The following is a 72,089-nucleotide window of genomic DNA, read 5'->3' on the forward strand; positions in this document are numbered from 1 at the left end:
GACAATGCAAAGATCATCGCCAGGGGCTCTGCAATCACTTCCCTCACCTCCCACAGTAACCTGGGGTACATCCCATCCGGTCCCAGCGACTTATCTATCTTGATAGAACTTAAAAGTTCCAACACATCCTCTTTCTTAACATCCAATGTGAAATGTGGATTTAGTCAAAAGGAAAGGAAGCATGTGTAAGTTGGGTAACCTGTTCTTGGTGCCAGCTTGATGGAATGAATGGCCCCTTCTGCAGTGTAGGGATTCTATGAATCTATAATTCCAGAAAGATTGATGTGTTATGGGAGTTGAAGCTTATATAGTTTGAAAGCAGTGAACCTTAAAAAGCTGGAAGTCCTATTTCCTTCATCAGATCAGATATTCAGGATAATTAATTTAAAGTTCATTTTGGCTATATTGTCATGAAGATAGCTTAGAAAGATTCCCAGATTACACTTTATCTGGTGTTTGCTGTAAAAGATTTTAGTTACAATTTAGACCTTCACCTCACTGAAAGAAGCTAGCTAACATAAATGGCTGTTAGACAGACCTAACCAAACTAAAATCTTAACATCAACACTGGCTGCGTGGAAGGTGGGTGGGGATTAGTTTCAGTTGAATTTTGCAAGGAACCAAAGCTGGATGAATGTTATGGATATCTCCTCGAGGCTGGTGAGAGGAAGAATCCAGTTGTCGTGGTCCATGTGGAGACCATCAAGATAGATATGACCAAGGAAGAGGTTTTGCTGAGGAAGAGTGTAAGGTTTTGAGGTGTAAAGCCTTATCAAATAAAAAAAAATCTTAAGGTCTGAAATTTTAATTTCTAACACTAGGGTCCTCAGCTGTGCTTGACCTACAGATGTTATCAGATATTCTTATTCATGAGAGGAAGTCAGAGGAAAATCATGTTCACTGTTGGCTGAAAATATGAGTTAGAAAAATGATTAGAAAAGTAAAGACAGTTATCAGTGCCCTCTCTCCTGTGTCTCTTCCTCCTGTACCCCTGTCCCTTAGTCTCCCTGTCCTGTGCATGCACTGATGTCACCATCTCCCAAAGCAAAGGGGTGTTGTGAGGGACCCGTTAACTTTGTCAGACACTCTGTGGCAGAGTACAGTAATCAGATCCGAGCGACAAAATGCATCCTGAAACCGAATTCCCACAGAGTTCCAAAGTAACTGATTTAAACAAATCAAGTAGAGTTTATTCAGCAGTATTTCCCCAATGCTTAAGAAGCAGTGAAGACAACATTTCACATTTCACATTTTCAAGATCGCAGGAGTTCTAGGTGTTGTCAGCACAGTCAATGTCTCTCTCCTTTGTCTTTGAAGTGGTGTTGATCTGCATCCTGATAAGCTATACCCTAGAAGCCATAACTGTGGCACAAAGTCACGAATGCTCCAACTTTTATTCCTCAGCCTCATTGTTCAGCACTTCCTTTTTGAAAGATAGTCTAAATTCACCCCTCCTACTGACTATATGATGCAAATCATATTAGAGGTTTAGATAGGGTGGATAGTGATAGCCTTTTTCCTCGGATGGAGAAAGCTAGCATGAGGGGGCATGGCTTTAAATTAAGGGGGGGTAGTTATAGGACGGATGTCAGGGGTAAGTTCTTTACCCAGAGGGTGGTGAGGGATTGGAATGCCCTGCCTGCTGCAGTTGTAAATGCGCCTAGTTTGGGGGCGTTTAAGAGATCCGTGGATAGGTTTATGGATGAAAAGGGATTGGTTTAGGTTAGTGGGTCATTGTTTTTTAACTGGTCGGCGCAACATCGTGGGCCAAAGGGCCTGTTCTGCGCTGTAATGTTCTATGTTCTATGTAATCATTATGTGTCACCCCTTCATTATTGGTTGAAAATAGAGACACAACTCTGTCACTTACTTCCTCAGAAGTTCCATTGTAAATTAATACATATTTACATATAAATACATATTAATACACACAGTAGTTTTTCTATGTTTCTATAGCCTAGTAATCTCTAAGGTAGGAACATGTTCAGCACAACTTTGTGGGCCGAAGTGCCTGTATTGTGCTGTAGTTTTTCTATGTTTCTATATTTCCTTCTAAATGCAGAGAAGCAATGAATAAAGTCACATTCTCTGGTCAATCTATTTAACCCAAGCCCCTAATATTAAAACAATAAATGATTTATTTAAACATAAAATGTCATTCTGGGTTCAGTGCTGCAAACTATTATTTCAAAGCAGAAAAACCCATTGGCACCATTGGAGTCATAAATTCATTAATCAAAGCTTCTCACAAACAATTGCTTTCCTCTTCCCAATTACCTTGACTATTAATTGTCTCACAGAAATTCCAACTGACCATTTAAAAGGTGCCTAACTTAAAAGTTCATAAGCATCAGTTCACCCTTCACAAAACCCCGAGAAATATTATACTATTGTAAATCACTTAGAGAAGAAGCATCTCAGCAATAAATTAAAAATCAGAACCACAAAAAAAAATCTGTATTCTACCTGAGCCACAAGCAATTTGACAAGGAAGATCCAATAGCATCCAAGGTAATGATGGTGACATTATCGCATGCACAGGAGAGAGGGACTGCAAGGGAGACAGACTCAGGAGGGAGGGCACTGATAACGCTTTACTTCTCTAATCTTTTTTCTAGCTCACGTATTTTCAGCCAACAGTGAACATGATTTTCCTTTGACCTCCTCTCATGAATTGTTCTACCTGATAACACCCAGTGTGCCTCTCACTCCTAGTTAGGAACTTTGTTCTATTTTTATAATCTACTAGTTCTCCTCTCAGTTTTTGTGCCTCAACACTGGTGTGGCTCTGATGACACAACATGGAGATGTATGACCTACATCTGACTCAAAATCACAAAGTTGAAGCTGTAGACCATGAATTTCTAATTCCTTTTTTTTCTTTAACTCTATTTCTTTCATTTGGAGGTCCTTTACCTGTGCTAACTGCAAGCTAACTCTTGGATTTGCTTTTTTTTGTTACCTCAAACAGCTGTTTAACTATTAGATGAAACTGTTTTCCCTACCATTTAGAATGCACTGAGGGTGCCAGTGGTGGTGGAGGTAAGGGGAAGTAGGAAGGAGGGTAGAACAAGACACTGGAGCATGAGGAGACAGAGGGTCATTTGGAATATTTGGGGGGTGAAGGTCATGTGAGGGGTGGGGGACCTTTGACCTTTTCCTTTAACTGGTGTCCCACAGCACTGAGGCAGGCCTTTTGAACATCTGCTCTGCGCACAGCAGCCCCTTGTTGGCTGGTTTGACCTCAGCTCGCAGCTGGCAGCCAACAGCAAAGGATTCTAATTTTCCCCTCTCGGCCCTCCCCGGCTGCCTCAAGGATAAAAATCCAGGTGGATACGTATTCCAAAAAATTTCAAACTGCAGGGACCGCTACAACATGCTGAAGACCAGAATTAGGCATAACAGTAGAAAATGTTGGAAAGACTCAGTGGGTCTGATAAGTAGGAAATGTGGGGAAAGAAAATTAACATTTTGAGTTCAAATGGGTATTCCGAGCTCAAATGTCAACTCTTATTTCTCTCCCCACAGATGCTATCAGACATGCTGAGTTTTTCGAGCAATTTCTGTTATTTCAGATTTCTAGTATTGGCAATATTTTACTTTTATTTTACCAGAATTAGATTGGTACAGTGTTTATTCAGTAACTGAACCTGGTTACATTACCAAATATTGTTCATTTACTCTCATCTGTAGAGATTGGGAGGGTCACTAATGAAGTGATCTCTGACACTAAGCTTGTGAAAAGTATCAGAGGAAAACTTGATCAGGCTCTTAATACTAAAATAATATTACACTCAATCGGGTTAGACACCTACTCTCTCATCACTAATTCATTGCGCATCTTTGCATTTAATTGATTTTTTTGTACCTTTTGGTAATTTATTCCCAAAAATCCAATTCAAAACAGATCCAAGCTGAGAAGACAGGTCATACTTCCTATCTTGGGCTCAATCAAACAAGATCCAAGTTGACAGATTAAGACATTACACCCCCTCCTGGGCTCAATCTGAGCTTCATCTTAACCAAAAGGCCCAGATGGTTTTTAAAAATTTGCTTCAAGTGAAGCCTCAGCATAACCTCATTGGCCAAGATCAGATACAAGGTTACACTTGATTTTAGCCATAAGATCGAGAAGTGATAAGGATGAGACCAAGCTGGATCAAGCTATTCGTTTATTGACAAACAGGTCACAGTTGAATAAAGTTTATACAATTTCAAAACTGATGAAGTACAGTTGTCTAATGGAATATAGAAACATGTTGCAATTATAGAAAATTCATTTTGTTGAACAGTAAAATTCAAGCTTTTTTTTACACTGAGATTCAAATTTCAGTATAAAATCTTTCAGTCAGTGGCTGTTCATTATTTTGCCATTTACATCTCTTCTGGATCCATCTTTTGTTTCTTTACTTGTCCCATTCTCACTCCATTCGGCTCTGACCCACCAACTCTTTTTGTCATTCAATGTCTCCTGGTTCTGCCTTGTTACAGACCTTCCCTTTTGTCTTTTCCTTCCTCCCCCACTTGATCTTCCTGAAAGCTATATTTTCTCAATTCTCAACCTTTTCAGAATTTACTGTTTTTAATCTAAAAGGCTCATGTTTTGACGCTGGTCTCAGCAACATTATTCCAGCATCTGTACCAGTTATTGAGTGCTCTGCAGTCCTTGTATTCAGTTGGTGTCTTCATCCATGAAACTGAATACTGCTTACAACATCGTAGTACAGTTCTCTTACATTGGTTTGTCAGAAATGGTGGTTCTCCATTTGTTCAGTCTTCTGCTCCGATGATATTCAGCACGGTGCTGTGAGTGTTCCCTGTTTATACCATTGCACAGGACATCACCGCACAGCCACACAGCATTATGTACAATTTAGTAGTAGGACCAGTAGGGAAGACTAATGATTCTCCCAGCAATATCCTTCCTCCAATTTTTAATTCTTCCAGTCTGTAAAGCAAAGTTTATTTATTAGTCACAGGTAAGGCTCACATTAACACTGCAGTGAAGTTACAGTGAAATCCCCCTTGTCGCCACAGTCCGGTGCCTGTTCGGGTCAATGCACCTAACCAACAGGTCTTTCAGAACGTGGGAGGAATCCGAAGCACCCAGAGGAAACCCACATAGACACGAGGAAAATGTGCAAACTCCACACAGACGGTGACCCAAGCCGGGAATCAAACCCGGGTCCCTAGTGCTGCAAAGTACTAGTGCTAACCACTGTGCTACTGTGCCGCCCCACCAGATGGATCTGTGGAGAGTGCAGTGATTCTCCCACCAATATCCTTCCTCCAGTATTTAATCTTTTCAGTCCGATCATTTGTAATGATAAAGCTTAAAATTTCTTAAAGTTCTTACAATTTCTTATTTAAAGTTTTTTCAATTTCTTGTTTAAAGTTCCGCAAGTAAATTTTTTGGACTGAAAATAACAGGTATCGATGTCTCCTGTGGATTCCGTACCTCATCGCCCAGTCTCTCTCTTTAGATGCCTTAATAGTACCAGCCATGGAATTCTCATAATTTGGAAGTATTAATAATATCCTTAAGAACATTCCATGGGGCTGCACAGTGGTTAGCACTGCTGTCTCACAGCGCCAGGCACCCGGGTTTGATTTCCAGCTTGGGTCACTGTGTGGAGTTTGCACATTATCCCCATATCTGTGAGTTTCCTCTGGGTGCTCTGGTTTCCCCTCACAGTCCAAAGGTGTGCGGGTTAAGTGGTTGGCCATGCTAAATTGCCCCTTACTGTCAGGTAGACTCGCCAGGATAAATGCATGGGGTTATTCTTTCAGCCAATCTTTCTCAAAATGTGTGTTTTTTATATCAATAATACTCATCAAAATTGTCTATCTCCTTCAAATGTATCAGCCTTTGATATTTTGCTTCACATTATCTATTCCTCATTCTTTTCCTCTCATTATTTGAACCCTGAAAGAAAACATATTTCCAATTCTATATTGACAAATGGCTTCTCTTTTAATACAATTACGAAAAGTTTTTCAGGTCTTTCTTTCCCTTGTGAACAAAGCTGGTCATCTTCATCTATTTCAATTCCTATGTTCGTTGTAAACACTGCCAGTTCTTCCTGACTCCTGGATACTCTGACTAGTTATTTCCAGGGCTTTTTCACTGACGATCATAATGTCTCAGTTAACTCTGCATTGTTTCTCCTTCTTCGTAGTTGGTTAAGTGTTCTGTAATATTGTTGTCTAGATTACATTTTACTGCATCAAGGTCAGAGACATTATTTGCAGCATTTGAAGTGTCTGTTTGGAAGGAACTCTGTTCTTGTTTAGTTGTGGTTTTGTTACCTTCCACTGGGACATGTGAACTTTTTAACCCACTCGGAAAAGGCTCCAGGATGAGATGAGGGTCAGATTTGCTCAGATCCTGTTCCACATTATTATCCATGGCTTCTGGATGATGGTGAGATGCGTCGGTCTCCAAAAACAGTTCTGCTGAAACACACACCCAGTACAGAGGCATTAAAAAAGATGAATTTGAAGACATGAAGGAAGCAATCAATAAAAGAAGGCACATGAGAACTACGAAACTAAATTAGCAAAGAATATAAAAATAATTTTTGAGGTTTTTCAGGAATTGATCATAGAAGGAAAATCAAGAAAGGGACAGGATAGGAAAAGGGCCACTCAGGGATACACATGACTAAGGGTCAGTAATGTTGAATAATTACTTTGTCTGTGTTTACCAGGGAAATTAAAAGGGGAAAGATCAAAATAGATATCAAGACATTGAAGATGAAAGGTGGGAAATAATTGGTAAACAAATCAAATTTAGTACAAAGTGGTCTGGATGGATGGGGCGGCACAGTAGCACAGTGGTTAGCACTGCTGCTTCACAGTTCCAGAGACCTGGGTTCAATTCCCAGCTTGGGTCACTGTCAGTGTAGAGTTTGCACATTCTCCTCGTGCCTGCGTGGGTTTCCTCCAGGTGCTCTGGTTTCCTCCCACAGTCCAAAGATGTGTGGGGTCAGGTTGACTGGCCATGCTAAACTTGCCCTTAGTGTCCTGATTTGCCCAGGTTACAGGGATTAGTGGGTATATATGTAGGGATATGAATGGGATTGTGATCGGTGCAGACTCAATAAGCCAAATGGCCTCTTTCTGTACTATAGGGTTTCTATGATTATATCCATATATATTATGAGAAGTTAAGATCGCAGAGACACTGTTAGAATTAAATAAAAACTCATCAGCAAATGGAATAATGCCAGAGGACTGAAGAATAACTATCACGATTCCAATACATAAAAGAGGACATTAGAATATGTCCAAGGGTCGAAGGAACAGTGAGTTTATGAGGCACAATAAAGATAACCCTTACTCAAAGATGTGGCTAAAAAAATGCCTAGGCCAGGATTTTCTTCTCCTGTACATGTAGGAGGGGTTTGGCAGAAAATTTTACAAGAATATCAAAGTCGCGTTTCACGTTAATGTCAAAGCAGGAAGCGATTATGTCAGTGGTAGGCTGCCTTTCCCACTGGCCAATATCAGGAACTTCATTCTAATATATTTGCATACCATTTTTGGGTCCATGCGTTAGAGTCATACCCCACTCCCCCACCTCACACAGTCAAAAAAAATCTATCCATGACGGTGTGATGTCAGACTGACATGATACGTGACTGGGCACCTGGTGAGAAGTACTCCAAGAGGAGCTCAGAGATGAGTGCAGAGCTCAGTTGGGAGAGGGTAAAGCTAAAGATGCCAGGGTAATGCTGGTGTAATGTCAGAAGGGACTAGTTTTGTACTAGAGGGTGCAGTTGGATGGAGAATATTCTTGGTATGCTCATGATGTGTTGGGTGGCCCTTAAAAATGGCACCCAGATCATCAAACTGGTGAGTTGATGTTGGGGCAGGTGAATCAGAGGCTGCCCACCAGCAATGCAACTTGGAAGCCCTGCTTTCCATTCTCCAAAGTCCTGCACTATACGGTGGAAAACGTCATCATTGCCATCAGGAGGCTCAACACCACTTTTCATGCCTGACACCAGACTTTGTCAATAGCAGAAAAAAATCCCAGACCAAAAAACATGTAGTTTACATGGATTTCAAATGAAAATGTAAATTTCTGGTGAATCTTATTGACATTTTTGAAGAAGTAATAGAAATTGTGAACAAAAGTGATAACCTATTTGAATTTTCCAAAAGTCTTCAATACAATGAGCAACATTTTCTGGCCATTCACACCAGCAAGTTCTTTCGGTCCCGCCTATGGTGCACCCCTGCTGTAGGTTTCATGGCAGTGAAGAGTGCTTTCAACGGGAAACTCCAGGGTAGGGCAAGATCCATTCGCCAGTCAATGGTGGGCTCTTCCTGTCACCATGAAACACGCAGCAGATTGCTCAGTAAAATTCACCCAATGTTAACATTTGGAAATCTCAAGACTTGGACCAGTGCATGTAAAGTCAAGGTAAAGAAGAAGAGTGGATAGTAAAATTAAACAGAAAACAGAGAGTAAGGGTTAAAGGCATCAAGAATAATTTGGTCATAATTTAGATGCTTCAGAAAATAACTTTAAGTTTTAAGAATATAGCTTTTATGTTGGTGGTTAAAAGGTTTAATTGTAAAGGAATAACAGCATCTGGCTAAGAAACTGCAAGCAACCCTGAAGTCACTGTATTTCAAACCAGCTTGAAGTTAATTACACTTCAAAGTTAACCGGTATTTATCTTGCAAGATCAGAGCAATGGGTGTAACGATTTCCATAGAAACCCTACAGTGCAGAAAGAGGCCATTCAGCCCATCTAGTCTGCACCAGCAACAATCCCACCCAGGCCCTGTCCCGTATTTACCCGCTAATCCCTCTAACCTACGCATACACTAAGGGGCAATTTAGCTTGGCCGATCCACCTAACCCGCACATCTTTGGACTTTCAACAGTGGATGCCCTATTGTTAAGGCTCAGGTGTTGCTGAAGGGTCTTTACCTGCGTCAATAAAAGATTTATGTTTAGTATGAAATTTTCAGATAATAAGAAACTGAGAGATTGACAAACACGAGAAATTCTTTGTGCACATATTCATGTGCAACATATATATGTTCATGGGATGTGGCCACTGCTGACCAGACTGGTATTTATTGCCCATCACTAACTACCATCAAGAAGATGGTGGTGAACTGTTTACTTGAAATGTTGCGTGTGGTGTAGCTACACCCAGAGTGCTGAAAAGGAGGGAGTTCCAGGATCCTGACCCAGCGGCAGTGATGGAACAGCAATACAGTTCCAAGTCAGGATGGCGATGGATTGAGGAGAAATTATAGGTGTTGATGTTCCCATGCATCCAGTGTTTCGGCCCTTCTAGGTTGTAGAAGTTGTGGGTTTGAAAGGCACTGTTGAAGGAACCTTGGTGAGTTGCTGCTGTATATCTTGTCAATGATATACACTGTGCAGATACCTAGGTGGTACCTTGTGTCTTGATTTTTGGTGAAGCTGCACTCATCTAGGCATGTGAAGGGTTTTTCATCACTCCTGGCTTGTACCTTGTAGATGGTGGACAGGCTTTAGGGGATCAGGAGAAAGTTACTCTCTGCAGTAGTCCCAAACTCTGACCGCTCTGGTAGCCACAGTATTTAATGGCTAGTCCATGTTCATTTTCTGATCAAAGCTAACCCGCAAGATGTTGACAGTGAGGGATTCAGCAACGGTTATGCTATTGAATGTCAAGGGCAATGGTTAGATACGCTCTAGGTTAGTTTAGATGGATTAGCCATGGTAGATTTGTGGGGTTATGGGGTGAGGGCCTGGGTAAGACACTCTGTCAGAGAGCCAGTATAGACTTGATAAGCTGAATGGCCTCCTTCTGCACTGTAGGGATTATGTGATTCTATGAAATCACCCAGGTTTATTTTAAGAGAAATACAACTGAAAATTGGGAAGCTATGTTAAACTAATATACATCCTCGTTTAGATCACAAAGAACAGAGCACACAATCCTGGCCTTCATATTCAATAGAGTCAATTCATTCGCACTGTCCCCCTCAGTTCTATATTCCCCTCTGTGTTACATATTCCAAGTACTGGAAATTCTCCATTCCTCACCCGATTCCCCAGATCCAGATTGTCCGTTCTCTGATTCTTTTTTGGCTCTCTGTGGCCTTTTCCAGATGGCTATTGCGATTATTCCGAATATAGCAGCCAGTATACTGATTATTGATCCAGCTATAATTGCAAGTTGTGAGTGCCCACCACTGCTTTCTGGTGCTTCTGAAAAACATTGAAATAATATCAGTGTTGTCTTCGTTTATTAGCAGTTCTATGATAGAATAAAGACAAGAGGTAACCAGACTATGTCCCAAGATTTAAAGTAAAGTTTTGGGGTCAGTGTCACTGTGTTTCTTACCTGCTGACAGAAAACACACAATTTTCATTGAAATTAACGCTGGTATTAAGTTAAAAAATGATTGTGGGTCTCAGATTGGAGAAAGAGGTAGTGAAGAGGATGATAGGATCCATTGACAGGCAGCAATGAAAACATTATAGACACGCATCAGCACCGAGTGCAGAATCTAGGTTCTCACTATACTGCGACTCAGAGGAACATGAGTCAATGCTGAGGGAGTGCTGCACTGGTAGAGATTCAATACTGAGGGAGTCCTGTACTTGTCACAGGGTCAACACCGAGAGAGTGCTGACTGTGGGAGCATCAATAGAAACATAAAACTAGAAGCAAAGAGTAGATCATTTGGCCCTTCAAGCCTGCTTCACCATTCAATTTGATCATGGCTGGTCATCAAATTCAAAATCCTGATCCCTCTTCCTCCCATATCCCTTGATCCCTTTAGCCCCTAGATTTCTTCTTGAAATCAGACAACTTTTGGAACTCATCTCATTCTGTGGTAGTGAATTCCACACATCCAACACCTTCTGGGTGAAGAAATTTTTCCTCACGTCAGTTCTAAAAGATTTATCCCTTGTTCTCCAACTATGACCCCTAGTTCTGGACTCCCCCACCATTGAGAACATTCTTTCTGAATCTAACAAGTCTAACCCTGTTAGAATTTTATAAATTTCTGTAAGATCCCCTCTCACTCTTCTGTACTCCAGTGAATATAATCCTAACCAACTTAGTCTCTCCTCATACAACAGACCTGACAGCCCAGGAATTAGCCTGGTAAACCTTCACTGTACTCCCTCTATAGCAAGGACATCATTCTAAGGACACGAAAACTGCACACAATACTCCAGGTGTGACCTCAACAATACTCTATACAATTGCGGCAAAATATCCCTCTACTCAAATCTATCTCTATGAAGGCCAACATACCATTTGCCTTCTTTACTGCCTGCTGTACCTGTTCGCTTACTTTCAGTGACTGATGCATGAGGACACCAAGGTCTTACTGAGTATCCACCTCTATCAATTTACACCCGTTCAAGTAGTAATTTGTCTCCCTATTATTGCTGCCAAAGTGGATAACCTCACATTCATCCACATTAAACAGCATCTGCTATGCTTATGTCCACACAATCAGCCTGTCCAAATTATGCTGAAGCATCTCTGCACCCTTCCCACAGCTCACCCTCCCACCCAACTTTGTATCATCTGCAAATTTGGAGATAATACATGTAGTTCCCTCTTCCAAATCATTAATATGTAATGTGAACAGTTAGTGTCTGAGCACAGATCCTTGCGCATCCCCACTAGTCATTGAGTGCCATGTGAAAAAAGACCCATTTATGCCAACTCTTTGCTTCCTATTTGCTAACCAGCTTTCGATCTATTTTACGACTCAGTGCTGAGGGAGTGCCACACTATGGGAGCATCAATGCTGAGGACATGCTGCACTGTCAGTGGATCAACGTTGAGGGAGTGCTGCACTGTCGGGAAGAGTCAATGCTAAGGCTCTTCTCCACTGTGGAAAATCTATTTTGATGGTGTGCTGCACTGTCAGACTGTGTGCTGCTCTGTCGGTGGGTCCGAGCTGCGGGGATGCTGCACTGTCGGTGGGTCCGAGCTGCGGGGATGCTGCACTGTTGGTGGGTCCGAGCTGCGGGGATGCTGCACTGTCGGTGGGTCCGAGCTGCAGGGATGCAGCACTGTCAGAGGGCCAGTGCTGCGGGGATGCTGCACTGTCAGAGGGCCAGTGCTGCGGGGATGCCGCACTGTCAAAGAAACCATGATGATGCAGTATTGAACCTTTGCACAATGCTGAAGGAGTGCTGCACTGTCAAAGGATCAATTCTGACAGAATGCTGCACTGTTGGATGGTCAATGCCGAGGCAGTGCTGTGCTGACGCAGAGTCAAAGCTAGTGGAGGGAACTGTTAACAAATGGTATCATCTACGAGTGTAATTAGACAGAGATTTTGTAAGTGTGAACATCTGGTATGCCAGTTGTCTGACAACGCCAGTCCAATGCCGGCATACCCACATCATGCCAGTTGTTGGCAGTGACGATGGGCCTAGTGTTAGGGGTGGCTGGATGGTGAGTGCTGCACTAGTGCTGCATTGCCAAAGGGTCAGTGCTGCGCAAATGTTGCAGTGCCGAAAAACATAGAACACAGAACAATACTGCACAGTACAGGCCCTTCGGCCCTCAATGTTGTGCCAAGTTTTGTCCAAAACCGAGATCAAGCTCTCCCACTCCCTATCATTCTGGTGTGCTCCATGTGCCTATCCAATAAACACTCGAAAGTTCCTAAAATGTCATAAGGACATAAGAACATGAGAAATAGGAGCAGGAATAGGCCATCTCGCCCTTCGAGCCTGCCCTGCCATTCAATAAGATCATGGCTGATCTGAAGTGGATCAGTTCCACTTTCCTGCTTTCTCCCCATAACCCTTAATCCCCTTGCCTACCAAAAACCTATCAACCCGCATCTTAAATATATTTAGCGAGGCAGCCTCCACCACTTCAACGGGCAGAGAATTCCAGAGATTCACCACCCTTTGAGTGAAGAAGTTCCTCCTCAACTCCGTTCTATACTGCCCCCCCTTATCTTGAGGCTGTGCCCTCTAGTCCTGCTGTCCTTTCCGAGCGGGAAGAATCTCTCCACCTCTACCCTATCCATCCCCTTCATCATCTTATACGTCTCAATAAGATCCCCCCTCATCCTTCTAAACTCCAACGAGTACAAGCCCAGTCTATTCAGCCTCTCTTCATAGTTCAACGCCCTCAACTCCGGTATCAGCCTAGTGAACCTCCTCTGCACTCCCTCCAAGGCCAAAATATCCTTGCGCAAGTGCAGCGACCAAAACTGCACACAGTACTCCAGCTGCAGCCTCACCAGTGCCCTGTACACTTGCAGCAAGACCTCCCTACTTTTATATTCAATCCCCCTCGCTATGAAGGCCAGCATCCCATTTGCCTTCCTGATCACCTGCTGCACCTGTAGGCTGGGTTTTTGCGACTCATGCACAAGGACCCCCAGGTCCCTCTGCACCGTAGCATGCTGCAGCTTTTCACCCTTTAAATAGTAGTCCCTCCTACTATTATTCCTGCCAAAGTGGATAACCTCACACTTGCCAACATTGTATTCCATCTGCCAGGTCCTCGCCCACTCGCTTAGCCTATCTAGATCCCTCTGCAGACTTTCTACACCCTCCGCACAATTTGCTTTTCCACTTATCTTTGTGTCATCAGCAAATTTCGTCACCCTACACTCGGTTCCCTCCTCCAGATCATCTATATAAATGGTAAATAGCTGAGGCCCCAGCACCGATCCCTGGGGCACTCCACTAGTCACCAACCGCCAATCTGAATATCACCCATTGACACCTACTCTCTGCCTCCTATTTGACAGCCAATCCCCTATCCATGCTAACACCTTACCCCCAACTCCATGCCCCCTAACCTTCTGAAACAACCTTTTGTGCGGCACCTTATCAAACGCCTTCTGAACATCGAGAAACACCACATCCACCAGTTCCCCTCTGTCTACCGCACTAGTCACATCCTCATAGAATTCCAATAAATTTGTCAAACACGACTTCCCCTTAACGAATCCGTGCTGCATCTGCTCTATCAAACAATTCTTCTCAAGGTGCCTCGCCATTTCTTCTTTGATGACGGATTCAAGCATTTTTCCTACAACAGACGTTAAACTAACCGGCCTATAATTCCCTGCCTTTTGTCTGCTACCCTTTTTAAACAGCGGCGTAACGTTAGCTGTTTTCCAATCTTCCGGCACTTCCCCGGAATCCAGCGAGGTTTGGAAAATAATCACTAAGGCATCCACTATCACTTCTCCCATTTCCTTCAGAACCCTGGGATGCATTCCATCCGGTCCTGGGGACTTGTCCACCATCAGTCCCGCTAGTATATCGAGCACTACCTCTCTAGTGACAGTAATCGCATTCAGGCCCTCAACTCCTACCATCCTTCTATCTTTAATACCCGTCTGACTCCACTATCACATCAGGCATTGTACTCCACACCCCAACCACTCTCTGAGTAAAGAACGTATGTTGGACATCCCTCCTATATCTCCCACCATGAACTTTATAGTTATGCCCTCTAGTAACAGCTACGTCAACCTGAGGAAATAATCCACTCTATCTATCCCCTTATAAACCTCTACTAAGTCGCCTCTCATCCTCCTCCGCTTTAAAGAGAAAAGCCCTAGCTCCCTCAACCTTTCCTCATAAGACCTACCCTCCAAACCAGGCAGCATCCTGGTAAATCTCCTCTGCACTCTCTCCAATGCTTCCACATTCTTCTTATAGTGAGGTGACCAGAACTGCACACAATATTCCAAGTGGTCTCACCAAAGTCCTGTATAGTTGCAGCATAACCCTAAGGCTCTTAAACTCAAACCCCCTGTTAATAAATGCTAACACAATATAAGCCTTCTTCACGGCTCTATCCACTTGACTGGCAACTTTCAGAGATCTGTGGATACGAACTCCAAGATCTCTCTGTTCCTCCACATTCCTCAGAACCTTGCTGTTGACCCTGTAATCCCCCTTCAAGTTTGTCCTACCAAAATGAATCGCCTCACACTTATCAGGGTTAAACTCCATCTGCCATTTTTCGGCCCAGCTCTGCATCCTATCAATGTCTCTTGGCAGCCCTCCACCTCATCCACTACTCCACCAATCTTGGTGTCATCAGCAAACTTACTCACCCTTCCTTCAACCCCCTCCTCCAAGTCATTGATAAAAATCACAAACAGCAGAGGACCCAGCGCTGATCTCTGTGGTACACCGCTGGTAACTGATCTCCAGTCTGAAAATTTTCCATCCATCATCACCCTCTGTCTTCTATGAGACAGCCAGTTACTTATCCAATCGGCCAAATTTCCCTCTATCCCACATCTCCTTACTTTCTTCATGAGCCGACTGTTAGTGGTAGAGCCGGTGCCAGGGCGGGGATGGCGCCGATGATGTTTGTGTAGTGGGTGACAATGAGGTGGTTCAGCGGTGATGATGGGGGTAATGTAATGGGATATGATGGGTTTAGTATAGAGGGTAATGATGGGCTTAGTGTAGAGGGTGATGATGTGAGTTGTGTAGTGGGTAATGAAGGGAGTGATGATGGGCTTAGTGTAGGAGATGATGTAGATTGTGATAATGGGGGTAGTGTAGGTGATGATGGATAGGGTGATGATGAGGTAATGATGGTGTAGAGTGTAGGGTGTTACCGTAGGAGTGGTTTATGGCGCAGCGATGGGTATAGTTTAGGGGGCGATGATGGGGTTTGCCTTGGTGTGATGATGGGGGAGTGTAGAGGGTGATGATGGGTTAGGAGTGATGATGCAGATAGTGCAGGAAATGATTATGCGGTTGTGTAGCAGGCAATGGGGAGGTCATATTTAAGAATGGAAAAATAGAGTATGAAAGTAAGATAGTGGCGAACATGAAAACTGATTGCAAAAGTTTATATAGATATGTACAGAGAAAAGATTGACAAAAATAAATGTAGGCCCCTTACAGTCAGAACTGGGAGAATTGATAATGGGGAACAAAGAAATGGCTAAGGAGCTAAATTTGGAATTTGCTTCTGTCTTCACAAAGGAAGACATGAATAATGTACCAGAACTTCAGAGAGAAACACGTTTTAGTGAGGAGCTGATGGAATTCAGCATTAGTAGAGAAATGGTTTTGCGGAAATTGATGGGATTGCCAATAATAGAAAGACAGATGTTTACTTTAAAAGTGTGCCAATTGAGAATGGTGGATATTCAGTGAGACCTTGGTGTCCTCGTGCATCAGTCACTGAAAGTAAGTGCGCAGGTACTGCAGGTAGTAAAGAGGGCAAATGGTATGTTGGCCTTATTGGGGAGAGGATATCAGTATAGGAATAGAGATGTTTTGGTGCAATTGTATAGGACATCGATGAGGCCACACCTGGAGTATTGTATGCAATTTTGAATCCTTATCTGAGGAAGCATGTCTTTGCTATACAGGGGGAATAGCAGAGGTTTACCAGGCTGATTCCGAGGATGTCATATGAGATTAAAAAAAAAATCGGTTAGGATTATGTTCGCTATAATTTAGAAGATTGAGAGAGGATCTCAAAGAAACTTTTAAAATTCTAACAGGGTTAAACAGGGTAGTGTAAGGAGTGATAATGGGGGTAGTGTAAGGAATTATGATATGGTTTGTCCAGCGGGTTCCGATAGGAGAAGTTTAATTGGATCACAGTCATCACTTTGTTTTTTACATCCTATTGAGAATGACAGGGGAATTAAGGGTTACGGGGAGAAAGCGGGAAAGTGGAACTGATCCACTTCAGATCAGCCATGATCTTATTAAATGGCAGGGCAGGCTCGAAGGGCTAGATGGCCCACTCCTGCTCCTATTTCTTATGTTCTTATGTTCTTATGACTATCCAGAGATAAAAACAAAATAAAATGAGAAAAAAAGAGAGGGATGCTCAAAGACCAAAACTGGAAGGAAAACCATTCTTGTATTCTTCCATCCAGATTTTGGTGTTCAAGTACAATCTGTGTGAAACTAAATCATTGACTGTGTTTACTGACATAATTGACCGAAGAACTGAAAAAAGCTATCCTGAGTTAGTCTCAATCATGTGAATTCACCACAAAACTTTTCTATCAACTTTGGTCCAACCTTTTGTTCAGTCTATATGAAGATTAAAGTCCTCCATGATTAGTACATTACTTTAGTTACAGGACTACAGATTTTATCATAATGATCTGCCCAACTATATAAATTTTGTTTGGGGCCCAGAAACATCTCCAATTGGATTTTCCCTGACTCTTGCTACTCCTAATCTCCCCCAGTACTGCTCCCACTTCTGAGCCAAGATTCATTCTTTCGTTCACATGTGTCTGTAATTCTTCACTATACGGGCTACTCCTTCTCCTTTTCCATTCAGCCTGTCTTTCAAATTATGGGGTACCATGCAATATTTATTTCCTGATACTGATCGTCTGATAACCATGTTTTTATAATTGTGATTATATCAAATCCATTTACCTCTATTTGTTTCACTAGTTCCTCCATCCTTTTACGAAGGTTTTGTGTAAACTATTCTATAAATGAAGTCTATACACTGTTGCATGATGGCTGTTAAACAGTCTTGTCACTTTTTGTCCAAACTGTTTGCCATAAGCCAAATTGCCTCAACTCCTCTCTCTTGCTTTCTAAATGTCCCTTCACCCACTAAGTCCCACATTTTGCAGACAAGGCACACACTGCTATTTCTCTCAAACTTTAGTTATTTATTTGATTTGTTAACTATTTGTTACCAATTCGGTAATATAATAGCATTTTTAGGCTCTGAGCTTGAAAATAGAGAAAGAACACTCATTAACCACTCGAGATGCCAATCAAAAATACTCTGTCCTCTAACTGCTGGGTCCCCTTTCAGGCATGCTTTTATGAAGGATTCAAGCCATTGTAATATTAAACATGCATTTGTCAGCATAGTATTTAAGAATCCCATTACCCAAATTGAAGATCTGGGGCAATGGGATTGAAAAAACATTGCACTTTGAAGTGGCTGAAAGAACTGTGTGATATTAACCATTTGTCTGATAAATTTACTTGAACAACTATACAACACTATAAACCTATTCAAAATTGGTTTCCAATTCAAAATTGGGCTGTGCAAAATACACAGCCTCAAGGTTTCCTTGTCTCCCCTCTGTCATTACATGTTCTTTCACACAAACACAAACACATCCAGTACCACTGCTTACCCCACTGATGGATCTTGGGCTCTGCCAGGCTGCTGTGTTCAATTTGACAAGAATATTGAACCTCATCCCCAGCATTAATTTCAATCACTTTCTGAATCTGATGGGTCTCATCGTGGTTCGGTCGAATCCCTGAGGATAGTGTCTCAGACATTACCTCTCCATTCCTTAGCCAAGTAACCTCAATGTCTGCAGGATAAAACCCAGTAACCAGGCAGGAGAGAGTGAACAGCTTATATTGACCAATGGGCTCATTTCTCGTGATGAAGACATCAGGCTGAACTGTAATGGAATGAGTGAAAGCACAAAAAATATAATAGATATTAAATGAAATGGAATTTTCACAGCAACTTCATTGCCGTGTTAATGTAAGACTACTTCTGACACTAGTAAATAAACTAAAATAGAATGGTTTAATTGATCAGTGAAGTTAGATCAGAATGTGGGATTAAAACTGAAATAAATACCTTTCCTATTGAGGTATTCTTTTCCAAAATATAGACGTGATTTTAAACGTTCAACTAGTTCTACTTCCATCAACCATTTCCAAAACGTGTTCCAGGATTCATCAGAATCCCATTTCTCCTTAGTCTTCACTGCATTGTGATGTGTTGCGACCCACCTCATTCTGTCTGATTCTAAACTAATATAGTCCTTTCCATCAAATCCAACACTCATCGATCTCTTAATGGAGCCATCGTCACTGACCTCAACGTTCCTTGTCCATTGCAGAATGTGTATTCCTGTCATTGATCAACAGAGAAAAAGATTAGATTGTTAATGGAAAAGGGTCCTTATTTCATTAGTGGATTTCTCAATGGGTTCATATTGTCATATATTATAATATTGGACACATTTTTGGGCTCAGTATTACAGGAAGAAAATGCATTGCAATAGATCCATCCATGAGCTCAGTATTACAGAAATTTTTCTGTGGGTTCTGTATTACATAATAAATCTTTCTACGGGTTCAATAATTTTTTTCTTAATTTTATGGAACGTGGGCATCACTGACTGTGCAAGCATTTATTGCCCATCCCGAGTTTCCCTTAAGTACGTGTTGGTGGATTGCCTTCTTGAGCTGCAGTAGTCCTGGAAGTATAAGCACATCCATAGTGATGTTCAGGTGGGAGTTTCAGGAGTTAACCCAGTGATAGTGAAGGAACGCAATGTACTTCCAAGTTCGGATGGTGAGTAACTTGGAGCGGAACCACCAGGTAGTGGTTCCCAGGTATCTGCTGCCCTTGCCATTCTAGATGGTAATGGTCATGGGTTTGGCAGGTGTTCCCGAAGGAACCTTGATGAATTCCTGCAGTTCATGTTGTAGACGGTACTCACAGCTGCTACTGTTCATCACTGATGGACAGAATGAAGGTTTATGGAAGGGATAGCAAAAACTGTGTTTTGTCCTGGATGGTATGAAGCTTCTTGAGTGTTATTGGAGCTGCATTCATCCAGGCAACTGGAGAGTATTCCATCACACTCTTGACTTGGGCCTTATAGATGGTGTACAGATTTTGGGGAGTCAGATCAATTACTCGCTGCAAGGTCCCTAGCCTTTGGACTGCTCTGGTCGCCATATTATTTACGTGGCTAGTCGAGTTCAGTTTCTGGTCAATAGTCAATCTCCAGCATATCGATAGTGTGAGATTTGTGATGATAATGTCAATGTCAAGAGGCGATGGTTAGATTCCCTCTTGTTTGGGACGGTCATTATCTGGCCTTTACGTGACACAAAATGTTACTTGCCATTTGTCAGCCCAAGCCGGGATATTGCCTAGATCTTGCTGCATTTGGATATGAACTGCTTCAGTATCTTGTCAGGGTATGAGATCAGAAACCCCAAGATATATTGTGAAACTTGTGCAATATTATAAGACTTTCTGTGACATGGGTTATGCATTTATTGCCTATAATTGTACACACCCGCCTCCCTCCCCCACTTCCTTGTTGTGCTAACTGGTAGCCCACTGTGTATCGCATCTGTTGTGTATATAATCTCAGTTCAGCCATTTCTTGGTTAACAGCCTCCAGTGCTTTTGAAGTGTTGTTTCTCAGGACTATTAGTTCACAAACAGTATGATTCCTATTCTTTGCACTAATCACTCCTGCTGCCCCTCCCAGAGATAAGGTTCCAAGGAATTCGTAGCCCATTGTGCCCGGGGCTTCCCAATCAGTGCAGAATTTCTTGTTGATAGCCTGAGTTACTATTCTCCTCCGTAAATGCCCCTTCTGAGGGCATGGAACTGTCAGTTGTCCTATTATTCCTACTGCAAAATGGTTTGGGAGGTTTGGTGTTTCTGTCGTATAAGTGCCATTGAAGAGGAACACATATCCCTTCTCAGCCCGGTAACATTTAGTGTCTTGATTATGAGTTTGTTCATACTGCCAATTGTTTGGTTTACTTGACTCCCCGTTTGATTCCACCACCTGGTAAGTATCAAATGGGCATGTCCATTTGGCTGAGCTTACGTGAGTTCCATTGCACTGTCCACAAATGAGCTGTCTTCCTGCGGTTATATTCAGACATCTCTGTTCATCACAACTGCAAGTAAACTGACCCCTATTTACCCGACAATGTTGACGGACACACTGCATCTGGAATCATTCTTGGGGACCAAGGCATTGGCATATCCCCATCCCTGCTCCATAAAACAGATAGCTTGCAGTATCTGAACAAGCTTTTCCTCCCACCTGTTGGAACCCCCTGCACACAGGGTCTGTGGGATTTGCAAGTTCCACACATCTCCCCTGTATACCTCTTTAATATTTGCCAATTTGTCCCTTACAGGATGCATTTGATGTATCTACAGTATATAAATCATGAGGGGTCCACCCAGGGGTGTCTACACAAAGGGCTTCTACTGTTTGTGCTAACGGGTAACATTTAGTTCGATTCCCGTGTAAATGTAAGTGAGCTTTGTAAAACAGATTATCCTCCAATCCAGTCAAATTTACAGTCGCGACAATGCCAAGTGTCGAGACATCACAATGGAGTATTGTCCTCAGCCTAACCACCTTCAGCTGCTTCATCAGTGACCTTCCTCCAAAAGGTCAGAAGTGGGAATGTTTGCTGATGACTGCTCAATGTTTGGTATGATTCACGACTCCTTAGTTTGTGATGATGCTGTGTCTTTTATATCAGGCTTCTTGTAAGGGGTATGTTTAAAATTCAGCTATATTTAGAGCGCTGATTTATTTATGCTCCGTCGAGAATGCAGGATAATGACTGATTTTAGCTAACAGTGTGTTTGTCTAAAAAGAGTTAACGCATTGGTATTTGCTTAGGTTTCCTTTGGGGTTTCAGAGAAGGGTGTTCATTAGGTTGATTGACAGAGTCATGTGTTAATGGGCGGAGCTAAGCTTGCAGATGAGATGCCCGGTTCTGAAAGAAGCAAGAAGTGTCTTTCTATCTGTCTGTCTGTCTCTCTCTTTAGATTTGCTGTTTGGGGTTGTCAGAAGACCGGTGTCTCTATGTCTCTCTCTTCCCCCTCTCCCCCACCACCCTCCAATTAATTTGTTATAGTTAAACTGTGTCGTTAAGTAAAGTTTGTTTTGAAAAAAGCTTTCCAGTTTGTCAGTAGAATCACATTGGAGTGAAACATCATATCACCACACTAATGCCAAAAAAAACAGCCAATAGTTGGGGTAGTCTAGAGAACAGCCTGATAGCTTCAGACAGGGGCCCAAGAAAGGAAGTAACTGACTGGATTGGCTAGTGGGGGCAAGGGTCCGTGGAATCTTATTTATTAGATGGATTGGTCATACACATTTCAATTGTAATTGTCTGTTGTCTAATTGTTGGCTGCCTAAAAGACTGCTACAAGGTTATGGTAATGAGAATTGTGCCAAGGGCCAGTGTATTCATCGAGGAAGAACCCATGATGAAGATCCCCGAAGACATCAGAAGAAAAGAAGAAAATTGACCTCTACATGTGAAGATGCAGCTGTTGGTCTAGGGATTATTAAAAGTAATAATAATCCGGACAAAAAGAGGGGACTTTAGTGGGAAAAATCACAAAGATGGCTACCTGGCACATAAAAAAGTTACCTGGGAGAGAGACATTAAGCAGGCATTGACTTTTAGCACAGACAGCTACTTGAAACTAAGAACATGCAGGACAGACAGTTATTTAAAGTTAAACATGCAAGAATCAGATACTGCAGGAAGCCAGTAGAGAACTTGAGGCATTTCTAATAAGGACAGACCTAGGACAATAAGGAGATTAGCCATAAATGGGAAAGGGAATACATAAATGCAGGAAAACCAATTACTGTATGTATAGACTGAATTAAGTTATTGATAGTCACTGATAGAGGAAATGTATCCATTCTATGAAGCAATACAATGTTAAATGTCTGTATATGTCTGGCTGTAACGATGTGTTAAACTATTGATCCTACTCAACTATAACAATGTGTTAAATGGCTAATGCCCAGACTATCCATTGTCTGAAAAGTATAAAAATAAACCGCTCCTACTGTATTATTGAGGGAAGGTAGCTGCCCATTCTGCAGAATGCCAATGCCTTTTCTCCACAAAGCTTTGTTAAATAAAACTGTTTGTTGCACTCCCAGTCTGACTCCAAAGTGGTAATTTCCCACAACAGCATCAAGATGATTGACTTGCAACCACCATAACCATCTTCCTTTGTGCCAGATATGACTGATTTTCCCATTGATACTGCTCCTGGAATGCTCTCCTGCATTCTTCATTGACCAGAATTGATCCCTTACCTTGGTTATAATGGCAGAGTGGGGAATACGTCGGGCTATGAGGTTATAGATTATGGTTGAGTACAATTCTGCAGCTGCTGATGGCCCATAACACTTCGTGGGTATCCAGTTTTGAGCTGCTCAAAGTCTATCCCTTTTAGTGGTAGTGCCACACAACCCAATGGAGACTTTCCTCAATGTGAGGCCAGGACTTCATCTCCACAAGGACTGTATGATCTTAACTCCTACCTATATATCTGTGGCAGGCAGGTTGGCAAGGCTGAGGTCAGGTATGTTTTTTCTCTTTTGTTGGGTCACCAGCTGCAGACCCAGTCTATCAGTTATGCCCTTTAGCACCCTCAGTCTCTGGTGGTACTACCAGCCACTCTTGGTGATGCATATTAAAGTCACCCACCCAGAGTACATTCTGTCCCCTTGCCATGCTCAGTGCTTCCTCCAAGTGGAGGAGAACTGATTCATCAGCTAAAGGAGGGGTGGTATGTGGTCATCGGTAGGAGGTTTCCTTGCCCATGTTTTTAAATGTATTTGCATTGAAGATCTTAACATTTTTACAAACAACACAAACTCTAACACGAACTCCAAGAAATTTCAAAAACCTAGTACATTGTAGAGTGATCATTATTCCACTTTTACATACAGAAAAGACCAGCAAATGCTCAGACCAATGGCTCAGATGCCAAGGATTCTTACACCATGCCAAGATTGCAGTACAACAGACTTCACCTATCCCCAGCCAAATCAGAGGCCCTGTCATCACTGTAACAAATCAGAGCCAGTAGTAGCACCTCATGTAATAGCACTTAGTTAATAGATGCCAGACAAAAAGCATACCAGGAACAGAATCTCACAAGAAACAGGATATTGCACCCCCCTCCCCCGCCCCCCCAAACACCCCAGGGGAGCCCAAATCTTCAGAAGGAGTGTAGTCCAGCAGCACCCTAAAGGGGACATCTCAAGGGAGGGTCATTTACTCCTCCACCTGATCCAGATAAGCTCAATTACTATTGCCCCAACCTACTCAACCAAACTAAATTAGGGTCAGCAGTGTATTAGAATAGGGGCCAACAGGCTGAGAATACTCACATCACTATTTGTACATTATACATTGAACAAAGCAAATTACCCCTATTTCTAGATACTCCAATGACAGAAAGAAAATAACCCATCTTGACCAGGATACGTGACCTTCACTGGAGACAAGCCATGATTCCATAATTCTAAAATAACAGATGTACAAAAGAAAATGTGACAGTAATAGTTCTAATGGGAATTTTCTTCACCCATAATGAGGACTTGTCAGGCCAGATCAACCACCTCTATACCAAACCACCTACCAGCCACCCTGCTGTAGCATTACTCATCTATAAAAAAAGTGAAGGGTACAAAAAAAGTGTACTCTCTCAGCATAAAAGAAAGGATTACAGCACATGAAAATAGGTAAATACTGCACAACACATTTTTTTCCACAGTACAACAGAATGGCATGGTGGCACACTGGTTAGCACTGGGTTCAATTCCTGACTTGGGTCACTGTCTATGGAGTCTGCACATTCTCCCTGTGTCTGTGTGGGTTTCCTCCAGGTGCTCCAGTTTCCACCCATAGTCCAAAGATTTGAAGGTTGGGTGGATAAGCTATGCTAAGGTCTCCCTCAGTGTACCCAAACAGGCGCCGGAGTGTGGCGACCAGGGGATTTTCACAGTAACTTCATTGCAATGTTAATGTAAGCCTACTTGTGACACTAATAAATAAACTTTAAGATAAACTCTACCGAGGAAATTACCTTCTCAACTGACAAGATTCTCTTCTCCACTTTCTCCATTCTCTTTAGGATATCTCATAGTTCATCAACGTGAGCACCAACAATCTGTTGTGGAGCTGAGACCATTGTCCACAAATTCGCCCAGAATGGCAGCGATCAACTCGTCACCAATGGCATTGCTGAAGTGCGGACACAGTCACCAGTGAAACCGCCACTGCAAACTGAGTCCCACACTGGCTGTATCCGACTACCTCAATCAAACAAGGAACTCCCAGACTTAACTTGGCTCCCCATTGCCAAAATTTAGCCAGGATCTTCCAAGAACATAGCACAGATTATACACATCAGGATCAAATAACTGTGTGTTGATCATCAGGATGAAAAAAAAGTTTAAAAAATGAGTATATCAGCACTTGCAAAAATGCAGCCTCTCGCACACTTACCTCACTTGGCCCCATCTCCTTTCCCATATTTGACCTGGTAACATGAGACTTCTTGGCATCCAGAGTCAATTTGAGGATTCACAGGGTAGAACATAGAACATAGAAAAACTACAGCATAAACAGGCTTTTCGGCCCACAAGTTGCACCAATCATATCTCTACCTACTAGACTTACCTATAACCCTCAATCCTCCTAAGTCCCATGTACTCATCCAGAAGGAGGTAACCCCTCCTGACTGTATACCACTGTGCCACCGCCAGCTCTGCTGGATTTGTCCTGCTGATGGGACAGGACATATCCAGGAATGGTCATGATTGTGTGTAGGACTTTGTCTATAAGGTAGACTTTGTGAATATCGGACAGCTACTTCACTGTCTATAGGACAAGTCTTCAAATTGTGGCAGTAGCCCCCAAATGTCAGTAAGGAAGTTTACTAGGCTATTTAATATTAACAACATTGCTGTGGGTCTGGAATTACAAGTAGGCCAAACTAGATAAGGATGGCAGATTTCCTTCCCTAAAGGACATTTGTGAACCAGTGGCATTTTATGACAATCGAGAATGGTCAATGATATTTTATCCAGTTTTTAAAGAAAATTTACCATCTGCTGTGGTGGGATTCAAATCTGGATCCCCAGAGTATTGCCCTGGGTCTATGCATTACTAGTTCAATGACAATTGCACTGCACTGCTGCCTCCCCATTACAGTAATGACTTGATGGTATCGGTAGCCTGGGGAATATGCCAGGCCATTAAGTTACAGATTTTCATCAAGTACAATTCTACTGCTGATGGCCCATAGTAACTCATGGATCTTTCCCATTTGGCATGATGGTTGTACTATAAAGCAAAGTGGAAGATATCCTTAGCATGAATACCAGTCTTGGTTTCCACAAGGATCATACCATAATCACATCTACCAGTACTGTCATCAACAGATGCATCTGCACATCGTCCCCAGATTCCTCTGCTCCTGCACCTTCTTCATAATTGTACATTTTATTTTATATTGTTGTTCATTCTCCAAAAATATATCAGCTCACATTTTCAGCATTAAATTTAATCTGCTATTTGTCCACCATTCTATTGGCCCTTGGTCTTTATCCTTTTGAAGTCTATCTTGAACCTCCTCACCGTTCACAATACTCCCAACTTTTGTGTCATTTGCAAACTTTGAAACATTTTCCATTTGCACCCAAGCCTCGGTCATTAATATATATCAGGAAAACTAATGATCCAAAGACCCCAGGATCTCCACTGTATTGCTGGGGTATCTGAATAAAATCATTTAGGTTGATGTGTCAGGATGAGAAACCAATTAAAAAGGCATTTCAAATCCTGGGGCTTATAAATAGCAATATAGGTCTCAATTTTCCACGTCCCACATAGCATGTTTCACTTTGGTAGAGACTGCCCGCCATTGACTGGTGGCAGAATCTTCTGGTCCCTCTGCTGGCAAAAGGGTCCCCATCATTAGGAAACCCACAGCAGGGGTTCATCATCGATGGGACCAGATGACTCCCCCCGGTAAGAGTGGCTGAAGAATTCCAGCCAGTGTGCCAACGCAATACAAAAGATAAACCTTTACAAAATAACTAATTCACACTCAACTGGAGTACTGTGTTCAATTCTGGGCACACATTATAGGAAAGATGTGAAGATATTAGAGAGGGTGCAGAAAATGTTTACAGAATACTTCTTTCAATCACAGGGAATAATTGGACCTGGGTGTATCTATATGCGTTGATCATTGAAGGTGACAGGATAAGTCATGAGAACAGTTAATAAAACATAAAGTATTCTGGGCCTTATTAATAGAAGCATCGAGTACAAGAATCTTAGAATCCCTACAGTGCAGAAAGAGGCCATTCGGCCCATCGAGTCTGCACCAACCACAATCCCACTCAGGCCCGACCCCCATATCCACCCACTAATCTAACTTATACGTCTCAGGACACTAAGGCCAATTTTAGCATGGCCAATCAACCTAACCCACATATCTTTGGACTGCGGGAGGAAACTGGAGCACCCAGGGGAAAATCATGCAGACACAAGGAGAATGAGCAAACTCCACACAGACAGCGACCCAAGCCGGGAATCGAACCCAGGTCTCTGGATCTGTGAAGCAGCAGTGCTAACCACCGTGCTACTGTGCCGCCCTATAAAAATGAGGTTATGCTTAACTTACACAAGACATTAGTTTCACCTGAGCTGGAATATTGTGTACAGTTCTGGAGCCACACTATAGGAACAATGTGAAAACATTGGAGAGAGTGCAAAAGAGGTTTACAAGAATGAAGTTTCTCATCCCTGGAACCAGTTATGAAAACAGATTGGACAGGTTGGGATAGTTCATCTGGGAGAGAAAAAAACTAAGAGGAGAGTTGATAGAGATATTCAAACCATGAGGGACTGGACAGATCAGAAAGGGAGAAACCGTTCCCCTTTGTAAAAGGGTCAAGAGGGAGAGGGCACAGACTTAAGGCGATTTTCAAAAGAAGCAAACTATTTCATGCAGCAAGTGGTTGGAGTCTGGAATGTACTGCCTGGAATTGTGCTGAAGATATGATTCAACTGAGGTACTCAAGAAGGCATTATCTTAATAAAAACAATGTTCAGGGGTACAGGGGATGGTACTAAGTCATGAGGCTACTTTAGAGAGACGGTATGACACGATGGGCCAAATAATCTCCTTCTGCACTGCCACTGTTATTCTGTGAATTAGGCTTGTTCTCCTCACAGAAGAATGAGAAAAAAAGGTTGAGCTTTGATAGTGATGCACAAAATCTAGAGGGGGTCTAAATACATAGAACATAAAACATAGAACATAGAACATTACAGCACAGAACAGGCCCTTCGGCCCACGATGTTGCGCCGACCAGTTAAAAAACAATGACCCACTAACCTAAACCAATCCCTTTTCGTCCATAAACCTATCCACGGATCTCTTAAATGCCCCCAAACTAGGCGCATTTACAACCGCAGCAGGTAGGGCATTCCAATCCCTCACCACCCTCTGGGTAAAGAACCTACCCCTGACGTCTGTCCTATAACTACCCCCCCTTAATTTAAAGCCATGCCCCCTCGTGCTAGCTTTCTCCATCCGAGGAAAAAGGCTATTACTGTCCACCCTATCTAAACCTCTAATCATCTTATATGTTTCTATAAGATCCCCTCTTAGCCGCCTTCTTTCCAGTGAAAACAACCCCAAATCCCTCAGCCTCTCCTCATAGGATCTCCCCTCCATACCAGGCAACATCCTGGTAAACCTCCTCTGCACCCTCTCCAAAGCCTCCACATCCTTCCTGTAATGTGGGGACCAGAACTGCACACAGTACTCCAAATGCGGCCGCACCAGAGTTGTGTACAGTTGCAACATGACGCTGCGGCTCCTAAATTCAATCCCCCTACCAATAAACGCCAAGACGCCGTATGCCTTCTTAACAACCCTATCTACTTGATTACCAACTTTCAGGGATCTATGTACACATACACCTAGATCCCTCTGTTCATCCACACTCTTCAAAGTCCTCCCGTTAGCCCTATACTCAACACATCTGTTATTCCTACCAAAGTGAATTACCTCACACTTCTCCGCATTAAACTCCATCCGCCACCTCTCGGCCCAGCTCTGCAACCTGTCCAAGTCTTCCTGCAAACTATGACACCCTTCCTCACAATCTACCACACCTCCGACTTTGGTGTCATCAGCAAATTTACTAATCCACCCAACTATACCCTCATCCAGATCATGAATAAAAATTACAAACAGCAGTGGCCCCAAAACAGATCCCTGAGGCACACCACTCGTAACCGAACTCCATGACGAATATTTACCATCAACCACCACCCTCTGTCTCCTATCTGCTAGCCAATTCCTGATCCAATTTCCTAGACTACCCTCAATCCCATACATCTGCATTTTCTGCAGAAGCCTACCGTGAACCTGATCAAACGCCTTACTAAAATCCATATATACCACGTCAACTGCCTTACCCCCATCCACCTCTTTGGTCACTTTCTCAAAAAACTCAATAAGGTTAGTAAGGCACGACCTACCCGCTACAAAACCATGCTGACTATCTCCAATCAATTCATTACTCTCCAAATAACTATAAATCCTATCCCTAATAATTTTTTCTAAAACCTTGCCCACAACAGATGCGAGACTCACCGGTCTATAATTCCCGGGGAAGTCTCTGTTCCCCTTCTTAAACAATGGGACAACATTCGCTATCCTCCAATCTTCCGGTACTATACCAGAGGCCAACGACGACCTGAAGATCAGAGCCAGAGGCTCTGCAATCACTTCTCTTGCCTCCCAGAGAATCCTAGGGTAAATCCCATCCGGACCAGGGGACTTATCTATTTTCAAACCCTCAAGAATATCCAGCACATCCTCCTTATCAACTGTAATACTGTCTATTCTACTCCCCTGCAACCCAGTGTCCTCCTCAGCTATATTCATGTCCCCTGGTGTTTCCACTGGTGGAAGGGTGAAGGATCAGCCAACACCAATTTTAAGGCAAAGTAACCCATAGCAACATAATGAGAAATCTGGGCCGGCCATGTCTATATTGATTGCAGTCTTGTATTTTAATCACAAAGTTTTGAATTCAAGTTCCCTCTGGGGCTTGAGTTCAAAAATCCAGGCTGACACTCCAGCATTGAGAGAGTGTGCTGTACTGCTGGAGATACCGCTTTTGGATGAAATGTTAAACCAGGCCTCATCTGCCTACTCGGGTGGATGTAAAAACCTGATGGCAGTATTTTGAAGTAGAGCAGGGGAATTAGCCCAAATATCCTGGTCAAAATTTAACCCTGAATCAACATCTATGACAAGATTATCTGTCATGATCACATTATTGTCTGTGCCAGTAATTCCAGCATTGGCTGCCATATTTCCTGCACTTCAAAAGTATTTAATTAACTGTAAGTGCTCTGAAACATCTGGTGGTCATGAAAATCTCCATTTATGTGCCAAATTTTTCTTTTTAAAAACTTTGTTACAAAGTGTATGGTTTGAGTCTTCCTGAGGGTGTATTGGAGGCTAATACAATCAAAGCTTTCAAAAGGAATTTAGATCATTAACTCAACAGGAAAAGCCAACATGACTACATCAAAAGGGTCAGGGAGTGGGAATTAGCAAAGTTGTTCTTGGTTTGAGCTGATTCAGACACAACAGGCTGAATGACTTCCTTCTCTGTTGCAATCAATCTATGATCCATTGTTGCCACATTTCTGGTATGTAATTCGCCTGTCCACCATATTGGGTGCGTGGGCACCTGTTTTATACATATTTGACAGATGTGGCTAGGATGGTCCAAGCACTGTACACCACTGTACACACTGCAGTAGAACTGTTGTTAGGTAAATATCTGGTATCAGTTAAATAGGCAGTTAATGAGAAATCCAGAGTCACTAATCTTACCGGATGTCTGGTTTGTCCCCTTCATTATTGTCCTCAGATTTTCCTTAGCCATGACAGACAGTTTATTTCCTTGGTTTGTGAGATATTCCCAGTACTCCCCATCAAAACAGTCTACCATCCACTGCTGCCGGGAGACTGTACGGTGGCTATCACTGTCGTAAGCTGTCACTGGCACGCCATTGATCTTAGTTACACCAAAATACTCAGGTAACTCAGTAATGCCAGATGTTGCCACAAACACCGTGGTAATGGAGTTAGTGTCTGTATGAAAAACAACGAAAGAGACAAGTTTATTTACATTTACAAACACCATCACCTAACCAGGTGACGTTCACTCACAAAGCCCAGAGAGAAACATAAAAACACAGAGACAAAAGAAGGAAAGGGGGAGAGAGAGAGAGAGAGAGAGAGCAACAGAGAGGAATAGATAGAGGAACAGAGGCAGACGGACCCAGGAAATTAGATACAAAAACCTCCATCAGTTTAATATTGTGACACACATTCCGGTTGTGACACACATTGTTTTCCTAATTTACTGCATAGATCCTGAGCTGTAGCAGTGATAGAGGGAACGAAAGGCTGAATTCTGCCCTTACCGGAAGAGATGCTGGAAAAACACAGAGAGATGTAGAAAAGGATCAGCAACATTCTGGAAATCCCTGCTCCAATCGGCTAGAAATAACAATTGCTGTTTATAGACCGAAGAAATCTATCCAGACTCAATTTACCATCCCACGTGGCGTGTGATCGTTTCCTGAATGCAAGCCGCAGAGCCAGAATGATTGGTTAGTCCCGAAAAAAATACCCAATTAAAAGTCTAACGAGTCTCCTATCACCAGTTACCAGGGAGATTAAACTCAGTCAGAGTGAGATTGAAATAGGAACTCGAATAACAATGGAAAGGTCTTGCCTAATAGCTGCCCAGTGTAAAAGAGAGAGACTGGGATCACAATAAAAACATTGATATGAATTCCAGTCTTTCTTCATAGGACAGTGCCACCACCCCGGAAATAAGTCTGTTGAACTCTCTCTATAGCAATAACATCCTTAAAGTCCAGCAGGTTTATTTATAAACCAAATAAACCTGTTGGACTTGATGTTGTGAGACTTCTTACTGGGTTTACCCAAGTCCAATACCGGCATCTCCACATCAATAACATTCTTCCCAAGGTAAGGGGACCAAAACTACACACACTACATCAGCTGCCATCTAACTAAACTACTGTACAACTGAAACAAAATTCTGCCACTCCTGCACTCCAATCTTCTTGGATTGGAAAATAAAGGCTAACATACCACTAACCTTGCTAGTTAATTTTTGCAGGTGTGTGTTAGCCTTCAGTGATTATTGATGAGGACACCCAGATCCTTTTGCACATTTAAATTTTCATATCTCTTACCATGTAACAAATACTTTGTGCATCTGTTCCTCCTTCCAAAGTGGATAACCTCTTATTTTTCCACCATGGTTAGACTATTACAAGTTCTGGTTATATACCATCTCTAATATAGTGACCATTGCAAAGGAAGGAGGCACTGGGAGCTGGCCTTCTTTCTCATATAAAACAGAAAGCTCAGGTCAACTATATTTTTTGTCAATCATGCTCACTTGTGTTTTCTTCTCTCTAGCAAAGACCACATAATAACAGATGTTTTCCCAGCTCATGGATCTCAAAACATCAAGATTCAGCAAGGTCTGGAGTGTGCCGTTTGCCACTGGCTGCAGTCAGAGACAAGATGATGTGTAGGATGAAGAGAAAGAGAGGGAGGTGGATAACATAAGAACATAAGAAATAGGAGCAGGAGTGGGCCATCTAGCCCTTCGAGCCTGCCCCGCCATTCAATAAGATCATGGCTGATCTGTCTTGGCTCAGTTCCACATTCCCGCCCTCTCCCCATAACCCTTAATCCCCTCTCTTATCAAAAACCCATCAACCCGCGTCTTAAAATATTTAGCGAGGTAGCCTCCACCACTTCAACGGGCAGAGAATTCCAGAGATTCACCACCCTTTGAGTGAAGAAGTTCCTCCTCAACTCCATTCTAAATGCCTCCCAGGGGCACAGATGGGGGACAACAAACTCTTGACTCTAAAACTTCATCCGCCTGGAGATTGGCCATGTCTGCTAGTAGTCCCTCTGGTAGATGCCTCAAGGGAATGGAGACAAGTGGAATGGTGCCAGTGGAAGGCATCTTGCACATGGCTTAATCACCTAGGTCAAGCAACAATGTCTCCACTCACATTCATCTATGAACAGGAGGAACATTCTGTTCCTTCAGGATGTCCTTTACCTAGAAGGGGTGGAGTGTTGACTGTGCATTATGTGTGCATATTAGGTTTCCAGAGGCCATTCCATCACAGAATACTACAGCTGAAAGGATTGCAGAGAAGTTACTTACTTTTTTTAACAAAGTATGGTTTATCCACAGAAATACGATCAGATCTAGGATCAAATTTTACATCAAAGTTATTCAAGGAGGTTATGGAAAGCTTAGAAATAAAACAATTTAAATCAATTGCATGCCATCCAGAATCACGGGAGATAAATGCAGTGGCAACAAACTTGAAAGACAAAGTTGACATTTTTTTGTCAATATAATTGTCAACATTATCTGGAGGATTGGGACACAGGAATCTATTTGTTCTTTTTGCAGTTAAGGATTCACCGAATTAATAAGCTATTTTCAATCTGTCTGAATTGATTTTTGGTCATGAGGTGAAAGGACCACTTAAATTGATTAAGGAGAAATTGGTGAGTCTGCGTTCTCAGACTACATTATTGGACTATGAGTCAAATTTTAGGGAAAGACTGAACAGAATAGATGAGTTGTCTAGACAGCAATTAAAGATGGTACAACATATGATGACTTCTTACTGTGTTTACCCCAGTCCAACGCCGGCATCGCCACACATGACAGCATATGATGAAACAGGAAGCAGATAAGAAATTTTTAAAAATCATAATTTTACTGGTGAGGATAAAGTCTTAGTATTTCTACCAGAACATGGGCAGCACGGTAGCACAGCGGTTAGCACCACTGCTTCACAGCTCCAGGGATCTGGGTTCGATTCCCGGCTTGGCTTACTGTCTGTGTGGAGTTTGCACATTTTCCTCGTGTCTCCGTGGATTTCCTCCGGGTGCTCCAGTTTCCTCCCACAGTCCAAAGATGTGCAGGTTAGGTTGATTGGCCATGTTAAAATTGCCCCTTAGTGTCCTGAGATGTGTAGGTTAGAGGGATTAATGGGGAAAATATGTAGGGATATGGGGAGTAGGGCTTGGGTGGGATTGTGGTCGGTGCAGACTTGATGGGCCAAATGGCCTCTTTCTATGCTGTAGGGGTTCTATGAGAACATAGAACATAACAAGGCAGTACAGGTCCTTCAGCCCTCGATGTTGCGTCAACCTATGAAACCAATCTAAAGCCCATCTAACCTACACTATTCCAATATCATCCATAGGTTTATCCAATGACCATTTAAATGCCCTTAATGTCGGCTAGTCCATTACTGTTGCAGGCAGGGCATTCCACGCCCTTACTACTCTCTGAGTGAAGAACCTACCTCTGACATCTGGCCTAGACCTATCACCCCTCAATTTAAAGCTATGTCCCCTTGTGCTAGCCTTCTCCATCTGAGGAAAAAGGCTCTCACTGTCCACCCTATCTAATCCTCTGATCTTCTTATATACCTCTATTAAGTCACCTCTTAACCTTCTCTTTAACGAAAACAGTCTCAAGTCCCTCAGCCTTTCCTCATAAGACCTTCCCACCATACCAGGCAACATCCTGGTAAATCTCCTCTGCACCTTTTCCAATGCTTGCACATCTTTCTTATAATGCGGTGACCAGAACTATACACAGTACTCCAAGTGCGGCCGCACCAGTGTTTTGTACAACTGCAACGTGACTTCATGGCTCCAAAAATCAATCCCTCAACCAATAAAAGCTAACACACCGTACACCTTCTTAACAACCTATCAACCTGGGTGCCTACTTTCAGGGATTTATGCAAATGAACACCAAGGTCTCTCTGCTCATCCACACTACCAAGTAACTTACCATTAGCCCAGTACTCTGTATTCCTGCTACTCCTTCTAAAGTGAATCACTTCACACTTTTCTGCATTAAAATCCATTTGCCACCTCTCAGCCCAGTTCTGCAGCTTATCTATGTCCCTCTGTAACATGCAACATCCTTCTGCACTGTCAACAACTCCTCCGACTTTAGTGTCACCCACAAATTTAGTAACCCATCCTTCTACATGTTCATCTAGGTCATTTATAAAAATGACAAACAGCAGAGGCCCCAAAACAGATACTTGCGATACACCACTAGTAACTGAACTCCAGGATGAACATTTCCTATCAACCACCACCCTCTGTCTTCTTATAGCTAGCCAATTTCTGATCCAAACCACAAAATCACCATCAATCACATGCCTCTGTATCTTCTGCAATAGCTTACCGTGGGGAACCTTATCAAACACTTTACTAAAATCCATATACACCACACCAACTGCTTTACCCTCATCCACCTCTTTGGTCACCTTCTCAAGGAACTCAATACAGTTTGTGAGGCACAACCTACCCTTCACAAAGCTGTGTTAACTATTCTTAATCAATTTATTTCTTTCTAGATAATTATACATCCTAACTCTTATAATCCTTTCCAAAACTTTGCCCACAACAGAAATAAGGCTCACATCTATAATTAGCAACATTGTCTCTACTCCTCTTCCTGATCAAGGGGACAACATTTGCTATCCTCCAGTCCTCTGGCACTATTCCTGTAGACAATGATGACCTAAAGATCAAAGCCAAAGGCTCTGCAATCTCCTCCCTAGCCTCCCAAAGAATCCTAGGATAAATTCCATCCAGCCCAGGGACTAATCTATTTTCATACTTTCCAGAATTGCTAACACTTCCTCCTTATGAACCTCAATCCCGTCTAGTGTAATAGCCTGCATCTCAATATTCTCCTTGACAACTTTGTCTTTTTCCTGTGCGAATACTGACAAAAAATATTCATTTAGCGCCTCTCCTATCAACTCAGACTCGATGCACAACTTCCCACTACTGTCCTTGACTGGCCCTAATCTTACCCTAGTTATTTTTTTATTCCTGACATACCTATAGAAAGCATTAGGGTTTTCCTTGATCCTACCTGCCAAAGACTTCTCATGTCCCCTCCTGGCTCTTCTTAGCTCTCTCTCTTTAGGTCCTTCCTGGCTAACATGTAACTCTCAAGCACCCTAATTGAACCTTCACGTCTCATCTTGACATAAGCCTCCTTCTTCCTCTTCACAAGTGATTCAACTTCTTTAGTAAACCACAGTTCCCTCGCTCAACCATTTCCTCCCTGCCTGACAGGTACATACTTACCAAGGTCACGCAGTAGCTGTTACTTGAACAAGCTCCACATTTCAATTGTGTCCATCCCCCGCAGTTTCCTTCCACATCCTATGCATCCTAAATCTTGCCTAATTGCATCATAATTTTCTTTCCCTCAGCTATAACTCTTGCCCTGCAGTATATACCTATCTCTTTCCATCGCTAATCTAAATGTAAACGAATTGTGGTCACTATCACTAAAGTTCTCACCTACCTCCAAATCTAACACCTGGTCTGGTTCATTACCGAGTACCAAATCCAATGTGGCCTCGCCTCTTGTTGGCCTATCTACATACTGTGTCAGGAAACACTCCTGCACACATTGGACAAAAACTGGCCCATCAAAAGTACTCAAACTATAGCTTTTCCAGTCAATATTTGTAAAGTTAAAGTCCCCCATAACAACTACCCTGTTACTTTCGCTCCGATCCAGAATCATCTTTGCAATCCTTTCCTCTACATCTCTGGAACTTTTCGAAGGCCTATAGAAAACTCCCAACAGGGTGATCTCTCCTTTCCTGTTTCTAACCTTAGCCCATACTCCTCAGTAGACGAGTCCTCATCAAACGTCCTTTCTGCCACCATAATACTGTCCTTGACTAACAATGCCACACCTCCCCCTCTTTTTCCACCCCCCCGATCTTACTGAAACATCTAAACCCTGGAACCTACAACAACCATTCCAGTCCCTACTCTATCCATGTCTCCGAAATGGCCACAACATCGAAGTCCCAGGTACCAACCCATGCCGCAAGTTCACCCACTTTATTCCGGATGCTCCTAGCATTGAAGTAGACAACTTCAAACCACCTTCCTGCCTGCCAGTACACTCCTGCGACCTTGAAACCTTATTCCTGACCTCACTGGTCCCAACCTCCTGTAAACTGGAGCTACAATTCAGATTCCCATCTCCCTGCTGAATTAGTTTAAACTCTCCCAAAGAGCATTAACAAATTCTGCCCCCCCCACCCCGCCCCCAGGATATTAGTATCTCTCTGGTTCAGGTGTAGACCATCTCGTTTGTAGAGTCCCACCTACCCTAGAATGACCCCCAATTATCCAGGTATCTGAATCCATCCCTCCTGCATCATCCCTGTAGCCACGTGTTCAACTGCTCTCTTTCCCTATTCCTCTCCTTGCTAGCACGTGGCATGGGTTACAAACCACTGATAACAACTGTTTGTTCTAGCTCTAAGCTTCCACCTAACTCCCTGAATTTCTGCCTTACATCCCCATTCCTTTTCCTACCTATGTCTTTGGTGCTTATGTCAACCACGACTTGGGACTGGTCCCCCTCCCCTTTAAGGATCCTGAAAACACGATCCGAAATATCACAGACCCTGGCACCTGGGTGCCAATACACCAGCTGTGATTATATTTCATTCCCATAGAGTCTCCTATCTGTCCCTCTAACTATGGAGTCCCCAGTGACTAATGCTCTACTCCTCTCCCCCCTTCCCTACTGAGCAACAGGGGCAGTCTCTGTGCCAGAGACCTGTACCCATGGCTTACCCCGGTAAGTCATCCCCTCAACACTATCCAAAACTGTATACTTGTTTTACAGAGAAATGGTCGCAGGGGATCGCTGCATTGATTGCTTCTTACCCCTTCTAAGAGTCACCCAAGTACCCTCATTTCTAGGAGTAACTACCTCCCTGTAACTATTTTCTATAACTGTCTCTACCTCCCAAATGATTCTGAGTTTATCCAGTTCCAGCTCCAGTTCCCAATCACGAACTTCAAGGAGCTGGAATTGGTTGCACTTCATGCAGGTGTACTCAGCTGATCCCTCACCTCAAACATCCCACAGGAGGAATATTGCACTGCCTGCACTGCCATCCCTGCTAACTTCCCTTACTAAGAAACAAAACAGAAAAGAAGAAAAGAAAGAAAAAAGCTCACCTGCTCTCACACCAAGTCTTTTTTTTAGGTTACAGGAGCGGGGTGGGAGACATTTAGTGTGTAGTGTCTCAGGTTTCCTCCCTGTTCAAATTTATTGGGCAAAAACAAAAACCTTCCCAGTGGTAGGTGAACTTTTGAACGTGAGTTTCAGTGGGCCTTATCAAATAGAGAGGAAATTGACTGAGGTGAATTATTTGATAAGAACGCCAGATGTAAGGAAAACTTACATGTGTCATGTCAATATGCTCAAACGGTGTTTTGATAAGGAAAGAAAGCAGAAGCAGGCTGTGTTAGTGGTTACAAATCAAAGTGAAGAACCAAATCCAATGACTTTGAATTTGACATTCCTCGTACTAAATTGGATAATGAGGAAGTTATCAGAAATTGGAATAAATGGTTGAGTTACCTGTTGGAGGAAAATTGAAATGACCTGAATGAGTTATTACACTCACATGGAGAGGTGCCTGGGAATAGGCTGGGAAGTGCTAAAATAGTTATACATGATGTAGATGTAGGAAATGCTATTCCAATTAAACAACATCCTTATAGATATCACACTCTAAAGTTGACAAATTGAAAAGAAGATTGAAAACATGCTTAAAAATGACATGATTGAATTGAGTGACAGTGAGTGGAGCTCAACCATAATGATGGTTCCAAAACCAGATGGTATCCAACGGTTATGTGTGGACTATAAGAATATATATATTTTGTGATAACAAAATCAGATTTGTATTCAATTCCTCAGTTGGAGCACTTTGTTGAAAAGCTGGGACAAGCGACTTTTATCTCCAATCTTGACACACTGTTGTGGTACTGGCAGATACCTTTTTCTGACAAAGTGAGGGAGATTTCAGCATTCATTGCATCAAACTTTTTGCACCAGTTCAAAGTTATGCTGTTTGGAATGAAAAATGATCCAGCCACATTTTAAAGATTAACCAACAAGATAAGTTTGGGATTACTCAATTATGTGGTGCACATAGACAATCTGATGTATTTTAGTCAGACATGAGAAAAACACTTGGAGCACCTAGCGTATTGTTCAGTCAACTTTAGGAACTGGCGTGGTGGTAAACTTGGCAAAGAGTGAGTTTGGAAAAGCCCAAGTCACATTCTCAGCCATATAATTGGACATAGCCAGATGGTCTCACGGGATGTGAAAACAAAGGTTATTGGTGAGTTCTCATAATGATGAGGAGAAGAGAAATACTGTAAATTCTGGGACTGAGTGGTTTTTACAGGAAATTCATGTCAAATTTTAGTTGTGTGGTTGCTCCACTGACTGATTTGCTGAAGAAGTGTGGCACATGTCTCTCTGTCTCCCCATTTCTATCTCCCCACCACCACACTATAACCCACCCCCATCACCACCCCTCCCAATCACCACACCCCCCCCAATCACCATCTCCACCCCCCTCCCCCCCACCCCGCCCCATAGCTAAAGCTTTATTGGGTATGGAGGAAGTCTCCTGCATTGGTTTACAAAAAGTGGTTAAAGCAAAAGTATTGGAATTGGCAAACAAGCTGCTGTTGACCTGAAGGGGCAAGGAAGGAGCAAATAATTGCAGTGATAGTTCAGGATTTAAAATTGTCAGAAGCACAGTTTGCCTCAGAATTGTCTGAAATTCAATGGGCGGCATGGAGACACAGTGGTTAGCACCGCTGCTTCACAGCTCCAGGGACCTGGGTTCGATTCCCGGCTCGGGTCACTATCTGTGTGGAATTTGCACATTCTCCTCATGTCTGTGTGGGTTTCCTCCGGGTGCTCCGGTTTCCTCCCACAGTCCAAAGATGTGTGGGTTAGGTTGATTGGTCATGCTAAAATTGCCCCTTAGTGTCCTGAGATGTGTAGGTTAGAGGGATGAGTGGGTAAAATATATAGGGATAAGGGATTAGGGCCTGGGTGGGATTGTGGTCACTACAGACTCAGTGGGCTGAATGGGCTCTTTCTGTACTGTAGGGTTCCTTTGATTTCTAAGTACAAGTTAAAGATCTTGAATTAGAGGCAATGGCAAGAGATAAGGAAAGAGAAAGAGTAGCAATTTCAGTGGGAAAACAAAAAGAGACAATGAGACCTATGGAACAAAATGAAAGAGAGAGAGATAGCTGGATCACATGCAGAAGCAATGCCTACTGTGGTTGAAAAGCCAGCAGAAAATCAAGCAACTGAGGTGTTACAGGAAGCGTATCTTGGGATATTTCCTCTCAGTTTGGTAACAAGATCACAAAGCTATAGGCTGAGAAGGAAGGAGGTATAAAAGAGTAAATATAATGACACTGTTAACATCATGTATCAATGATTTGAAAGATGTATGTATTATATCCAGATTTGCAGATGATACAAAGCAGAGTTGCATGGTGAGCTGTGAGGCGCTTGCAGAAATAGTTCAGTGTGATTTAGACAGTCTGAGTGAGCGGTCATATGCATGGTAAATGCAATATAATGTGGACAAATGTGGGGTTATCCACCTTGGTCAAATAATAGAAAGACAGATTATTCCTTGAATGTGTGTAAATTGAGAGAGTTAGATATTCAGCCAGTATACTCAACTTTGTGTCCTTGTGCATCATTTGCTGAGAGTAAGCATGCAGGTACGACAGGCGCTAAGGAGGGCAAATGATATGTTGACCTTCACCGTGAGAGGATTTGAGCATAGGAATAGAGATGTTTTATTGCAATTGTATAGTGCCTCGGTGAGACTACACCTGGTGTATTGTGTGAAGTTTTGGTGTCCTTATCTGAAGATACATATCCTTGATGTACAGGAAATATAACAAAAGTTTACTCGGCTGATTTATTGGATAGGTGGTCTGTCATATGAGAGAGACTAAATAGATTAGGATTGCATTCATTTGAGTTGAGAATATTGAAAGGGGGTTTCAGAGAGTTATAAATTCTAACAGGGTTAGACAGGTTAGATTCAGAAAGAATGTTCCTGATGGTGGATGGGTCCAAAATTAGGGGTCTCAGTTTGAGGTGAGGAGAAATTTATTCATCCACAGAGAGGTGAGTGTGTGAAATTCACTACCACAGAAAACACGTGAGACTAAAACATTGTGTGATTTCAATAATAAATTGGATATAGCTCTCGGGGCTAAAGTGGTCAAGGAATGTGGGTGGAAGGGAGATCAGGATACTGAATTTGATGATCAGCCATGATCATAATGAATGGGAGAGAATGCTCAAAGTGCCAAATAGCCGACTCCTACTTCTAGTTTCTATGATTTTATGAGACCGAGGTTCAGTTGTAAGAAACCGTTCTTGATCAGATTGTTGATAAAGAAGAATAGGTGGAGGATGAATCAAATATATTTAGTTCAGGAAATTGGTAGGTCCACAACAAAAAGGTATGGATACAAAGCAATTACATCAGAAAGCACACCCAGAAGAATAATCTGAATATATACCAGTGTATTATTACATTAGGAATGATATCTTCATGAGGAAGTGAAGACTTTACATGTTCTAGCAGATGACATATCAATGGAAGTTCATCAAGTTGCATTACTGATGGGTTATAGAAACAAAGTGTTGTTGCAGGTGCTTGAGGTTCTAGTAGGACTTCATTTAAGAACAAGGAAGATGCAAGCAAAAATTCAAAACATTTTTATTGTCCTGGACTGCATAAAGATGTGATTGAGTTTTGCTGTACATATCACACTTGTCAGGTAATAGGAGAACCTCAAGCAGTACACATACCAGCACCCTTGCTATCCACTCCACCATTTGAGGAACCTTTTATGAGGGTCCTAATTGTTAACGTGGGAGTCCACATTTTTGACAATAATGGATGTGTCTACTAGATTTTCAGAGGCCATTCCATTAGACAATATTACAGAATAAAGAGGAGTTACTTCAATTATTTACCCAATATAGACTGCCCACAAAAATACAATCAGGATTTGATTTGATTTGATTTGATTTATTGTCACATGTATTACCATACAGTGAAAAGTATTGTTCCTTGTGTGCTACACAGACAAAACATACTGTTCATAGAGAAGGAAATGAGAGAGTGCAGAAGTAGGGTTACAGTCATAGCTTGGGTATAGAGAAAGATTAAATTAATGCAAGGTAGATCCATTCAAAAGTCTGATCACAGCAGGGAAGAAGCTATTCTTGAGTTGGTTGGTATGTAACCTCAGACTTTTGTATCTTTTTCCTGATGGAAGAAGGTGGAAATGAGAAGGTTGGGTGCATAGAGTCCTTAATTATGCTGGCTGTTTTGCCACATCAGCAGGAAGTGCAGACAGAGTCAATGGATGGGAGGCTGGTTTCCATGATGGATTGGGCTACATCCACAACCTTTTGCAGTTTCTTGCGGTCTTGAGCAGAGCAGAAGCCATACCAAGCTGTGATACAGCCACAAAGAATGTTTTCTGTGGTGCCTTGGTGAATGTTTGTGAGAGTCATAGCTGACGTACCAAATTTCCTTAGTCTTCTGGGAAAGTTGGTGGATTTTCTTAACTATAGTGTCAGCAAGGAGGGACCAGGACAGGTTGTTGGTGACCTAAAAACTTGAAGCTCTCGACCCTTTCTACTTTGTCCCCAAGACAGGTGTACATTCTCCTCTACATTTCCTGAAGTCGATGGCAATCACCTTCATTTTGTTGACATTGAGGGAGAGATTATTGTCACCACATCATTATTGTCACCAGATTCTCCATCTCATTCCAGTGCTCTGTCTCATCATTGTTTGAGATCTGACCCACTACAGTGGTGTTGTCAGCAAACTTGAAAATTGAGTTGGTGGGGAATTTGGCCATACAGTCATAGGTGCATAAGAAGTATGGTACGGGGCTGAGAACACAGCCTTGTGAAGCACTAGTGTTGAGAATGATCGTGGAAGAGGTGTTGTTGCCTATCCTTTCTGATTGTGGTCTGTAGGTTAAGTTCAGAATCCAGTCACAGAGAAGGAGCCATGGCCCCGGCGATGAGTTTCACAGGATTAAAGTTTTAAGTCTAAGTTATTCAGAGAAATTAGTGGATAATTTAGGATTAAATCAATTTAAATGAATTGTGTACCATCCACAATCACAAGGAACATCAGAAAGTTGCATCAGGCTTTAAAGCTCATCTTCAATATTCAGGATTATATTCAGGAATGGGATACAGAAATTCCATTCGTACTTTTTGCAATTAAGGATGAACCAGATGAAACAACTAAGTGGGATCTGTTTGAATTGATTTTTGGTCATGAGGATAAAAGCTCAACTTCAATTGATCAGGGAGAAATTGCTGAGTTAGCATTCTGAGAATATATTGTCAGACTATGCGTCAGACTTCAGTAAGAGATTAACTAAGGCTACTGAGTTGGCTTAACAGTTTTGAAAAGTGGCACACAGCATGTGATGAAAAGAGAAGCAGGTAAGAAATCCAAAATCTGTAGTTTTGCTAGTAGGTAAATGACAGGTGACCCATTAAAAGCAAGGGTTAGTAGACCTTATCAAATTGAAAGAAATTTGAGTGAGGTGAATTTTTTGATAAGAGCTTCAGATTGATGGAACATTCACAGTGTCATGGAAATATGCTCAAAGTGTATCTTGATTAGTTAGCAAAGCAGAAGGTGCATGTGTTGGCTGTTACAACTTGGAGTGTAGGAGCAAACCCACATGATTCTGAATTTAACATTCCTCAAACAAGATTTGACAATGAGGAAGCGGTCAGAAATTGGGATAAATCACAGCGTTAACATCTGGAGGAAAATCAAAATGGCCTAGAAATGTTATACAATCATGTGCAGTTATACGTTGGAGCAAACTGGGAAGTACTAAAATAATTCTGCATGATGTAGATGTAGGAACTGTTGTGCCAATTCAGTAACATCCATATATACTTAATTCAATAAAGTTGGTACATGTTCAAACTGAGATTTAAACGATGCATAAAAATAATATTATTGATGCGAGTTGCAGTGAGTATAGCCCACACTTAGCCATGGTGCGAAAACCAGATGGTACGTGACGGTTGCGTGTGGACTGTACAAAAGTCAATGCAGTTACAAAGTCAGATTTGTATCCTATTCCTTGAGTGGAAGACTGCATTGAGAAGATGAGCCAATCATATTTTATTTCTAAACTTGACTTAATTAAAGGACACTGACAAGTACCTTTATCTAAAAGGGCTAAGAAAATTTTGGCTTTCTTTACCCCAAATGGTTTAAAGTCATGACTTTTGGAATGGAGAGTGCACCAGAAGTATTCAAAGATTAACCAATAACATCATTTCTGGACTAACTAACTGTACCAAGTATGTCGATAATCTGGTGGTTTTCTGTTAGACATGGAAGGGACATTTAGAAAATGTAAAGGAATTGTTTCATTCACTTCACAGGAGGATTTGGTGGTAAACTTGGTTATGAGCGAATTTGCAAAAGCCCATGTCATGTTCCTAGGCCATACAATTGGACATTCACAGATGGTCTCACGGAATGTGAAAAAAATGTTATTGGGAGTTCCCAATTCCATTGATCAGAAGGAAAAGACAGATTCCTGGGCCTGAATGGTTTGTAATGAAAATTCATGCCAAATTTTTCAACATCATTGCTCTACTCACTGACCCGCTGAAAAAGAGACAGGAAGTTTCAATGGACATCAGAGTGTCAGAGAGTATTTGAAAACTGTGGTAACCACTGCACCAGTATTTGTGACCAAAACAATTATGCAAAACTATCGAAGGTCACCATTGATGCAAATGATTGCATGTTGTTGCAGTACTATTACAAGAAGACAAAGAAAGTATAGAGGCATCTCATGGGTATTTTTTCTAGGAAATGAAATAGTCATCAAAAGAAGTATTAGACCATTGAGAAGGAAATGAGTTTAATGTTGGCATTGCATCATTTTACCATTTATGATACCAGCAATACATTAGAAACGATTGTTTACAGTAACCATAATCCATTGATATTTCTGGAGAAATGTAAAAATAAAAACACGTGACTGTTTAGATGAAGTTTATAATTGTCATTTCTTTGTAAAATATACCTGAGGCAGAAAGAAGGAACATGATTGCTGATGCCTAATCATGACTTTGGTGAAGGGAGATTTCAATGTTGGAAGAGCATATATTATAGAGTGCAAATGTTGCTAAACTATAGGGGAGGCGATTGCCTACTGGCATTATCAATAGACCATTAATTCAGAAATTCAGTTATTGTTCTGGGAACCCAGGTTTGAACCTGGCCACGACAGCTGATGAGATTTGAACTGAATGAAAAATATCTGGAATTAAGAATCTACTAATGGTTATGAAAGCATTGTCCATTGTCAGAAAACCCCCATCTGGTTCATGAATGTCCTTCAGGGAAGGAAATCCTTACCTGGGGTACATGTAAATCCAGAGCCACAATAACGTGATTGACTCTAAAACATCAACAAATATGAGATTAGTTCAAATCATTAAAAATGAAAAAAACATTGTGATCAGTTCTGAATAAATATATGAGAAATTGTGTGAAAAGTAGGGGAATAATCAAAGGAGACAAAGAACAGTTAGTGAATTTCACAGAGTGAAATATATGAGAACAAACAGTGAAATGCAAATATTCAAACTGTCATTCACATCGGTAATAATCATTGAAGGATTGCAGAATATCAGAATTCTTTGTGAAGCTGTGAATATTTAAACATATGAACCTCTTGTAAAGCACCACTGGAAAATTTAAAAGAATTGAATATGTCTTAAATTCACTAAGAGGAGAATTTCAGAATGTCTGGAAAAAATCAATGTTGTAACACAAAAGAACAATTCGAGCCTGAAAGATAACTACACTGTAAGTGCAAAGTGAGAAAGGTATGCGAATCGTTCGAGAAAACATCAGCATGAAAAATTGGAAAATGGACTTTCAATTATTTCAGAAAATATGCATTCAATTTAGGGTGTGAGAAATTGAGATATCAGAACAATATTAGAATGATATTCAGAATAGGCAATGAAACGACCAAATTGGAAGAAAATATTTTCAAACTTTAAAAAAGGGCCAAAATTCCAAAGACTGAATAATTTTTGATTTTTTTTATATTCATTCATGGGACATGGATGTCGCTGGTTAGGACAGCATTTATTGCCCATCCCTAGTTGCCCCTGAGAAGGTAGCCTTCTTGAATCACTGCAGTCCATGTTCTGTGGGTTGACCCACAACACCACTAGGGAGGGAATCCCAGGATTTTGACCCAGCGACTGTGAAGGAATGATGATATATTTCCAAGTCAGGATGGTGAGAGGCTTGAAGGGAAAATTGCAGGTGGTGGTCTTTCAATTTATCTGCTGTCCTTGTCTTTCTAGATGGAAATGGTTGTGGGTTTGGAAGATGTTGTCCAAGGATCTTTGTAGAATTGCTGCAGTGCATCTTGTAGATAGGGCACACTGCTGAGCATTGGTAGTGGAGGGATTGAATATTTGTAGATGTGGTGCCAGTCAAGAAGGCTGCTTTGTCCTGCATGGTGTCAAGCTTCTTGTGTTGTTGGAACTGCACCCATCCAGGAAAGTGAGGAATATTCCATCACACTCCTGACTTGTGCCTTGTAAATGGTAAATAGGCTTTGGGGAGTCAGGAGGTAAGTTACCTGCCATAGTATTCCTGGCCTCTGACCTGCTCTTGTAGCCACTGTGTTTATGTGGTGAGTCCTGTTGAGTTTCTGGTCAGTGGTAACCCCAAGTTGGCAGTGGGGTATTTGGTGATGGTTACACCATTGAACGTCAAGGGACGATGGTTAGAGAATCTCTTATTGGTGATTGTCATTGCCTGGCATTTGTGTGGAGGGAACATTATTTACAACTTGTCAGCCCAAGCCTGGATATTGTCCAGATCTTGTTGCATTTGAACATGTACTGCTTCAGCATCTGAGGAATGGTGCTGAAATTTGTGCAATCATTGAAGAACAATCCCACTTCTGACCTTATGACAGAGGGAAAGTCATTGATGAATTAGCTGAAAATTGTTGGGCATAGGACACCAACCTGAGGGACTTCTTCAGAGATGTACTGGAGCTGAGGTGAATGACTCTCCACAACCATAACCTTCTTCCTATGTACTAGGTATGACTCCAACCAGTGGACAGTTTGCCCCCGATACCCACTGATATCAGTTTCACTAAGGTTCCTTGATGCCACACTCCATTGAATGTGGCTTTGATGTCAAGAGCTCATCCCACCTCTGGAATTCAGCTCTTTTGTCTATGTTGAATCAATGCTGTAATGAGGTCAGGAACTGAGTGACCCTGGCAAAACCCAAACTGGGCATCACTGAGCAGGTTACTGCTGAGCAGATGCTGCTTGACAACACTGTTGATAACCCCTTCCATCACTTTACTGGTGAGAGTAGACTGATTGGGCAGTAGTTGGCTGGGTTGGATTTGTCCTGCTTTTGTGTGCAGAACATACCTGGGCAATTTTCCACATGGTTGGGTAGATGCCAATGTTGTAACTGGAAGAACTTGGCTAGAGAAGCAGCAAGATCTGGAGCACAAGTCTTCAGTAATATTGCTAGAATTTTATCAGGGCCCATTGCCTTTGCAGTATCCAGTGCCTCCAGCCATTTCTTGGTTCATGTGGAGTGAATCAAATTGGCTGGAGACTGGCATCTGAGACTGGGGACCACTGGTGGAGACTGAGATAGATCATCCACTCAGCACTTCTGGCTGAAGATTACTGTGAATACTTCAGCCTTATCTTTTGCACTGATGTGCTAAGCTCCTCCATCATTGAGGTTGGGATATTTGTGGAGCCTGATCCTCCAGTGAGTTGTTTCATTGTTCAACATCATTCATGACTAGATGTGGAAGGACTGCAAAGCTTAGATCCAATCCATTGATTGTTGGATCTCTTAGCTCTGTTTATTACTTGCTGCTTTTGCCATTTGGCATGCAAGTCATTCTACTTGGTAGCTTCGCCAGTTGAGGTATGCCTCATCTTTAGGTATGCCTGGTGCTGCTCTTGGCATGCCTCCTGCACTCTCCAGTGAACCAGAATTGATACCCTGGCTTGATTATAATGGTTGAGTGTGGGATATGCCAGGCCATAAGGTTGCAGATTGTCCTGGAGTACAGTTCCACTGCTATTGATGGCCCACAGTGCCTCATGGATGCCCACTCTAGGGTTGCTAGATCGGTTCGAAGTCTGTCCCATTTAGCACAGTGATAGTCTCACACAACACGGTGGAGGTTATTCTCAATATGAAGGCGGGACTTCATCTGCACAAGGATTATGCAGTGGTCACTCTTACCAAGACTGTCACGGGCAGTTGCACCTGCAGCTGATAGATTGATAAGGATGAGATTAATTTCCTCCTGTTGGTTGCTCTACCACCTCCCGGAACCCAGTCTAGCACTTATACCCTTTAGGACCTAACCAGCTCGATCAGTAATGCTGCTGCTGAGCCACTCTTGGTGGTGGACATTGAAATCTCCCACCCAGACTTCATTTTGTGCCCTTGACACCCTCAGTCCTTCTTCTAGGTGTTGTTCATCAGCCGAAGGAGGCTGATACATGGTAACCAGTAAGAGGTTTCCTCGCCCATGTTTAACCTGAAGACTTCATGAGGTCCAGAGTAAGGGTTCCAAGGGCAACTCCCTTCCGTCTGTATATCACTGTGCGGCTACCTCTGCTGGGTCTATCCTGTCAATGGGACAGGACATATCCAGGAATGATAATGGTGGTGTTATCTGTAAGATATGATTCTGTGAGAATGGCAATGTCAGGTTGTTGCGTCGCTAGTCTGTGAAACAGCTCTCCCAATTTTGGCACGAACCCCCAGGTGTTACTAAGGAGGATTTTGCAGAGTTGACAGGGCTGTTTGTTTTATCGTTGTCTTTTCTGGTGCCTAGGTCAATGGTGGTCCATCCGGTTTCATTTTTTTGTTGAAACTTTGTAGCGATTGATACAACTGGTAGGCTTGCTACACCATTTCAGAGCGTAGTTGAGGGTCAATCACATTGCTGTGGCTCTGAAATCTCATGTAGGCCAGACCAGGTGAGGACTGCAGATTTTCTTCCCTAAAGGGCATTAGAGAACCAGATGGGTTTTTCCGACAATCAGCAATGGCTTTTCATGGTCAGTAGACTCTTAATTCCAGATATATTTTTATTAAATTCAAATTCCTCCATCTGCCTTGGTGGGATTTGAATCCAGGTCCCCAGAATGTTATCTGAGTTTCTGGATTAATAATCGAGCATTAATACTACTAGGCCATTACCTCCCCAAGGAATAATTTAAGAAAATTGGGAATAATTCAAGTATAATAAATTCATAGTGAAATGTGACAAATTATTTGAATAACCTAGAAAAAACTGAAACATTTAGAAATAATAGTGAAAATGTGCCAAATGTTGTGAAAATTCATAGATTGGAATTTACTTGAACAATAAGAGAAAAACTGAGGAAAATTAACAATGCGAGAATGTGTGGGTAGTAGAAAACTACGTAAAATGTGAGAATTGTAAAACGTTACAAAATATGTGAAAAATCACTGATAAAAGAATCTGAGTAGAATGTGAGACTTTGTTAATCAGTCAGATCAAGATGTCAGCCCCATTCTCAGGAGCAACATCAGAAGCAAAGTATTGAATTAGTTAACAGGAAGAATCACTCAAATAATTGTCACTAGAAAGGATTAATGTTATTTTAATTTAATTTTCGCTTCAGTAATACTGTGAATGATTAATTATAAACAGTAGATACCTTTGAAAGTGAGATTAACATACTCGGGACTGGAATTCCACATTCTACCCGTCATAAGCTTGAATCATTCAAAACTCTGCTGCCCATGTTTTTATTTTTACTTAGCCCAGATGAAACATCGACCTGTGTTCATAGCAATTAGTGCTTCTGCGAATTAACGCCTGCAGTTGAAAATTATCATTCTTGTTTTCAAATCCCTGCGTTGCTGAATTGATCTGTCACGTTTTTGTACCTGAAAGGTGCTGTATAAATACCAACTGTTTTAATTGAATTAAATCTTGGAATCTGATTCTCCCCCTGTGTTACTCTGCAAAGGAATCTTACCTATTCCTCTCTGGAACAGAAAATCATTTCCCTGCCCATTCAATGAATAAGATTCCTCTCCTTTGGTTTTACTGATCCTTCTCCGGTTGATTAGCCGTTCTCATTTTAATTCAGCTCCTATGAAACTTTGTGGTCAAGCAACACCTCCGCAAACTTTACTTTCTCAATCATTTCCCTGAATATCTGAGCACAGAGTCTCGCATCGTCCTCTCATAGTGGGCCTCATCCTTCTGCAGCCGCTATACAGCTACGCAGAGAAAACTTGTACGGATTCCAAAATGTTAGCTCTGTTACTCTCCACAGGTGCTTCATGACTTGCAGAATTTTAATCGTTTCTTTAAATTTAGTTTTCCACTATCCGCGATATTTTGCTTTTATGCAATTACCCACCAGGGTAAAGTTTGATTTGCCATATTCCCTTGTTCAATCCATGTTCATTTTCTCCATAGTACTAATCCCTCTGCCTACCCAACCCGTTCCCCTCCTCGATATCTCACCATTACAAACTCGCTTCTACACATACCAGCTAACACTTTTAACAGTTATCACAGTTCAACAGCTGAAATACGATCATGGCCATCACTTTAAACACACACTCGTTCCTTTCACTTTTGAAGACCATATGTTCATTTATTCACGCTTTTTCCCTTTACTTACAGAAAGAATATTGTTCGGCCACGTTCTTTAGATTGTGTTCCATTCATGGATTTAGGCATCACCCACCGTCCTGCATCAAAACCAATAGTTTCAAAGCTGAACCTCCTGCCACCCTGCTCGGCCTACATTTCCCTTGACCCAGGACTGCACCGTGCAATTCCAAGACATGATCATAGCCTATCTGTCACTCATTTTCCTCACCCACCCAAAACTCTATATCCAATTACTCATTCTGAAGACCTCCCACTCCGGGTGGGGCAGTATTCACAGAAATTTGTAACTCTAAAAAGATCCCCACGAATTCCAACTTGCACGATGGTACTGAATAGCAGAGCGGGGCTGAATTGCCTGCTGCTGCTCTTAATTCCTGCGTTCTCTCCAAAAAAAAGGAGCCATTTTAAACTTGAAGTATCCCAACTCCTGCATAACACACCTACACTGGAATTAAGTTAGTATATTGACGGTTATTTTACCATTTAGGTGAGTGTCTACTCATTTGTTGATTTGTCTCCCTCTCCAAATGCATTTGGATGATTTTTAAAAATTTATGGAAAGTAATAAGCCAGTAGAATTTTTCTGTGTTGTATAACTCTGTGTCTTTAGTATCAAGTGTTTCCTTTTGAACATACAGCACACATACACTTTGTGTCAGAAATCAGGGACTTCATACTAAAGAACTATTTTAACCAGTAATTTAACAAAAAGGACCAAAGGGTATTTTACCATTCTCTTCAACTGCTCTCTGAATTTAGATTGTGTCATTGCATAAATACATGTATTGGTGCAGCAACTTAGAAGCTGAAATATGAATCCTATTTCTCCAACTATGTAATGTAATCTTACAGAATCATAGCCCAGCCATCTTATTTGATAACCGACAGAGTAAAGCAAACAAACAGCCCGTAAGACTATAAAATTCCCTGAAATGGTAAACATTACAATGATTGATTTTTTTCCTGTTCTGTATCTCTGGATCAATTTTATTCTCTCCACTGCAATGGCTCCAGAGTCTCTGATGGACTAAGTTGGCAGCTATGATGTGTCTGATGGTTAAAACATTGAACAATATAATCAGGACAAATGGGATACAGGGTGTGGAAACGTAATGGAGAAGTTCAATTATTCTCCTCAGCAGCGAAAAACGAACACTTGTTCTTACAACACAAAACCAGAGGTCATTGGCGAGCCGATATTCACTCGTATACATAAAGTACCAAAAAATGTTCTTGAAACAACTCAGCACAGTCACTATTCCTATAAGTAAAGCTGCAGTTTTCTCTGTGCAGTATTTAGATTTCAGATTCTGGCAACAAATGGCAATAAATCGATCAATGGTAAATATGACAGTGAACCAGACAGAACAGTCTGTGACCGCATAAAGGAGGATTGCTTGGACATTACATAGAGGAATGGACCTCATGAAATTAAACTCATACCAATAAACAACAGGTATACGTCTCAGTATCAGATCAATGATAACGACGAGTAGATCAGCCATAGCCATGGCCACCAGATAGTAAGTGACGCATTTGCAGAGTCCACACTTGCCCCGAGACAGGATCACAATTGCTACTAAGTTGACTGTATGGACGGGGAATAAAGGTCAAAATTATGCCAGAGTCTGCAAGCAAAACATCAGTTTGACGGAGTTCAGATAGAAATTTGAAACTTTGTGACTTTGCTGATTTATAATGGGTCTTATTAATATCTGTGTCACAGCCCTTTATGCTCTTCTCTCATTCTAATGCAAAAATCAGCAATGAATTACACAACGTAAAAGACAAATAGCAGTAAAAATCTTCGGATTGAAAAGAAATCATATTTTCCACTGAGGGGGGAGGGGAGGCATTCGGAAAAAGGACGAGTAATTAACTGGGAAGAAAAATGAACAGAAAGACTCGCGTCGGTTCTGGCCTTGTTTACGTAATGAATAACAAGAGGCAGTGATGATAAGATTCTTAAGTTAGGGAGCAGAATCAGCACAGATTGCTGCGCCTGATTTTTATACAATTATCCTGGATTATGAAGAGGCACCATCACAGGTTCCTGTTCCTGCTCAATATACAGTTATCCTGGATTAGAGAGATGAATCAGCACAGGTTCATGCTTTATATAACTCTATACAGTTATCTGTGTTAGATGAAACTTTTTAGCTCCTGATCTCTAGACAGTTGTTCTGTATTAAGCATAGCCATCGGCAGCCACAGCATGACCACGATAGTATTATCATGGTGACACAGAGAAACTTGGAAGTGGGACTGAGTATTATGTTTTAGCACAACTCAACCATTTCCAGGTAAATTTCATGTTAATTTCATGGTAATGAGCTTGGGAGTTAAAATGCCATTTTGTATTAACTCTGAGATAAGAAGATATTTTAACATTGTTAACCCGTTGCGATAGCCTAGTCAAAAACACTATAACCAAGGAATTAACAATTCTTATGCGAAAATTAAAGTCCCATAACAACTGGGAAAGAAATGGCATAAGTTTTGGACTTGTTCCTTATCAGTAACACACATTGCCCTTGACTGTTGAGTCTGCATTAATAAATGGGACTCCTGTAGAACATCAGCATAAGGGACAGAAAGGAAAATATTGTCTTCAACTGAAAACAATGTGCATAATTAATTAGAACCAATGGAGTTGACCCTTGTGATATTGTTGACAGGTTATATACCACTTAGACATTTAGAACTATTTGCTTAAGACAAGCTTGCAACATCTTTTAACTATATAAATGAGGGTTTTAGAAGCCACTTCATTACTCTGTTATCTAAATTTTGACTACCAGAAGTTACCATTTCAGGTCTTTGGCCTGATCAATCGAGGAAAGCTGTGGTAAATCTGTTAAATGGTTGGTTTTGGCTTTCTCCGCTTTCTGTTAATTGATACTAACAAAAACAACCTTTTTTAAAACTTACCTTTTTATTATCTTTTTGTCTTCCAATTTCCAAATAAATGTTCTTCGTCATTTGTCATTTGTCATTTAAGGTGTTAATGTATGCGGGCTGTTTGACCCTAGTACAGTCAGATGGCTTCTTCATATTAGGATTTATTGAAAAGTTCAACTCTGTTCTGCACTATAAATACATTTCGAACTAAAAGAGCATAGGTTGCTGCTTCTGATCTGTATATGGTTGTCCTAGATTTAAGACAGGAATCAGAATTTTCCAGCTTCTGATCTCTAGACAGTTATTCTGGATTGAACAGGGGCATCAGTATAGGTTCCTGCTCATGATTGTGACACTATTATCCTGGATGTGACAAGAGACACTTGTAAAGTGACAGTGGCACTATGTTTTAGCATAACCTAATCATTATTTCATTAATTTCATATTACTTTCATTGAAATAAGCTAAAAATGGTTTAAAAAGGCATTTTGTGTTAACGTTTGATGTAGTTAACCTTTTTGCAACAGCCTAACCAAAGTATTATTTCAAACCAGTCATTGTTCAGCAATAGATGATTTCATTACAAGGAAACTCCTCAACTGCTCCGGTAATTGAAGGATAAGATTTGATAGTTAGCAATTCATTCAATATTGGTTTATTCTATTTTTCGTTTCGCCATTTGTCTTTCTATTGAGAGAATTAAAGTTCTATAAAATTTAGGAAAGAAATAGCACAAGCCATGGGCTCCCTCTCAACAAGGAAAACATTGTCCTTGACTGGACAATGTTAAGCCTATCTAAATAATCTGGACTCCTGTAAATACATCAAGAGACATAACTTAAAGGAAGGCAGTATCCTAAATTGAAAACAATTTGCAAAATAAAAGTTGACTTTTGTCACATTACTGACACATTATAAACCTATTAAACATTTACAACAATTTGGTTAAGTTGAGCTGTTTAAGTGTAAAAATGTGGGGTTCAGGATGCCACTTTGTTAGTATGTTATCCAAGTTTTGACGAATCAGATGTTACCGCTTTATGTCTTTGGCCTGATAAACCAATGAAAATTATGAGAGAAGTCTGTTTCATGGTTGGGTGAGCTCTCTCCATTTTTTGTTAAATGAAACTTATTTTTTAAAACTTGTTACCATTTTTGCCTTTCAATTGTCAATAAAGGCTTTGCATTTATAATTTAAAGTATTGATTCTTGTCCAATAGTTGAGCCTTTTACAACCAGATCACTAATTCACAATTGAGATCTTTGAATCATTCAACTACTTGTACCCCATAAGTGCCTTAACCAACATCCAGAAGGAAAGAGACAACATCGAGTGACATTAAATAGGGTGATGATATGAATAGGAATATTAAACTTTCGACTCAATCAGATCTTCAGCCATTGAAATATGAATTAATAGAGATTTATTTGGAATAAAAACTGAAATTATGTAATCCTACCCTACTAATGCAGAAACAAAGAACAAATTGCAGGGAGGGAAATGGAAAATTGACAGAATGTACACAACATTGCACTTATAGATAATTTTTATTGTTATTGTTCATGACTAGCATTTCACAATATCCACGTTCATCATCGGCAGTTATAAAATTACGCTTCAGTGAGGCCAGCAACAGCTATTTTTGGTCTCGTCTATAGATTCAGGTCACAAACATGATTTACAATTTGAACTATTGGATTTAATGACTTACAAGGATAACGGCAGAAGTGACAGATGGACAATAAACTTGAACAATAATCTAGTTAAACAGGGGCTATTGAATCTAAATATAGGTGATGATAAAGGTATACACACGTAATTAAGGTAAAGATGGGTTGGTGAATTGAAGCCGGTTATGAAACCTTGCTAGGTACACCAAAAGCAAGAAAAAGATGGCACTGCCTTACAATATAGTAAATGAGTTGTAGGAATTATGAAATATAGACAGAGACTTACAAGAAACACCGAGAGCAGCGAGGAATGGATAATATACTTCCTCAATCTTCTCGAGTACTCGCCATATCTGAACCACTAACGGAACTGCTGGTGTTTGCGGTGCTGGTGAACTATCATGCATTTTCCCCACCTGTTGGTCTCTTTGTTTCAGTCCAAGCTTCGTCTTTGTCCAGGAGATATTATTGAAATGAGTCCTTCATTTATAGTAAAGGGAAACCATAGTTATGTTTGCCCCAGGGAGACTGGCATTGTTCACAGTCATTAAACAAACAGAAATGGGTGGCACGATGACACAGTGGTTAGCATGTCTCACAGTGCCAGGGACCAGGGTTCGATTTTGGCCTTGGGTGATTTTCTGTGTGGAATTTGTACTTTCTCCCCTGGCTTCCTCCACTGTCGGGGTTTTATGATTCTATCACCAGCGCTCTCCTAGTAATTGACTCCAAAATCTTTCAATCTCAATTATAACATTAACAATTTATCTAAAGGTAGTCCCCAATTGTAATGACCTGTTCCCTGATTGTACATATCGCTTTACGAATATAGTGGTGCCTTGGATGTAGAAGTAACAGAGACTGGTCTCCAAAGAGGCCAGGAGAGATTACTAAATGTTCCTGGATAAGGACGGTTCACAGAACATAGGGAATGTGAGAAAGGAGGAGGTGGGTTATTCGTTCAGGATAATATTAGAGAAGCAGGGAAAGAGGATTTCATTAAATCACAAAATCATAGAAAGTCACAGCTCAAAAATAAGCATTTTGTCCCTGTCTGTACCAAGAGGAAAGAAGGTGTGGTCCATAGCCCTGCCAGTCACAGCTCTCAATGCAGGCATGTGATTTAAATGTGATGAGGCTTTCTACCTCTATCAACCCTTCAAGGAATGAGTTCCAGGTCCCAAACATCCACAGGGTGAAATATTTTTCCTGCATCTCCCATCTAATCCTTTTAACACTTACTTTAAATCTTTGGTTTTACACTGTGCTTTGTTAAAAGGACACGTGTAATTTTACACTCCTCCATTCTGCCACATTGTAATTCATCTCTTCTACTTCAACCCATCCATTTTTTCCGCACTGATAATATTTCCCGTCCTAGCAATTTCTTCAGTAACCTCCTTTGCACTCTCTCGACTGGAATCACATATTGACTGTTATGTGGTAATCAGATCTCTACACAGTACTGCAGCTGCCTTTTAACTAGAGTTCAACACATTCTTAATGTAATTTCTCTGCTCCCATTTTCTACACTTGGGCTAATAAAGGAAAATAACACGCACCCACTTAACCACCTTATCTATGTTTAAGAATCCGTGTAATATAGTCTAATGCCCTCCTCTTTTTTCTCATTGCTCAACATTTATTCTGTATTATCTTGCTTTAATTCTGTTTCGAACTATTTTACCCAATTGATCTGTTCGTTCATATCTTCCTGCAGTCTCACTCTTTTTTTTAATTCATGGGACTTTTTGCCCATCCCCTATTGTCCCGTGAACTGGGTGGCTTGTTCGGCAGTTAAAGAGGGCATTTCATGGTGTGGACTTGGAGTCCCTTGAAGGCAAGATCAGGAAATCTGGAGTAGATTTCTTTCTCTAAAAGGCATTCGCAAACCAGGTGGGTTTTTACGACAGTGTTTGCATGATTATCAGTGGCGCTGTTTAACAGTCCAGATTTTTTTTATTGAGTTCAAATTTTGCAAGCTGCCATGTCTCCTAGTAATTAACTTTTCTACGCCAGGAAAAAAGACCTGACTATCCACTCTCCCATACCATCCATAATCTTGTAAACCTTGGTCAGGTCCCCTCTCAACTTCTGTCGTTCCATTGAGAACAAATCGAGTTTATCCAACCTCTCCTCATATCTAATACCCTTCACACCAGGCAACATTCTGATAAAGCTCTTCTGTGTCCTCTCCAAAACATCAACCTCCTTCTGATAGAGTGGCGACCAGAATTATACACAATATTCCAAATACGACCTAACTAATGTTCTGTACAGCGGCAGCATGACCTGCCAATTCTTATACTTAGTTCACTGACCAATGAAGGCAAGCATGTTGTACGCCTTTTTGACGCCTTATCCAATTGTGTTGCTGCTTTCAGTGATCAATGGGTATGTACACCCAAGTCTCTCTGCTTCTCAATAGTCTTAAAGGTTATACCATTTACTATATAATTCCTGCATGCATTGAACCTTCCAAAATGCATTACCTCACATTTGTCTGATTTAAACTTCATCTGCCATTTCTCTGCCCAGTTATCTAACCAACCTATAACTTGCTGTATCCTCTGACATATCCACAAGTCTACCAATTTTTGTGTCGCCTGTGAACTTACTAATCAGAACAGATACATTTTGCTCCAAATTATTATATTTATGATGAACAACAAAGCACACAGAATTGATCCCTGTGGTTAAGCACCAGATGTCAAAAGTGTTAGTGAGGGATCACTTTGGGTCTAGTTACTATAATTCCATTAGTTTTAAGATAGTAATGGAGAATGATAGGTCTGACCTAAAAGTTAAAATCCTAAACAACGCTAGTCAAAGCCTTCCATTCAGAATAGCATCCCTTCATTCCTACCACCTGTCTTCTATGACCAAGCCAGTTCGGTATCCATCTTGCCAGCTCTCCTCTGATCCCGTGTGACTTCAAATTTCAAATAGAAGGAGCAGATCAGAAACTCCAAGGTATATTATGAAGTTAGCTTGGACTCCAACTTTTTTTCATTTTGGCATTAATGCAAGCATGATGCATTTTGCTCCAGGTCTGATTCTGTTGATCCACAAGGAATCTGGTTGATTTCTTTGAAAATGTGACAAAATACATTGACGAAGGAAGAGCGGTAGATCCGATTTATATGGACTTCAGCAAGGCATTCGATAAGATCCCCCATGCAAGACTTCTTGAGAAAGTGAGAGGGCATGGGATCCAAGGGGCTGTTGCCTTGTGGATCCAGAACTGGCTTGCCTGCAGAAGGCAGAGAGTGGTGGTGGATGGGTCTTTTTCTCCATGGAGGTCAGTCACCAGTGGAGTGCCCCAGAGATCTGTTCCGGGACCCTTGCTGTTTATAGTTTTCATAAATGACCTGGATGAGGAAGTGGAGGGATGCGTTGGTAAGTTTGCTGATGACACTGGTTGGTGGTGTTGTGGATAGTTTGGAGGGATGTCAGAAGTTGGAGCGTGACATAGATAGGATGCAAGGCTGGGCGGAGAAGTGGCGGATGGACTTCAACCTGGATAAATGTGTAGTGGTCCATTTTGGCAGGTCAAATGGGATGAAGGAGTATAATATCAAGGGTAAGACTCTTAGCAGTGTAGAGGATCAGAAGGACCTTGGGATCCGGGTCCATAGGACTCTTAAATCAGCCTCGCAGGTAGAGGATGTGGTTAAGAAGGCGTGTGGTGTACCGGCCTTCATCAATCGAGGTATTGAGTTTAGGAGTTGGGAGATAATGTTGCAGCTGTATAAGACCTTAGTCAGACCCCTCTTGGGGTACTGTGCTCAGTTCTGGTCGCCTCATTACAGGAGGGATGTGGAAGCTATTGAAAGGGTGCAGGGGAGATTTACAAGGATGTTGCCTGGATTGGGTGGCATGCCTTATGAGGATAGCTTGAGGGAGCTCGGTCTTCTCTCCTTAGAGAGACAAAGGATGAGAGGTGACCTGATAGAAGTGTATAAGATGTTGAGAGGTATAGATCGGGTGGATTCTCAGAGGCTTTTTCCCAGGGCTGGAATGGTTGCTACAAGAGGACACAGGTTTAAGGTGCTGGGGAGTAGGTACAGAGGAGATATCAGGGGTAAGTTTTTCACTCAGAGCATAGTGGGTGAGTGGAATAGGCTGCTGTCAGTGGTGGTGGAGGCAAATTCGATAAGGTCTTTTAAGACACCTCTGGATGAGTACATGGGATTTAATAGAATTGAAGGTTATAGGTAAGCCCAGTAGGTAGGGATATCATCGGCACAACTTGTGGGCTGAGGGACCTGATTGTGCTGTAGTTTTTTTATGTTCTCAGAACAATGGGGTTAATTGGCACTTCTTCCAGTGCAAAAAACATGAAATGTGTCCACAGTCAACATACTGGGCAGCAGTGTGAACCATCCACAAGATGCTTGCAACAACTCACTAAAACTCCATCAACAATCCACTGCAAACACAGAAAACAAACAACTTAAAATGGCAGGGTAAGCAGGCTGAATGGAAAATCAACTTTAAGTTAGCCTGAAAATCACCTGCCAACCTGCTTTGGAACTATTCACCATTACTTCACGCTCACTCGGTCGCATTTCTGCAACCTCATAACATCACCATGGGTAAACATAAACTGGAGGACTGAAGTCGCTCAAGAATCACCTCTTCGCCAAAGTTACACAATAAAATCATGGCATGGCAGCATAGTGGATAGCAATGCTGCCTCACCATACCAGGGATCCAGTTTCAATTCCAGCCTTGGATGAGTGCTAGCGTGGAGTTTACATATTCTCTCCTGTCTTCATGAGTTTCCTCTGGATGCTCTGGCTCCCCCACTACAGTCCAAGAATTTACAGATTAGGTGGATTGGTCATGCTAAATTGCTCTGTGGTGTTCCAGGAAGCGTGGGTTGAGAGGCAGGGGGTGGGGGGTGGGGGGATGCGGTGGTGTGGTGGTGTGGTGGTGGAATACCAGAGTAAATCAATGGGGTTATTGGGAGGGGATAGGGCCTGGGTAGGATGCTCTGTCATTGGAGCAGACTCCACATTCAAACGGCTTCTTTCTGTATTGTAGCGTTTATATGATTCCATGAAATTAGTCCTGGCAATATCGTTGTCCATTCACATCTCACAGTTAAAAAGCAAGGATCTGATTTGATTTCTTTAGAATTGTTTGGCTTCAGTTGAATGTACTCATTGCAGATGAGGTTGCATTGGTTGGCATTTGTTGACTGTGAATTCTTCCACCCTTTCCTGACTGCACTTAATTTGTGTTCTTAAATTGTGTTCAAGCCATTGAATGAATCTTTCATCTAATCTGTAATACGCTGTGCGTTTGGTGGTACCAGAAGTACACAAGTGAGGTTCTGCTGAGAGGGAATCAGGTGTTAAGAGATGGCTGTGATGAAATTTCAAGAGTGGAAAGTGGAATCAATGTGGAAAATTCAAAGCATGAAAAATACAAGAAAAGGGTGAGAAAAGAACAAAGTGAATATGAGAAACGTTTCAGAGTTCCAAATGTCATAGCTTTTGAGAAAATTTCAATGAGTTGAAATGGAAAGAAATCTGAGCAAAATACTTGAAAATTTTACAGACCGAAAATATGATAAAAAGTTTAACAGTGTTTAAGGATGAAACTTTTCATCAGAAATGAGTATGAACACAAAAATATGAGTATAATTCTGGGAGTGAAAAAGTGAACCAAATAAGCTAATAATCAAAGGATGAAAACGTTGACACATGTAGCCAAACACTAATGTAAATGGGAATGCATGACTGATAAAATATACAAAGATTGGAAAAAATGAGAAAAGGGAAAAAGCCGACGGTTGAACAGTTTGTACACTCAGAAAGATTAAATGTGAGAGTTTATTTGAAGTAGAAACGGATAAAAATGTGTGAATCATTCAAAACACTATAATGATACATTATTATGTTGAACTCCGAATGTAATGTGCCAGAAAAATGTGAGAAAACTGTCAGAATAATCGAAAGAATGATAATAAGAACAATTACAGAGTCTAAAGAGTGAACCATGTGAGAATAAGCAATGAAATTCAAACTCTACAATTGTCAGAATAATGTGTAAAAACTGATCAGATTGAAAAATAATGTGAGAATACATTGTGAAACATTGTAAATAAAACCTTATGCAATATTGTGAGAAAATATATGGAAATTGTGAAGAGTGTAATATCTGTGTTCAATGTGTATGCAATTCAAAAAATAATGAAAATGTCAATAAAGTTAGAGAATACGTCAAGCATGAAACATGAGGCAATGATTCAGAAACTGGGATTTGATGAAATTGTAAGTAAAATGTACGGAATAGCAAGCTTGAGTATCGTGTGACAAACATCACAATGAAACAGTGGACAATTGCTTGAATTCCCACAAAAATGAGTTTAAACAGCCCGATTTTACCATTTTCATTCTAAGTGCTGAATCTGGAAGTAATGCCGATCCGACTTAGAAATCTGCTTTCAGGCGTCCCCATATGCTCTCAGCCATCTCCAGTCTCATTCGTGCTGTGGGCAGGGCTTAGCACAGCCAAAACGATCGGAGCTCTGAACTGCGCATGTGCAGTTGGAAGAAAATTTGAAAAAGTGTGCCTGTGTCAGATCGCTCCCGGGCCATAGAAAGTGGAGAAAAGCAGGAGCAATGGTCCCCACACACATCACTGTCCCCCTTATCCACCCTTCCTTCCCTCTGCCATCACTGTCCCCTTTATCCAGTGCCCCTACTCACACACATCACTGTTCCCTTATCCACCTCCCCCGCTGCGCAGACCAATTGCCAGACCTGTCCCTCCTCACCCCCCCAACTGATTGCCTGCAGAGTGGCAGCGGACTCTCCTGCCCCCGCCCCACCACCAGAGATTCATCTCCCCCCCCCACCACTAAGCAATCGGGTCTCCCCCCCCTCCTCACCTCCCAGACAATCAGCTGGCCTCACTTATCACCCCCTCCCCCCCCAAGAGCACGGTCTGGCCTCAGTCAACCCCCCACCCTCCCAGAGATACACCTGACCCGCTTCCACCTACTCCTCTCCCCCCCTCAACCAGACAACGTTTTTGCCTCACTCCCCCCCACCCCCAAACAGAGAATGATCTGACCCGCCTCCCTCACCCCCCTCCTGGCCCTCCCCCCCAAATCCCCCATCACTGAATCAGAAGGTCGTTGGAAGCTCTGAACGCGCTCTTCAGCAGTTGGATTGCCCGATTCAGACTTTTATTTAGCATGTCCATTACAGCGTGATTCCGGATTGGCGAACACGGTGGTAAAGGGGGAAATGCTGATAAAGTTGGGCTGGCCATTCCATTGCACCTATTTTAGACATGAATCCAATCGTCACCATTCCCGGGTTTCAGTAAAGTGGCAATATGCGCGGGTGCAGGCAGAGATCACATTTATGGCCTCACACTCGACTTTACCACGTTTTTGCGCCCAAAAACAGGTGCGGTGCAATGGAAAATTGGGCCCAGGGTGTGGTGAATGAATGATAATCAGGGTAATAAATAGAATGAATATTCCAAGAAGCCATGCAGTAATCAGTAAGAAAACCTTCCAATTTGCCACAGGAAATGTTCAACATTTCAAAGATTTGGGAATTTGAGGCAAATGGATGTTGTTGTCTTTGAATAATTTTGAGTAAAGTGAGAGAATAATTCAAAGGCAAATGTGGGAGAACATTGGAATTACTTTTTAGAGAGAAAAATATTAAAATTGTTAGATCAGGTGAGTAAATCATGCCAAAATTCTTCGAAAAACGCAAAGATTAAAACATGAAAAGAATGTGAGAATGATACAAAAAAATTAAAAGGTAAGACAGTGAAAATTATGTTAACGATGTAAAATATGAGCATAATAAAGAGGCTATAAAATTAATTCTCTTTGAAAAGTCAGATTTAAAAAAATAAGCAGAATGCGCAGATTTGTTTTGTACAAAATCACAGTCCCATTATCTGCAGCTACAGCATTTTGAAAGTATCTAATTGATCAATCGGAACAAGTCTGATTCACTTGGAGAACTATTCAGGACTGTTTATTTTATTATTTTGTTTCAACTTTAGGATGACTGTAAATTATACATTGCAAATAATAGACATATTTACAATTGGAAATAACATTGCCCTTACTTTCCCTGTCCTCACTTTTACCTAAGCCTTCACACTGTGCTCCCTGACCAACAGTGTCTGTCTCGGCAAATCGTCAGTTATTCTGCAATCTCTGCCATCCTCCCAACTTCAAAGGTATCTGTGATCATCTGACCTTGCCTTCTTGAACATAATTAATTTAATTGTTCTAGAGTTGGTGGCCAGGCTTAAGGTTGGCAACATCCTGAGCATGGAATTTGCTTCCTAAAATTTCCGTTTGTCTATCTTTCTTCCTCGGAAACACAGCTTAAAACCTTTGCCTTTAACAAAGCTTCAGTCTATCTGCCCAAGCATAGAGAGGAATCACTTTGGGCCCGTGACCATAATTCCATTAATTTTAAGATAGCTGTGGAGAATGATACATCAGGCCCAGAAGTTAAAGTGCTAAAGTAGGGCAAGAACAATTTTGGTGGAATCTGACAGGACCTTCCAAAAGTTGACTGGGGAGTCTGTTGGCAGGTGAAAGGAATCTGGTAAGTGAGAGGCTTCAAAATTGTGTTATCCAGTGTTCATAGTAAGCATTACTTTTAGAGTGCAAGGCTGATAGAAGTAGGGAACCCCAGATAACTCACGATATCGAGACCCTGATTAAAATGAAGGAGGCATATGAATGCACAGGCAGATTCCCTTGAAACGTATAGAGGGTGTCAAAGTAGAGTTAAGAGGGAAACCAGGAGGGCAAAGACTGGTCATGAGATTGCTTTAGCAGGTAAGGCAAAATAGAACCCAAGGAGCTTCTGCAAATATATGAAGGACAAAAGAGTAACTAAGAAAAGAATAGCAACTCTTAAGGATTAACAAGGTCATCTATGTACAGATCCCCCAGAGGTAAGTTAGATCCCAATTGAATAATTCTCTTCAGTACTTTCTGTTGAGGAAAGCATGGATGTTAGGGAACTTGGGGAAATAAACTGTGACATCTTGAGGAATGTACATATTACAGTAAAACAGGTGCTGAAAGTCTTAAAAAACATCAAGGTAGATAAATCCATGGGACCTGATCAAATATATCCTTGGATGTTGTGGGCGGCTAGGGAGGAAATTGTGGGCCCCCTAGCACAGACAATCACAAGTGGGGTGTCTGAAGATTGCAGGGTGGCAAATGTTGTTCAAGAAAGCCTGCATAGAAAAGCCTGGAAATTGCAGGCTGGTGAGCCTAGCACCTACAGTGGGTAGCTTATTAGAAGTTACTCTGAGAGATACGATCTAAGGGCATTTATAGAGGCAAAGACTGGTTAGTCATGATTTTGTGAGTGGAAAATCATGTCTCACAAACTTGATTGAGTTTTTTGAAAGGGTAACCAAGAAAGTAGACGAGGGCAATGCATTCGATGCTGTCTACATGGACATTAGCAAGATACTTTGACAAGATACTGAATCATTAAGCACTGATGAGAAATATTCATTTAGGATCTCACCACGATCTTGGGAATATATCCATTGATGACCTTGTTGATCCTTAAGAGTTGCTATTCTATCCTTAGTTGCACTTTTGCACTTTGTATATTTGCAGAAACTCTTTGGACTCTCTTTTGCCTTACCTGCCAAAGAAATCTCGTGACCACTCTTTGCCCTCTCAACTCTACTTGCATGGTGGGTTGTGCATTAGGTTAAATTTCAAGGTATCCACAGTGAGGTAGCCAATTTGATACAAGATTGGCTTGATGGCAGAAGACAGAATATTGTTGTAGAGGGTTGTTTTTCAAACTGACGGCCTGTGACCAGTGGTGTGTCTTATTGATCGGTGTTATTTGTTATTTATATTAATAAATCAGATGGGAATGTAGGTGGCATGATTAGTAAGTTCGAGGATGACACCAAGACTAATGGAATAATGGGCAATGAAGAATGATATCTAGGGTTGTAACAGGATCTTGATTAATTGGGCCAGTGCAGATAAATGGCTGGTGAAGTTTAATTTAGATAAATGCGAGGTGATGCACTTTGGTAGACTGAACCAGGGCAGGACTTACTCAATTAATGGTAAGGCTTTGGGGAGAGTAATGGAATGAAGATATCTAGGAGTACAAGTTCATAACTCTTTGAAAGTGAAGGTGCAGGTGAAGAGGGTGATGAAGAAGGCATTCAGTATATTTGGTTTCATTGAATACAAGAGTTGGGACGATTTGTTGAAGTTGTACAAGACATTGGTAAGACCACAACTGGAATACTGTATACAGTTCTGATCACCCTATCATAGAAAGAATATCATTAGACTAGAAAGAGTGCCAAAAAGATTTACTTGGATGCTGCAGGACTTGATGGTTTGACTTATAAGAGGCTTGATAGGCTTGGACTTTTTTTCCCCTGTAGCATAGGGGTGACCTTATCAAAGTCTATAAAATAACAATGGGCATAGATGAGATAGATAGTCAACATATTTTCTCAAAGGTAGGGGAGCCTAAGACGAGGGGGCATAGGTTTAAGGCGAGAGAGGAGAAATACAAAACGTTCCAGAGGGGCATTTTTTCAAGTAGAGGGCTGTGAGTGTCTGGAACGAGCTGCCAGATGCAGGTACAAATTTGTTTGTTAAAAAGCATTTAGACAGTCATATGGACAAGTTTGCCATTGAGGGATGTGGACCAAATGCGAGCAATTGGGACTAGCTTAATAGTAGAAACTGGGTGGCATGGACAAGTTGGGCTGAAGGGCCTGTTCCCATGCTATAAACTATTATGTCTCTATGGCATGAATTTTAAAGGCACGCCTGCTCTGATTCTAGGGGCAGGCTCGGCTCAGAGAACTGCATTCTCCATGGGCCCTGGGTGGGATGGTATGGAACTCAGGTGGATGTGCTGGTAAAATTCCGCCCTATGACTCCACAGCATTGGCTGATTTTAGGTGCCACATTTTCTTTCTTTCCAATGTGCTGATGAAATGACTTTGACCTTTACATCCCCAAAACTGCGACAGAAACATCAATTTTATTATGTTTGTAGTTGATATGAAATCTGCAATCTCTAGTTACTCTTCTAATTTCAGGAGCATAGATATCTACCCTGTGGGTCTGCAGGATTGAAATGAATTTCTCTGACAATTCATTCATTTCCGTTTCGTTTTGGTAATCGCACACCTCTCCACCACGCCACCCCCCCCCCCCCCCCCAACCCCCTGCTTGAGCAGCGTTTCTCTGTTTAATTCAGTTCCTTTGAGAGTTTCCGCTACATCCACAGTAATTTTCCCAAATATCTAAGCACGGAATCTTGCACCATCCATCAATAATCAACCCTAGCTTCATGCAACCTACAAATACCCACAGTGGTCAATTTGTTTTTTTTTACAGTGTTCCTCCATTCAATCCATTCTTAGTTTTCCATTCAGAACAATTCCTTTGCCTATCTAATCCATTCACTTTCCAAATTTTAGCGATTCGCAATGCTCCTTTCTTCCCGTTCTAACTTGTTAAACAGATATCACACTCTTCAGTGTTCAGAGACATAAATATTACTATCTCCTGAAAAACACACCACTGTGTTCTTCATTGATAATCCTTCATCTAATCATGTTTTCCCTCTCTACATTCTCATTTGTCGGCCATGCTTTCTAGATTGTGTTCTATCGACAATTTCTGACCTCTCTTGTACCTCTCTGCTACAATGCAATAGTTCCAAAGCTGAGCTGCCACCCACAGTCCGGCCTGAATCATGATTTTCCGCCTCTGTAGAGCTTACTGACCTCCACTTTCACCGATTGCCAGATCGGATTATGTCTCCCTAAGAACTCTCACGATCATTTAAACCTTTATATTCCGTGACTCAATCTCACTTCGACCCTCCCACTCAGGATGGAGCAGCCTTCACTAAAATGTGTCAAATTTTTAATTCATTCTCAAGATGTTGAAATGCCTTTAAAACCCACTCTGCATCTAATGATTACATTTTAAAATTCAATTGATCTTTTCATGATAACTTCAATAATCTTTATATGTATCCATTCTGTTGTTTCTCTCTTAATCTCTCAAAATGCATCTGGGGGTTCTCTAATTCATATACAGTACCATCAGATGTAGTTAAGTGTTGAGTGTAATCAAGTCACACAGGATTTTCTTTATGGCTAAAGAACTATTTTAACCAGTAATTTAACAAATAGAACCAAGGGGTATTTCAGCATATTCTTTAACTCCATTCTGAACTTAGTTTGTGTCATTGCATAAATGCAAGTATTGGTGCAGCAACTTAGAAGCTGAAGTATAAATCCCATCTCTCTAATGATGTAATGTAGAAATCCCGAAGTAATATTTAACCATCTGAGTGTATAAGAAATAGAATACGTCAGAAAAACAACCCATAACAATATAAAATTCCCAGATATTGCAAACATTATAATGATGGATTTTTTCTGGTTCTTTGCCTCTGGATCATTTTGATTCTCTCCACTACATGAGCCCCGGAGTCTCTGACGGACCATGTTGGCAGCTATGAAGTGCCTGACAGTTAAAACATTGAAGAGTAGGATCAGGACAAATGGAATACAGGGGGTGAAAAGATAATGGACGAGTTCAATTATTCTCCATACCAACGACATACGAATACTGATTTCAACTAAATAAAACCAGGGATCGTTGACAAGTGAATATTTACTTGTGTACATGAAGTACCAGATAATGTTCTTGAGACAACTCAGCACAGTCACTACTCCTATAACAATTTTTGCCGTATGCTTATTGCAATATTTAGATTTCAACTTTTGGCAACAGATGGCTATAAATCGATCAAAGGTAAATAGGACAGTGAACCAAACAGAGCAATCGGTGACTGCATAAAGTATGACAGCATGGATATTACACACAGAAATGGACTTCATAAAGTAAACCACAAATGTATGAAGACCAGTAATATGTCTCAGTAGCAGATCGAAAATAGCAACCAGTAGATCAGACGCTGCCATGGCCATCAGGTAGTGATTGACACATTTCGAAAGTCCACATTTGCCCCGAGACAGGATCACAATCGCCACTGAATTGACTGTATGAACAGGGAATAAACAATATAATTATACAGGAATCTGGGAGCAAAATCTGCAGTTTGATGAAGTTCTGGATGTAACGTGGAATTTTGTGACTGAATTCATTGATGGATCTAATTATTATCCATGTGACATCGCTTTCTGTTCCAGACCACTTTTACTGCAAAATAATCAGCATTTACTTACACAATATAAGAGGAGAAATACAGCATGATAGAAAATAATTAATGCGCGAAATGATTAATAATTGACTTGTACAGAATGAAACTTTTTTTAGTGTTGGGAGATATTAGTAAAATAGGCAATTCGTGAAACAATAGGTGAAATTGAACAGAAACAAAATGTAAAATGCTGTGGTAAATGGTTTAGAAGATGCATTTGTGATGTACGTTTTTAAGAGAGGAATTAGCAGAGGTTTTGCTCCTGATTGCTATGCAGTTACCCTGCATTAGGGAGAGAGACATCAAAAGAGCTTCCTTCCCTGGACCTCTATATATTTATCCAGCTCTAGAAAGCGAAGTCAGCAAAGGCTCCTGCTTCTAATCTCTATACAATTATCCTGCTATAAAGAGACAAATAAGCACAGCTTTCTGCTCTTGAGTGCTATACAGGTATCCTCAGCATAGAGAGAGAAATTAGCACAGTTTCTTGCACCTGATGACAATGATGTTATCCTGGATTTGAGAGAGATATCATCAAATGTTCCTGCTCATGATTTCTACACAGTTATCTTGGGTTAGAGAGAGGAATGAAAACAACTTTATGCTATTAATCCCTATACAGTTATCCTGTGTTAGAGAGAGGAATCCACTCAGCTTCTTCTGACCTCTGTAAACATATCCTAGGTTGGGGAGAAGAATCATCACAGCTTCCTGCTCCTGATCTCTGTGCAGTTATCTTGGGTTACAGAGTGCAACAAACAAATGAAAATGCTTCTCTAAGAGGAGACTTCCTGGATGAATAGTAAAAATCAACTGACATCAAGCAATCTAATAATATAAATGGCAATGTAATATTTCAGTTATTAAAACTGCAGTAATTTAAAAGTAATTAAAAAAAAACATTTGGAATAACAAAACGATGGCCTTTATTAATTCTATGGAGGCAATTGAGTGACTACAGAGAAAAAGGTGGAAAATAGGCAGACTGAATGCAACGTTGTCTTTGCTTTGGTATATGAAAACACAAACTGGTTTTGATTCATGTCTCAGTATTTGAAAACTATCGTGACCAACGGCAGTCCAATTGCCTTAGTGAACTCATCAACAGTGCTCTCTGGCCTGAGATGTTCAGTGTATATGCATGCAAAACAAATGTAATATATGGAAATTGTGATTCACAAGGGTAAAGTGTGAAGCGAAGAGTGAGTCATAGAGTAGTACAAGCAGTTTGTTAAACATGAGCTATTGCTGGTACGTTGGGTAGGATGGATCAAAGTAACAGTTGTAGTATTGAACATGTTAAGAGAATTAAAGCTGGATATGAAATCTGATTAGCTGCATTCTGGAAGAAGAGAGGATGTTAGGTCACAGAACAGTAATGGAATTATAGTGTACAGACTTAATAAATATATGCATAGGCTTACAAGAAACACCAACAACAACAAGGACTGGATAGTATATTTCTACAATCTTCTCCAATGCCTGCAGCACACGTACATCCAATGGAACTGATGGTTCTTCTGAACATGATGAGTCTTCATGCATTTTTCCGTCTGTGGGTCTCTGTGGTCAGGCTTGCTCAGACAGATATTTTGAAATGAAACCCTTATTTATTGTGAAATGAAACCCTCAATGAGACCTGCTGGTCCCATGGAGGCTGCTAATTTTCACAGTCATTAAACAAACAGATAGTGCAGACCTTGCACAATCACTCAAATTTAAAATCCCTCAATCTCAGATATTGCAATAAGAATTGATCGAACATCGGCATAAAATAGTTCCAAATATCAGCTTCTGTTTGCGGTTATAACTGTTCCCTGCTTTCAGTCACAGGGCTTGCCTATGGGTTTTTTCAAGAGAGATATAGCTCTTAGGGCTAAAGAGATCAAATAATATAGGGGGAAACAGAGAACAGACATTTGGAGGATCATATTATATCATAAAGAATAGTGGAGCAGGCTCAAAGGCCTAATTTGTTACAATTTCTATGTCTATGTCACATACTGCTCTTGTCCAACCTCCCTCCTGCACTTATTTTCTATGCCTAAGTTAATGAAGGTTCTCATGCCATATACTTACTTCATCGCCTTAATTACATTTAACAATCAGTGGACATAAACTAGAATGCCCCTCTGTTCCTTCACATGTTTCAGTGCCTCCCATTGTTGAGTGTTTCCTCTCCTTGTTACATGTTACAAAGCCATTAACTCAAATTTCTCAAAGTGAATTGTAATCTAGATATATTCTTCCCACTCACATGATTATGGCTATCTTCCTTCCATCTAATATTTCCCTGCTCCTTGTGAATCATAGAACATAGAACAGTACAGCACAGTAAAGGCCCTTCGGCCCTCAATGTTGTGCCGAGCTATGTCTAAATCCAAGGTCAAGCTGTCCAACTCCCTATAATTCTAGTGTGCTCCATGTGCCTACCCAATAACCACTTGAAAGTTCCTAAGTGTCCGACTCCACTATCATAGCAGGCAGCGTATTCCACACCCCAATCACTCTGAGTGAAGAATCTACCTCGGACATCCCTTCTATATCTCCCACCATGAACCTTATAGTTATGCCCCCTTGTAACAGCTACATCCACCCGAGGAAATAGTTTCCGCACTCTATCTATCCCCCTCATCATCTTATAAAACTCTACTAAGTCGCCTCTCATCCTCCTCTGCTCTAAAGAGAAAAGCCCCAGCTCCCTCAACCTTTCCTTATAAGACCTACCCTCCAAACCTGGCAGCATCCTGGTAAATCTCCGCTGCACTCACTCCAATGCTTCCACATCCTTCTTATAGTCAGGTGACCAGAACTGTACACAATATTCCAAATGTGGTCTTACCAACGTCCAATACAGTTGCAGCATAACCCCATGGCTCTTAAACTCAAACCCCCTGTTAATAAACGTTAACACACTACAAGCCTTCTTCACAGCTCTATCCAATTGAGTGGCAACCTTCAGAGATCTGTGGATATGAACCCCAAGATCTCTCTGTTCCTTCATAATCCTCAGAACCCTGCCATTGACCCTGTAATCCACATTCAAGTTCGTCCTACCAAAATGAATCACCTCGCACTTATCACACGTATACTTTGGTGTCATCTGCAAATTTAATGATCATGCTTTTATATTCATGTCTTAATCATGAACCTAACTACAGACAGTTTGGGCTCATGTCTCAGGTCTCTGAAACCACACGGTTAGCAGCTTCCAGTCATAAAAAGCACTGTCATCCATTACTCTCAGTTACTGTCATGAAACCAATTCTGGGTCAGTTTTGCACTTCCATTAGCATGCAAGGGCTTTTTGATGAACCTTCCCTTTGGACATTTTCAAAGGCCTTGCTAACACTTAAAATCAATGGGTTTTTCACACCCACTTTACTGGTTACCTTTAAAATAAATTCAGTTTTGGGACTTGTTCTCCCATTATTAAATCCATTTCGAGTCACAGTGATGAATCTATGTCTTTCTAAAATGAAGATTCATACTGTCGTTCAATAACATTTCAAAGTTTGCCACAAACGAATTTCAGTTAAGGGAGCTGTAATAACACCAATCATTGCTGTCTCTCTTTCTAAACAACTGTACTACATCAGCTATCCTTCAATATTTTGTACTCACGCTTGTATCCAGGGTGAAGTTAAGTATGTTTCCAAAGACTCCACAATATCCACCCTCACATTTTTGAAATATCTGGGATATATTTATTTTGTGGCATGCAATTTTTCCATTTTCAATTACGTAAACCCATTATTACTTCCATTCTTACAATATGTATTCCACCTATTGCATGTGTATGAATACTCTTCATAAT

At 41.4% G+C, this 72,089-nt stretch overlaps 1 protein-coding gene across 3 annotated transcripts; it reads right to left on the reverse strand.

The window, feature by feature from the left end:
• Nucleotides 1-4,172: 4,172 nt before the first annotated feature.
• LOC145348029 (class I histocompatibility antigen, F10 alpha chain-like) lies at nucleotides 4,173-31,225 on the reverse strand. Of its 3 annotated transcripts, none has more exons than XM_080196142.1 (7): nucleotides 31,094-31,225; nucleotides 30,498-30,758; nucleotides 18,594-18,869; nucleotides 18,130-18,408; nucleotides 10,061-10,222; nucleotides 6,310-6,456; nucleotides 4,173-4,948 (listed from the first exon to the last, which is right to left on the reverse strand). In XM_080196142.1, the coding sequence occupies exons 1-7, from the start codon at nucleotides 31,143-31,145 to the stop codon at nucleotides 4,935-4,937; spliced, it is 1,191 nt and encodes a 396-aa protein (XP_080052268.1). In that variant the 5' UTR covers nucleotides 31,146-31,225; the 3' UTR covers nucleotides 4,173-4,934. The 3 variants fall into 3 exon arrangements, with proteins under 3 accessions (XP_080052268.1, XP_080052267.1, XP_080052266.1); XM_080196141.1 differs by having other exon boundaries at nucleotides 6,310-6,453; nucleotides 10,061-10,225; XM_080196140.1 differs by having other exon boundaries at nucleotides 10,061-10,225.
• Nucleotides 31,226-72,089: the final 40,864 nt, after the last annotated feature.

The sequence above is a fragment of the Carcharhinus amblyrhynchos genome, chromosome 9, assembly GCF_965287045.1.
Source record: "Carcharhinus amblyrhynchos chromosome 9, sCarAmb.v2.hapA, whole genome shotgun sequence".
NCBI classification, from domain to species: Eukaryota; Metazoa; Chordata; class Chondrichthyes; order Carcharhiniformes; family Carcharhinidae; genus Carcharhinus; species Carcharhinus amblyrhynchos.

What these genes read in the sequence shown, in the direction of transcription:
- LOC145348029 (XM_080196140.1), bottom strand. Translation starts at nt 31,145, where the DNA reads ATGTTGCTGATCCTTTTCTACATCTCTCTGTGTTTTTCCAGCATCTCT. An exon ending in TTTTTCCAGCATCTCTTCCG is followed by an intron (nt 30,759 to 31,093) that starts GTAAGGGCAGAA and finishes TTTTTCATACAG; the next exon opens with ACACTAACTCCATTACCACG. An exon ending in ATCTGGATCTGGGGAATCGG is followed by an intron (nt 6,457 to 10,060) that starts GTGAGGAATGGA and finishes TGTGTGTTTCAG; the next exon opens with CAGAACTGTTTTTGGAGACC.